This window comes from Eschrichtius robustus, chromosome 8 (assembly GCF_028021215.1).
Source record: "Eschrichtius robustus isolate mEscRob2 chromosome 8, mEscRob2.pri, whole genome shotgun sequence".
NCBI classification, from domain to species: domain Eukaryota; kingdom Metazoa; phylum Chordata; class Mammalia; order Artiodactyla; family Eschrichtiidae; genus Eschrichtius; species Eschrichtius robustus.
The window spans coordinates 123,475,877-123,529,939 of record NC_090831.1 but is presented as its reverse complement, the minus strand read 5'-3'; the positions used below and the strand labels follow the sequence as shown (position 1 = coordinate 123,529,939).

At 46.9% G+C, this 54,063-nt stretch overlaps 1 protein-coding gene across 2 annotated transcripts; it reads left to right on the top strand.

Moving 5' to 3' along the window:
- Positions 1 to 13,817: 13,817 nt before the first annotated feature.
- On the top strand, positions 13,818 to 41,164 carry ZNF777 (zinc finger protein 777). 2 transcript variants are annotated; one of them, XM_068549633.1, is made up of 6 exons: positions 13,818 to 13,913; positions 18,666 to 19,526; positions 20,545 to 20,671; positions 22,780 to 22,893; positions 36,277 to 36,528; positions 39,780 to 41,164. In XM_068549633.1, the coding sequence occupies exons 2-6, from the start codon at positions 18,681 to 18,683 to the stop codon at positions 40,934 to 40,936; spliced, it is 2,496 nt and encodes an 831-aa protein (XP_068405734.1). In that variant the 5' UTR covers positions 13,818 to 13,913; positions 18,666 to 18,680; the 3' UTR covers positions 40,937 to 41,164. The 2 variants fall into 2 exon arrangements, with proteins under 2 accessions (XP_068405734.1, XP_068405733.1); XM_068549632.1 differs by lacking the exon at positions 13,818 to 13,913 and adding an exon at positions 14,568 to 14,684.
- The last annotated feature ends 12,899 nt before the right edge of the window (positions 41,165 to 54,063 follow it).

Sequence of the window (54,063 nt, the reverse complement as noted above, 5' to 3'; positions counted from 1 at the left end):
CTTTACAAGCAAGCAAGGAAGCTGCTTGGGTCGTATACTGCACCATCAGAGGTTGAGGGGAACTGGAATGGGGTGGGAGTAGCCTAGTGTCTTCCTGGTGATGCTTTTAAGCCTTCAGAAATCTCTATGTTAAAAACGGTCTGTTTCCACGTTCCAGGGTGCCCACACCTACAGGGGACATGGATCAAGCACCCTCCTCTTCTTCCCTGTAATGGAAAAGGGAGACTGCAAAGGGCACTGAGCCATACTTCTGGGCTCCACAAAAGGGGACCAAGAACTCTCTCGCATTGTGGAAGGGGAGGGACGGCCCAGAAACCTATTCTCTCTAGTCCGTTTATGCAGGGGTCGGGGGGCGGGCATGGGGATAGTGTCAGCTCTAAAGTGGTGCCTCCTAGTAAGCTCTGTAGGTAAGTGACAGTTCCCACGCCTTCTGGCCACATAAAATCAAAACATGGGGTAGTTTATGCCTTTTGTCCTCAGCTCTGGGCCTTAGCCTCAATTCCCAGACAAGGGCAAAAAGACACTTGACATTCTGTCACATGCTGTTTACAAGAGATATCTAAAACTTAAGGACACAGTATAGAGTAAAGTAAAGAATTGGGAGGGAAAAAAAGACACAACAGCAAACACTAACGAAAAGAAAGCTGGCGTAGTAACACCATTGGACAAAACAGGCTTTAAAGCAAAAACTATTACTAGGATAAAAAGGTCACTATAGGGACTTCCCTGGTGGCGCAGTGGTTAAGAATCCACCTGCCAGTGCAGGGGACATGGGTTTGAGCCCTGGTCCGGGAAGATCCCACATGCCGTGGAGCAACTAAGCCCGTGCACCACAACTACTAAGCCTGTTCTCTAAAGCCCACGAGCCACAACTACTGAGCCCACATGCCACAACTACTGAAGCCCGCGCGCCTAGAGCCCTTGCTCCACAACAAGAGAAGCCCCCGCAATGAGAAGCCTGCGCACTGCAACGAAGAGCCCGCTTGCTGCAACTAGAGAAAAGCCTGCCTGCAACAATGAAGACCCAATGCAGCCAATAAATAAAATAAATAAAATAAATAATAAAAAAGTCACTATACTGTGAAAAAAGTATGATATAATGCAGCTAACAGCATGATCTCAAAGTATATAAAGCAAAAAATGACAGAATTCTGAGGAAAAAATTGAGAAAAACCACAATGGAATGCTTCTATATACCTCTTTCTCTGTAATTGATAAAAGAGACAAAAATTAGGGCTTCCCTCGTGGCGCAGTGGTTGAGACTCTGCCTGCTAATGCAGGGGACACGGGTTTGAACCCTGGTCTGGGAGGATCCCACATGCCGCAGAACAACTAGGCCCGTGAGCCACAAATACTGAGCCTGCACATCTGGAGCCTGTGCTCCGCAACAAGAGAGGCCGCGACAGTGAGAGGCCCGCGCACCGCGATGAAGAGTGGCCCCCGCTTGCCTCAACTAGAGGAAGCCCTCGCACAGAAATGAAGACCCAACACAGCCAAAAAAATAAATAAATAAATAAATAATAATTAAACGTGCTAATAATTTTTAAAAAAAGAGAGACAAAAATTAGTAAGAATATAGAAATTTTGAAAAGCATATTTAATGTTATCCAAACAATTAGAGATTTGTATGTTCTTTTCAAATATACACGGAATATTTACAAAAACTGGCTGTAGGGCTTCCCTGGTGGCGCAGTGGTTGAGAATCTGCCTGCCAATGCAGGGGACACGGGTTCGAGCCCTGGTCTGGGAAGATCCCACATGCCGCGGAGCAGCTAGGCCCGTGAGCCACAACTACTGAGCCTGCGCGTCTGGAGCCTGTGCTCCGCAGAAAGAGAGGCCGCGAGAGTGAGAGGCCCGCGCACCGCGATGAAGAGTGGCCCCCGCTCGCCGCAACTAGAGAAAGCCCTCGCACAGAAACGAAGACCCAACACAGCCAAAAATAAATAAATTAATTAATTTAAAAAAAATTGGCTGTAAAGCAAATTACAACAAATTCTAAATAACCAATTTTATTCAGATCACTTTTTATACTCACAATGCAATAAAATTAGAAATAAAGAATTAAATGATATATAAAATGTTTTTTAAAGACAATAACCATTTATTTAAGAAAAAACAAAACACATTCTGTTCACTTTTTTTTTTTTTATAAATTCTTCAAATTAATTTCACCCCTTTTGGGTTTTTTTTGTTTTGTTTTTTAAACTTTTGGGGTTTATTTATTTATTTATTTATTTATTTATTTATTTATGCCTGTGTTGGGTCTTCGTTTCTGTGCGAGGGCTTTCCCTAGTTGTGGCAAGCGGGGGCCACTCTTCATCGCGGTGCGCGGGCCTCTCACCATCGCGGCCTCTCTTGTTGCGGAGCACAGGCTCCAGACGCGCAGGCTCAATAATTGTGGCTCACGGGCCCAGCTGCTCCGCGACACGTGGGATCTTCCCAGACCAGGGCTCGAACCCGTGTCCCCTGCATTGGCAGGCAGATTCTCAACCACTGCGCCACCAGGGAAGCCCCTGCTCACATTTTAATACTGCCTTACATGTTTGTTTCTTGGAACAATTCCTATTGTAATAAGTTCATAACAAAAAACTTCAACTGATTACACAATATTTAATATTAATGTGTCAAATATACAGCTGGTAATATTGAGGGAGAAAATATAGCAAAAGTACATACAATTATAGAACTAAATTCACATTAAATATGTCAAATGGAAGATACATTTAATTTTCCACTTTTTACATAGTCTACAAGACGAAGATAAATAGACTCCAATCAATTAATTATCCTGGTGAGTGAAGTCTTTCATTTTATTTTGGTAACAAGAAAATCCAGTGAGATTGGTTCAAGATGGCGGAGTAGAAGGATGTGCTCTCACTCCCTCTTGCGAGAACACCGGAATCACAACTAACTGCTGAACAATCATCGACAGGAAGACACTGGAACTCACCAAAAAAGATACCCCACATCCAAAGACAAAGGGGAAGCCACAATGAGATGGTAGGAGGGGCGCAATCACAGCAAAATCAAATCCCATAACCGCTGGGTGGGTGACTCACAAACGGGAGAACACTTATACCACGGAAGTCCACCCACTGGAGTGAAGATTCTGAGCCCCGCGTCAGGCTTCTGAACCTGGGGGTCTGGCAACAGGAGGAGGAATTCCTAGAGAATCAGACTTTGAAAGCTAGTGGGATTTGATTGCAGGACTTCAACAGGACTGGGGGAAACAGAGACTCCACTCTTGGAGGGCACACACAAAGTAGTGTGTGCGTCGGGACCCAGGGGAAGGAGCAGTGACCGCATAGAGACTGAACCTGACCTACCTGCTAGTGTTGGAGGGTCTCCTGCAGAGTTGGGGGGTGGCTCTGTCTCACCGTGAGGACAAGGACACTGGCAGCAGAAGTTCTGGGAAGTACTCCTTGGTGTGAGCCTCCCAGAGTCTGCCATTAGCCCCACCAAAGAGCCCGGGTAGGCTCCAAGGGTTGGGTCGCCTCAGGCCAAACAACCAACAGGGAGGGGACCCAGCCCCACCCATCAGCAGACAAGCGGATTAAAGTTCTACTGAGCTCTGTCCACCAGAGCAACAGCCAGCTCTACCCACCACCAGTCCCTCCCATCAGGAAACTTGCACAAGCCTCTTAGATAGCCTCATCCACTAGAGGGCAGACAGAAGAAGCAAGAAGAACTACAATCCTGCAGCCTGTGGAACAAAAACCACATTCACAGAAAGACAGACAAGATGAAAAGGCTGAGGGCTATGTACCAGATGAAGGAACAAGATAAAACCCCAGAAAAACAACTAAATGAAGTGGAGATAGGCAACCTTCCAGAAAAAGAATTCAGAATAATGATAGTGAAGATGATCCAGGACCTCGGAAAAAGAATGGAGGCAGATCGAGAAGATGCAAGAAATGTTTAACAAAGATCTAGAAGAACTAAAGAACAAACAAACAGAGATGAACAATACAATAACTGAAATGAAAAATACACTAGAAGGAATCAATAGCAGAATAACTGAGGCAGAAGAATGGATAAGTGACCTGGAAGACAGAATGGTGGAATTCACTGCTGCAGAACAGAATAAAGAAAAAAGAATGAAAAGAAATGAAGACAGCCTACAAGACCTCTGGGACAACATTAAATGCAACAACATTTGCATTATAGGGGTCCCGAAGGAGAAGAGAGAGAGAAAGGACCAGAGAAAATATTTGAAGAGATTATAGTCGAAAACTTCCCTAACATGGGAAAGGAAATAGCCACCCAAGTCCAGGAAGCACAGAGAGTCCCATACAGGATAAACCCAAGGAGAAACATGCCGACACACATAGTAATCAAATTGGCAAAACTTAAAGACAAAGAAAAACTATTGAAAGCAGCAAGGGAAAAATGACAAATAACATACAAGGGAACTCCCATAAGGTTAACAGCTGATTTCTCAGCAGAAACTCTACAAGCCAGAAGGGAGTGTCATGATATACTTAAAGTGATAAAAGGGAAGAACCTACAACCAAGATTAATCTACCCAGCAAGGATCTCATGCAGATTCAATGGAGAAATCAAAAGTTTTACAGACAAGCAAAAGCTAAGAGAATTCAGCACCACCAAACCAGCTCTACAACAAATGCTAAAGGAACTTCTCTAAGTGGGAAACACAAGAGAAGAAAAGGACCTACAAAAACAAACCCAAAACAATTAAGAAAATGGTCATAGGAACATACATATCGATAATTACCTCAAACGTGAATGGACTAAATGCTCCAACCAAAAGACACAGGCTTGCTGAATGGATACAAAAACAAGACTCATATAGACTGCTGTCTACAAGAGACCCACTAGGGACACATACAGACTGAACGTGAGGGGATGGAAAAAGATATTCCACACAAATGGAAATCAAAAGAAAGCTGGAGTAGCAATACTCATATCAGATAAAATAGACTTTAAAATAAAGAATGTTACAGGAGACAAAGAAGGACACTACATAATGATCAAGGGATCAATCCAAGAAGAAGACACAACAATTATAAATACATATGCACCCAACATAGGAGCACCTCAATACATAAGGCAACTGCGAACGGCTATAAAAGAGGAAATCGACAGTAAAACAACAATAGTGGGGGAATTTAACACCTCACTTACACCAATGGACAAATCATCCAAACAGAAAATTAATAAGGAAACACAAGCTTTAAATGACACAATAGGCCAGATAGATTTAATTGATATTTATAGGACATTCCATCCAAAAACAGCAGATTACACTTTCTTCTCAAGTGCGCACGGAACATTCTCCAGGATAGATCACATCTTGGGTCATAAATCAAGCCTCAGTAAATTGAAGAAAACTGAAATCATATCAAGCACCTTTCCTGACCACAACACTATGAGATTAGAAATCAATTACAGGGGAAAAAACGTAAAAAACACAAACACGTGGAGGCTAAACAATACGTTACTAAATAACCAAGAGATCACTGAAGAAATCAAAGAGGAAATCAAAAAATACCTAGAGACAAATGACAATGAAAACACAACGATCCAAAACCTATGGGATGCGGCAAGAACAGTTCTAAGAGGGAAGTTTATAGCTATACAAGCCTACCTCAAGACACAAGAAAAATCTCAAATAAACAATCTAACCTTACACCTAAAGGAACTAGAGAAAGAAGAACAAACAAAACCCAAAGTTAGCAGAAGGAAAGAAATCATAAAGATCAGAGCAGAAATAAATGAAATAGAAACAAAGAAAACAATAGCAAGGATCAGTAAAACTAAAAGCTGGTTCTTTGAGAAGATAAATTGATAAACCACTAGACAGACTCATCATGAAAAAGAGGGAGAGGACTCAAATCAATAAAATTAGAAATGAAAAAGGAGAAGTTACAACAGACACTGCAGAAATACAAAGCATCCTAAGAGACTACTACAAGCAACTCTATGCCAATAAAATGGACAACCTGGAAGAAATGGACAAACTCTTAGAAAGCTATAACCTTCCAAGACTGAACCACGAAGAAATAGAAAATATGAACAGACCAATCACAAGTAATGAAATTGAAACTGTGATTAAAAATCTTCCAACAAACAAAAGTCCAGGACAAGATGGCTTCACAGGTGAATTCTATCAAACATTTAGAGAAGAACTAACATCCATCCTTCTCAAACTCTTCCAAAAAACTGCAGAGGAAGGAACACTCCCAAACTCATTCTATGAGGCCACCATCACCCTGATACCAACACCAGACAAAGATACTACAAAAAAAGAAAATTACAGACCAATATCACTGATGAATACAGATGCAAAAATCCTCAACGAAATACTAGCAAACAGAATCTAACAACACATTAAAAGGATCATACACCATGATCAAGTGGGATTTATCCCAGGGATGCAAGGATTCTTCAATATAGGCAAATCAATCAATGTGATACACCATATTAACAAATTGAAGAATAAAAACCATATGATCATCTCAATAGATGCAGAAAAAGCTTTTGGCAAAATTCAACACCGATTTATGATAAAAACTCTTCAGAAAGTGGGCATAGAGGGAACCTACCTCAACATAATAAAGGCCATATACGACAAACCCACAGCAAACATCATTCTCAATGGTGAAAAACTGAAAGCATTTCCTCTAAGATCAGGAACAAGACAAGGATGTCCACTCTCACCACTATTATTCAACATAGTTTTGGAAGTCCTAGCCACGGCAATCAGAGAAGAAAAAGAAATAAAAGGAATACAAATTGGAAAAGAAGAAGTAAAACTGTCACTGTTTGCAGATGACATGATACTGTACATAGAGGATCCTAAAGATGCCACCAGGAAACTACTAGAGCTAATCAATGAATTTGGTGAAGTTGCAGGATACAAAATTAATGCACAGAAATCTCTTGCATTCCTATACACTAATGATGAAAAATCTGAAAGAGAAATTAGGGAAACACTCCCATTTACCACTGCAACAAAAAGAATAAAATACCTAGGAATAAACCTACCAAGGGAGACAAAAGACCTGTATGCAGAAAACTATAAGACACTGATGAAAGAAATTAAAGATGATACCAACAGATGGAGAGATATACCGTGTTCTTGGACTGGAAGAATCAATACTGTGAAAATGACTATACTACCGAAAGCAATCTACAGATTCAATGCAATCCCTATCAAATTACTAATGGCATTTTTTACGGAACTAGAACAAAAAATCTTAAAATTTGTTTGGAGACACAAAAGACCCCAAATAGACCAAGTAGTCTTGAGGGAAAAAAACAGAGCTGGAGGAATCAGACTCCCTGACTTCAGACTATACTACAAAGCTACAGTAATCAAGACAATATGGTACTGGCACAAAAACAGAAATATAGATCAATGGAACAAGATAGAAAGCCCAGAGATAAACCCACGCACCTATGGTCAACTAATCTATGACAAAGGAGGCAAGGATATACAATGGAGAAGAGACACTCTTTTCAATAAGTGGTGCTGGGAAAACTGGACAGCTACATGTAAAAGAATGAAATTAGAACACTCCCTAACACCATACACAAAAATAAACTCGAAATGGATTAGAGACCTAAATGTAAGACCGGACACTATAAAACTCTTAGAGGAAAACATAGGCAGAACACTCTTTGACATAAATCACAGCAAGATCTTTTTTGATCCACCTCCTAGAGTAATGGAAATAAAAACAAAAATAAATAAATGGGACCTAATGAAACTTAAAAGTTTTTGCACAGCAAAGGAAACCATAAACAAGACGAAAAGACAACCCTCAAAATGGGAGAAAATATTTGCAAATGAATCAACGGACAAAGGATTAATCTCCAAAATATATAAACAGCTCATGCAGCTCAATATTAAAAAAACAAACAATCCAATCCAAAAATGGGCAGAAGACCGAAACAGACATTTCTCCAAAGAAGATATACAGATGGCCGAGAAGCACATGAAAAGCTGCTCAGCATCACTAATTATTAGAGAAATGCAAATCAAAACTACAATGAGGTATCACCTCACACCAGTTAGAACGGGCATCATCAGAAAATCTACAAACAACAAATGCTGGAGAGGGTGTGGAGAAAAGGGAACCCTCTTGCACTGTTGGTGGGAATGTAAATTGATAGAGCCACTATGGAGAACAGTATGGAGGTCCCTTTAAAAACTAAAAATAGAATTACCATATGATCCAGCAATCCCACTCCTGGGCATATACCCAGAGAAAACCATAATTCAAAAAGACACATGCACCCCAATGTTCATTGCAGCACTATTTACAAGAGCCAGGTCATGGAAGCAACCTAAATGCCCATCGACAGACGAATGGATAAAGAAGTTGTGGTACATATATAAAATGGAATATTACTCAGTCATAAAAAGGAACGAAATTGGGTCATTTGTAGAGACGTGGGTGGATCTAGAGACTGTCATACAGAGTGAAGTAAGTCAGAAAGAGAAGAACAAATATTGTATATTAACGCATCTATGTGGAACCTAGAAAAGTGGTACAGATGAACCGGTTTGCAGGGCAGAAATTGAGACACAGATGTAGAGAACAAACGTATGGACACCAAGGGGGGAAAACCGCGGTGGGGGGGCGGTGGTGTGATGAATTGGGCGATTGGGATTGACATGTATACACTGATGTGTATGAAGTGGATGACTAATAGGAACCTGCTGTATAAAAAAATTAATTAAATTAAATTAAAAGAAAAAGAAAACCCAAAATTATTAATACTGGATTTCTCATCTTACATTCACCTGAAAAGAATCATCATAGATTAGTTAACCTAGGAGCTTCTTACTGGGATATTAGCTGATGAGTTGACTTCTGGGTCCCATCAAAATTCCAGATGGCTTATTTGCAGAAATTGATAAGCTCATTCTAAAATTCACATAGAAGTTCAAGGGATCCTGAGTAGCCCAAAACAATCTTGAAAAAAAAGAACAAAGCTGAAGGACTCACACTTTCTGATTTTGAAACTTACTACAAAGTGACAGTAATCAAAACAGTGTGTACTGGTATAAAGATAAGATATAGATCAATGGAATAGAATTAAAATAAAATTCTCACATTTATGGTCGATTGATTTTTTTTGACAAAAGTACCAAGACAATTCAATGGGGGTAAAAAAAATGGTCTTTTTAACAAATGGTGCTGGGACAACTGGACTTCCACATGCAAAGGTATGATGTTGGACCCCTGCCTCAAAATTTATACAAAAATTAACTGAAAATGAGTCACAGACCTGAATGTAAGAGTCAAAACTATAAAACTCTTAGAAGAAAAATGGGCATAAGCCTCCATGTCCTTGGATTAGGCAATGGTTGTTTAGATATGACACCAGAATAACAAACAACAAAAGAAAAAATAGGTAAATTGAATTTCCTCAAAATTAAAATTTTTTGAGCTTCAAAAGAACCTTTCAATAAAGTGAACATACAACCTACAGAATGGGAGAAAATATCTGTGAATATAATAATTGATGAGGGATCTATATCTAGAATATATATAGTACTTTTACAACCCAATTTTAAAATGGGCAATTTTTTTAAACTGATTTAAAAATGAGCAAAGGATTAGGGCTTCCCTGGTGGCCCAGTGGTTGAGAATCTGCCTGCCAATGCAGGGGACACGGGTTCAAGCCCTGGTCTGGGAAGATCCCACATGCCCTGGAGCAACTGGGCCCGTGAGCCACAACTACTGAGCCTGCGTGTCTGGAGCCTGTGCTCTGCAACAAGAGAGGCCGTGATAGTGAGAGGCCCGCGCACTGCGATGAAGAGTGGCCCCCGCTCGACGCAACTAGAGAAAGCCCTCGCACAGAAACGAAGACCCAACACAGCCAAAAATAAAATAAATAAATAAATAAATTTATTTAAAAAAAAAAGAAGTAAACAGGAGATTAAAAAAAAAAAAATGAGCAAAGGATTTGAATACACATTTCTCCAAAGCAGATATACAAATGGCCAATAGCACAAGAAGAAATGCTCAGCATCACTGATTATTAGGGAAATGCACATCAAAAGCACCATCAGATACCACCTCACACCTGTTAGAATGGCTACTATCGAAACAAAACAAAACAAACAGAAAATGGTAAGTGTTGGTGAAGTTGTGGAGAAATTGGACCCGTTGTGCACTGTTGGTAGGAAAGTATAATGGTGCAGCTGCTGTGGAAAACATTATGATGGTTCCTCAAAACATTAAAAATAGAACCCATATGATCCAGCAATTCAGCTTCTGAGTATATACCCCTAAAGAATTGAAAGCAGGGTCTCAAAGAGATATTTGTGCAGCCATGGTCGTAGCAGCATGACTCACAATAGCCATAAGGTGGCAGCAACCCAAGTGTCCCTCCACGGAGGAATGGATCAGCAAAATACCATCTATACATACAATGGAATATTACTCACCTCTAAAATGGAAGAAAATTGTGACACATGCTACAACACGGATGAATCTTGATGACTGACATTATGCTAAGTAAAATAAGCCAGTCACATAAAGACAAATAGTGTATGATTCTACTTATATAAGGTACCTAGAATAGTCAGATTCATAGAGACAGAAAGAAGAATGGTAGTTGCCCAGAGCTGGAGCTGGGGGAAATGGGGAGTAATTGTTTGATGGGTATGGAGTTTTAGTTCTGCAAGATCAAAAGAGTTCTGGAGATTGGCTATACAACAATGTGAATGTACATACTGACTCTGAAATGTACACTTAAAAATGGTTAAAATGGTAAATTTTATGTTATGTGTATTTTACCACAATGTAAAAAAATTGTAATGGGCAAAGTTCTGAATAGACATGGCTCCAAAGAAGACATACAAATGACCAATATGCACATGAAAAGATGCTCAACATCATTAGCCATTAAGGAAATGTAAATCAAAACCACGGTGAGACACCACTCCACACCCATAGATAGCTATAATAAGAAAGAGAATCAGTGTTGGTGAGGACGTGGAGAAATCGGAACCCTCTGACACTGCGGGTGGGAATGAAAAGTGGTGCAGCTTCTTTGGAAAAACAATTTAGCAGTTCCTTAGATATACATATAGCTGATTCACTTCATTGTACAGCAGAAACTAACACAACATTGTAAAGCAATTATCCTCCAATAAAAATATATATTAAATAGTTGGCCCAGCAATTCTACTCTTAGAATTCCACTCAAGAGAAATGAAAACATCCATCCACACAAAAATCTGTACACAAATGTTCACAGCAGCATTTTTGATAATCGTCAAAGAGTGGAAAAAATCTAAATGTCTATCAAGTGATGAACTGATAAATAAAATTGGGTCTATCCATACAATGCAGTAACATGGAATGATATACTATTCATGCTACAACATGGATGAACCTTAAAAAACATTATGTGAGTAAAAGAAGCCAGTAACAACTGACCACATATTATATGATTGTTTATTTGAAATGCCCAACATAGGCAAATCTGTAGAGGCGGAAAGTGGATTAGTGGTTACCTAGGGCTGAGTGGGAGTGTCTGGGGCAAATGGGGAATGACTGCTATTAGGTACAGGGTTTCTTTTTGGAGTGATGAAAATATCCTAAACTTAGGTCATAGTGATGGTTGCATAACTCTGTGAACATAATAAACCACTGAATTGTACACTTTAAATGGATGGATTTAATGCTATGTGAATTATATCTCAGTAAAGATGCAACTTGTAATAAAAGCTAAAAGAATCAATTCTAGATTAAAGATCTAACTGTGTAAAAGCTAAACTGTAAACACCTTAGAATAAAAAATTGAGGCATATCCTTAAGGCATTGGGTAGGGAAGAAAACAAACAAAAAAAGTGCAAACCCTAAAAATAAAAGTACTAAATTTGATTATATTTAAAAATAAACGTTTGTGCAAGATATATTACCATGAAAAATGTTAAGACAAGAGACAGACTGGGAGAAGATATTTGCCATGTGCACAACCAACAATGTATTATGTGGATGGTAACTCAAGAAACATAAAATGTATGCTTACAACAGCACAAAGGATGGTGGATAAATTCCTGTGAGATTAAAGCGCCACAGGTGGAGTAGTATAATTTACGTGAAGCAGGATGTTGAAAATTAAAGATGTATATTGTAAAATGTAGAGCAACCATTAAAAATGATGTATAACTAATAAGTGAGTGATGAAAATAGAATTACTTAAAAAAAATAATAAATAAATACTCAATCCAAAAGCAGGCAAAAGAAAAGAAAAGAAAAAAGTATCACTGAATGCCTGGAACACAGAAAACAACTATGGTAAGTAAGATGGGAGACTTAAATGCAATCCTATCAGCAATCACCTTAAGTGTCTGGTGATAGGATTAATGTCCGGAATATGATTTTAAACACCTATAAACCAATAAGAAAAAGGCTTCACAACAGAAATACTGGCAACGGATATGAAGAGAAAATTCACAGAGGAAGAAACCAAATCTCTCGTAAATATGAAAAGATGTTCAACTTCCTTAATAATCAGGGAAATACAAATATAAATAAAAAGTAAAATAATGAACTGCCATTTCACACTCATCCTGCTGGCAAAGGTTTTAAGTCCATTATCAGTAAGTGTTGGCAAGGATGTGAAAACAGGACCTAGGCACTGCTGGTGGGAGTGCCACTGGGCCCCCTCTCTTTGGTGAGCACTATGGCGAGCCCAGGGAAGATGAAAGCACTCCTGTCCCCAGTACTGAGTGTCTCTGTGTCTCGGTGTCCCCCTGAGAGCAGCTCTGCACGGTGGGCAAAGAGACATTTATGCAGATTCCCCTCTGGGGAATGGAAAGTAAACAGGACTTTATTTATTCAATGAAATACTATACAGTGGTTAAAACGAATGAGCCAGATATGCTTGTTTAAACATGACTCTATCTCAAAAACATAATGATGTACGAAAAAAAGCAAGTTCCAACAGGATATGGACTGAAGTACATCATTCACATAAAAATTTAAAATACCAAAACCAGTGGTATACACTGTTTACTGACACGTGGTAGGAGAAGCACCGGGAAGGGAAGGGAAAGGATTGGGTGGCCCCGGCCTTCTCTCTACCCGTTACTTTCCATTTTTAAAGAGAGATCTGAGCCGACAGCAGACTAAGTCTTGCTCCTGTTGCCTCCCAGGGCAAGTGCCCTGGCCGGGACCACCGCCCCCCCCCCCAACCCCGGGTGCCTTTAGGTGAACAAATATAGTCTACTTTTGTCTTTCCTTAAGTTAGTTCCAGTTGGGTTTTCATCACTTGTAACCAGGAGGCCTGCTTATACATTCTTTTTCGGGTCATTACCCGTTCATGCCACCTTGTACGTACTCCCTAAAAATGTGTATAACTGAACCTGTCCAGGAAAGGGAGTCGCCAGCTCCAGGCTCTCCCATTCCTTTTGGGATCGCTCTGCTGGTTAGAAAGAGCATTCCTACAAGGGACCGAAAGAGCAACTTGGGGTAAACAAGTCACTTCCCCACCCCACCCCCGCCGCCCCTGGCCTCAGTTTCCTTCCAGACGCCGGGTCTGCCCCCTCCAGCCCCAGCTCTCTCTCTGATTCTCGGCATTCTGTCCTTTCAGGTCGAAAACAACACTCGGGCGTTTCACAAAAGCACCCAACCCCCTTGCTCCCCTGGAACCCGGGCTGCACGGAGCCGGTCACATGAACTCCGGGCTTTCTTTAGTGTGACGGGTTTTTTAGATCCCTTTGTGAGCGCAGGTTTTGAAAGGGAACGACCCGGGTTCTGGGTTTGAGAGGAGCGGGGGGATCCGGCGGTAGGAAGGCTGTCGGAGCCAATCAAGCCGCCTCCAGACCCCAGCACGTCGCCTCGGCCGCGCGCTGATATTTCTCCTCCGCTCTCCCGCCTCCGGGTCTCGCCCTAGGGTGCCCGGGGAGGCGAGGACCCCAGGTGAGAGGCCGGGGGCCCCGGGGGGGTGGGAGGCCCGAGCGGTTCGGCCCGGGCGGCACGACGGGCTGGCCCGGGGCTCAGGGCGTGTCCGTCGCCGCCTGGCTGCTCGCTCGACACTGTTCGCTCCTACCGGCTGTAGATGGAGCTGTCTGGGTTCCTGCAGCCTCCGACGAGCCTCGGAGTGTTTCTCTTTAAACGGCCTGAGAGGGACATGCCTCCCAGGATGCAGTTTGTATCAACATGGCAGCTGCTGTGCAGCTCCCCTGCTGAAGAGGCGCCGGGACGGCAGCGCAGCTCGCAGCCGGGGCCGGGGCCGGAGCCGGGGTCGCAGGCGCGGCCGCAGAGGGGCCGCGCGCGGGCCGGGGGCCGGTGCTGAGGGCCGGGGCCCAGCTCGCGGCCGGGGCGCAGCCCGCCGGGCCGCCCGCACCGCCGCGCGACCCGCTCCGACGCCGCCGCCGGGCTCGGGCGCTCCGTCCCCGCCCGCCCCGCGCGCCCCGAGCAGGCCGGGCCCGACGGCCGCGAGAGCCCGGGCGGGGAAGGCCGGGCCGGGCCGGCGCCGCCTGCGGAGAGCCCAGGGGCCGGCCTGCGTGGGGCCGCGCGGCGGCGGCGGCGGCGGCGGCGGCGACTCCGGCCCGGGCCGGACAGCACAGGGCCATGGCCGAGGCGGCCCCGGCTCCGGTGAGGGCGGCCCGCGCGCGCACGGACGCGCGGACTCGGGGCCCTGGGGACGGCCTGCGCGTCCCGGGCTCGGCGGCCCGGCCTGGGGTCTCGGTAAGGGACGGAAACGCCGCGACGTGGGGGCGGGGGACCCGGAGGGCTCGCGCGCCCCTGCTCGGGAGGGGGGCGCTACGCGAGGGGAGCCGGCCGCCGTCCGGGCGCGGCTGCGGGGACGCCAGGGGCCTGGCACGCACGCGGGCCCGGAGGCGGGCGCCCGGGCGGCGCGCCTCGTTCCCTGCGGAGACGGCGCCGCGTCCGTCGGGGTTGCCGCCGCACGTTTTCCGCAGAGCTCGGCCCCGCCGAGCCTCCCGCGGCCGGAGCGCGGCGCTGACGCGGCTCTCCCCATTTCGCAGAGCGGAGACACTGAGGCACGGACACCTGGCGGCGACCGGCCCTGCCTGCCCCAAGGTCACGTAGCGAGTCATCCGTGGCTCGGCGCCCGCGTCCGCAGAAATGCCTGCCTCCGGGCCGCGGGCCTGGACGGGGAGGGGGCGGCCCTGGCGGCGGCGGCCTCCCCTGGGGTGGGGGCCGGGGCCGGCGCTCGGGCGACGCGGCCCGTCGGGGGGGGAGGTGACGGCCGTGTGGGAGGCCGGGCAGCGCCCAGCCGAGCGTCCCCGGCGTGAGGAGCAGGTGACCCTCGGGCTCGGGCGCCTCGGCCTCCAGTCTCTGCGTCCGGGGGACCCGGTCGAATTCTGGGTGTTCGGACGGATGGGGTCTGGGCAGCAAGCTACTAAGGGTTTGGGGGCTGGTTTGCCTCTTCAGTGGACCATTTTTAAAAATCAGTCTCAAAGTCTCCCCGCAGACCTGCTCTTTGAGATGCAGTAGCCGTGTTGTGAGGAGGATTGCTGCATGGGGGTCAGTGCCCTGAGCCTCAGTTTCCTGTTGTGTGCAGGAAGGGGTCGGGATATAGAGCTTTCTGAAGAGCCTCTCAGGTCTTACAAAAAAATGATCATAATAATAAGAATGATAATGATAATATTAATAATAAAACTCTTGGGAAAATAAAATAAAATGATTTTTAAATGCTTAGATTTCCAGGACCCTTGAATGGTATATAATTCTGGGTGAACCACACTGGGTCATACAAGACAATGGCATGGCTTTCTTTATAAGTCAGGTATAATTATGTATTTTTCTGCAAATGAATGAATCCTGGAAACCCCATCCTCTTAGGATACATGGGGTAGGGAAGGTGGGTTAAATCCTGTGAAATGGAATTCTCCCCCTGCCCCCAAGAGTTTGCGAATGCAAGCTTATTAATCTCACATTTTATATTTACAGCTCCATTCCTCTCTTTGGCCATTTCTTTCTGCTCAGGGTAGTATCAAGCCACAGGTTTACTGGGACTGGTGAAATTACAGCAAGGGGCTTTTATTTGGGGGTGGTGGAAGGATGTGCTCCTGTGGGCCCCCCATTGCTCTACAGTCCTCCAAATCCGGAAATGGACAGAGACAGTCTAATAATAGAGAGCAAAGAACTGGTATTTTCCTTTGCGCTCTGAGTAGACTAGTTAGTAAAGATGTCTTGCGCTAATGGCTTAATTTACTGTCCTGAAGCTTCTCTACATTGTTTCAGTTAAGCCCCTGTATTACTCAGGGGGACTAGCGTGGCCCCTGGGGATTTCCCCTTCCTCCTACTAGTTGTAGGCAGATACCCTAATCCCCCTGTGAGGACAGGGCCATACATGTGCCTGTTGTGTTGCATTATGTTCGTCACTTTCCCTGTGTCTGAGGCTCCTATCCCAGAGGGTCGTCCAGCCTTGCCCTCGCCTGTGCAGAGTTGAGAGGTGGCTTAGTTGTTGACGAGCCTTCAGTTTCAGGGCTCTGTGATTCCCTTGAGAGTGCTCGTGGGATTTTGTGTATGTGCCCATGTGTGTTTTTTGAGGGGGAGAATCCATAGTTTTCATTAGCTTTTCAAAGGGGTCCCTGACCCCAGCATTAGATGGAAATGTCTACGGGCAGGGCCTTCCCACAGGTCTTTGTTTAATCTCCAAGCCTCCGAATCTTAGAGGTAAAGAGGATTCAGAACACATACTGACCAGCTGTCTCATCTGACAGATGAGGCCTAGAGGCGACCTACAGTGTAGGCGGAAGCCCAGGCTCTGGAGCCAGACTGCTGTGTGACCTTGGGCCAGTTACTTGGCCTCTCCAAGCCTCCACAACTTCCTGTGCTAAGTGTGGATAAGAATTCTAGTGGTCCCTGTTTATAGGGTTTTGTGAAGAGTAAATTAGATAACCCTTTAAAACACAGTTCATGGCACATAACAAATGCCAGATAATTGTCAGGGCTGACTAATCAGCCCTCACATCTGGTTCCCTGCAAAGCTATTGGATCATACTACCTCAAAAACCTTTTGCTTGAACAAGGTCTTAAATCTTCAATCCTTGTCTTAAAAGCGTGATGCTGTCTCAGATAAGCTACACATAAGTGAATGAATGAACAAATGAAAGAAAGAAAGCAACAGAAGGTATAAATAGGTTTAGATGAGTCTTTGATAGATGACTCAAGGAACTTCATTATTAACTCTAATAATTTCTTTGTAACCCAGTCATTTATACTATTCATCCAGCAGACATCTGTTGGGCACATACTGTATTTCAGAGTGGACACCAGGAATATGCTAATTTTCAAATGAAGAAAAGGGAAATTTCAGTTACTTTAAAGCTCACTTCTATATGGCACACAATAATCGGCCATTCAGCAGATTCATTGAAGGAGGAGTATGAGGGAATGGACAAACATTGATATAGAAGAAATTCTATTCAGTTCCAATAAACATACTGACATTCTGGATAGATAGATACAGAGCTGGTCACTCAGAAGACCTTGGCTTCACCTCTGTGATGACACAAGCATTCCCTGAACATGGACATGGCGAGGTGGGGAATGGGGAGAGTGTGAATGACTGAAACCCCCTTCAAGTAATTGAAGGAATCGGTCTTTATCTTGGTTCTAGTCTCCACCAACCTTGACACAGCCCAGAGAACTGGTTGACTTCAGCCTTGCCTCTGGTTCTTCCAGGCCTCCTTTCCTCCTCATTCCCCACCTCACGAACCATGGGGAGGACTCCGGATGGCCAGGGTCCACCTACCCGCCGGGGACCATCAGCTCCGGGAACCTTGGCTCCCTCAGGAGAGTCTGAATGGCCACGCCCACACCTGTCTCAGTGTCTGTCTTCTTCTCTGTGTGTAGCAGGAGCCAGCCTGAATGCACGGTAGCCCGTTCAGCCTCTCCAGCAGGGGCTGGGTCCATTGAGCGTGCCTCAAAGGCAAACCTCTACCATATCAACCCTTTGAGAAATGTTATTAAGTCAACAAGGCAGCTTTTATCAAGGAGTCTGGGAAGCTTAAGGTACTTGTGTGTCATCGCTGTTGGACAAAATGAGGGAAAGAATATGGGCACCACGACTGCCTGATAATACAAGTAGAAGCGGTGGGGCTGGATGTCAAGTTCACCTTCGGGGTAAGTGCCTTGACAGAACCGGCCCCAGCTTGCTGGCAGTCTTAGGCTAGCCTGGCATTGACAAAATTCTGCTCTATTGGTTTTCAAAGTTTTATTCTATTTAACCCTCAGTGCTCGAAGAACTCAGTGAGGCAGCAGGTGTGTCAGGTATTATGACCCTTATTTGATGGATGAGGACCCTGAGAACAGAGAAGTTGAATAAGTGGGCCAGGGCAACCCGGGCAGCATTGGTGTAGACAGGACTGAAAGCCAAGTGTTCTGATTCAAGGCCAGTATCCTTTCTCCTCTCCCACACCACTACTCATGAGAGGACACCTGTGCGGTGTATGTTGTGAAAAAGGAGATGGCTCTATAGAAGCAGAAGGTGGCATAACCATCTTTTATTTGTTGTTAATAGCAGTTGTCATTGATGTGTAGATCAACGCTAGGGTCTCAAGAAGAGATTCATGTCCATGGAACATATCTTATTGCTACGAAGCCTGAAGCCCTTTTAATGTAGGTGCTTATTTTGGGGATTTATTTGCCAGCTGGACACTCTGGCCTTCAATCCTGTCCTTTCTTTTTGGAACACAGGTCCAGCAGCTGGACATGGAGACCCAACGCTCCTCACCTCTGTCATTCCCCAACGTTGTGCAAGAGGAAACCCCGCGTCAGACCCCTGCCGGACTCCCTCGAGGAACTCTGTTCCAATCCCACGTTCTTCCCCCCAAAGAAATTCCTTCTTTGTCTCCCGCCATTCCCCGGCAAGGCTCCCTACCCCAGACTCCCAGCGCTCCCAAGCACGAGACTTCTGGCCGAATGCCGCATGTGCTCCAGAAGGGACCCTCACTCCTGTATCATGCCGCTTCCGAGCAAGAGACTCAGATCCAGGGCCCCCTGACTTCCCAAGAAGAGGCCCCGTATCCACCCCCAGCTGCTGCTGAACCAGAGATCTCACTTCTCTCCCACTCCACCCATCATCAAGAAGCCCCACTCCACTCCCCCGAAGTTCCTGAGAGAGACCCCTTGACCCTTTCCCCCACAGTTCCCGAGACTGACATGGACCCCCTGCTCCAGAGCCCGGTTTCCCAAAAGGACACCCCCTTCCAGATCTCTTCTGCGGCCCAGAAGGACACACCACTCCCAACGGCGGAGATCACCCGCTTGGCCGTGTGGGCTGCCGTCCAAGCGGTGGAGAGGAAACTGGAGGCCCAAGCCATGCGGCTCCTGACCCTGGAGGGCAGGACCGGGACAAATGAGAAAAAGATAGCCGACTGCGAGAAGACGGCCGTGGAGTTTGCAAACCACCTGGAGAGCAAATGGGTTGTGCTGGGGACCCTGCTGCAGGAGTACGGGCTGCTGCAGAGGCGGCTGGAGAACATGGAGAACCTGCTGAAGAACAGAAACTTCTGGATCCTGCGGCTGCCCCCGGGCAGCAATGGAGAAGTTCCCAAGGTAACTTTATCCCAACCGGGGCTTCCCAAGGGTGACCAGGACTGGAGTGTGTTTTAGGAATTTAATATCAAAGAAAGGGAAAGCCACGGTTAAGAAGGAAAACAGTATGACGATACCTAGTCACCAACTTCACATCGCTGAGAACAGGACACAGCAAAACCCAATGATTTCTCCTGTTGATAAAAGCATAGGCTATAGACCAGAGAGATGACCTAGTGATGGGGGCTGTCAGTGTAGAAGGCGTTCAGTCTGTGATGTCTGAGGATAAAAGGCAAATTGAAGGCCAAGTGGTCGAGCTGTGGACAAGTGTGAACCTGTGTGGTTCCCCTGGAGGTGGAGGGAGGACTTGGTGAGATATTACAGGGCGGTGTCCTGCTCAACATTTTTATCAGTAAACTCATAAATCACGTTAATGCCAGTAAAAATATGATTTCCAGAGGTATCCTAAAAAGCCAGAGGATGGTTAGATTTTAATATTATTTCCCAGGGGAAAGCACTTTAATGTGAACTGGTTTTCTTTCTGTTCTTTTATGCTACTGCCCCTTTTCACAGCCTCATGGAGGGAAAACGCGTGGACCGTGTTGCCTAGGCCAGCACTTTGCAGATCGTATTGTGTACACGAATCACCTGGGGATCTTACTAAATGCTGAATCTGAATTAGTGGGTCTCGAGTGGGGCCTGAGAGTCTGCATTTCTAGCAAGTTCCCCAGTGGTGCCATTGCTGCTGGTCTGCAGACCACACTTTACAGCAGCAAGGACTGTCCTGTTAGAGAGGAAGAGGACCAGACATCACGGGGCCCTGACTCTCTCGGGCCAGGACAGTGGCTGAAGCCTCCTGATTTCTAGAGAGGTCCTTGGTGAAAACCCACAGCTGGGCCTCTGGGCCTTTCCCACTCCAGTCCTGAGCGTTTTGAGCCAGGCCCAGGGGGCCAGAGCCGTTGGCAGCCTTGGGATCTGGCAGCTGAGGGCCCGTGATGCCTTCCAGTTGGTCTGAGCTGAGCTTGTTGTGTGGTTTCAGGTCCCTGTGACGTTTGACGACGTGGCCGTCCATTTCTCGGAGCAGGAGTGGGGGAACCTGTCCGAGTGGCAAAAGGAGCTGTACAAGAACGTGATGCGGGGCAACTACGAGTCTCTGGTTTCCATGGGTAAGGAGACGGCTTCGCTGCCCGCGGCTTCCCACCTGCTGGCTGGGGGTTCGTTAGGAGCCCCGGGAGCTCTGAACTCCCAGAAACAATTTTTTTTCGAGAGCACAGCAAATGAGAGCAGACACCCGTATACCCACATACCTCAGCGCAGCACAGATCAGCACAGCTCGTAAGCAGAGACTCCGCTCTACCCGTGGGGGCCGGGGACAGACTCAGACGTCAGCAGTCTCTCACCTTTGTATTATTTTCCCCGTGGCCCCTCTATACGTATATATACATACATACATATATATATCTCTTGAAATTAGTTTGTCCAGCCAACTATTATTAAGCAGAGTGTGAGGTGCTTTATGAGAATGACATTTAATCCTCACACCTTGCCCGTGTGGGAGCTAGGACAGGTGTCAGCCCTCCTGATAGACCGCCCAGGTGGCTGAACGCTGTCGTCGATTGAGAGCTTACGTCCCCCAGGTTCTCGTCCCGCTCGCGCAGAGACGAGGTATGACCCGGGGAGTAAACGGTCGTCCTAGGTCCCTACCAGGAAGTTGCGACTTCACTGGGATCTCTCATACCCCACAGTTGGTGGATTCTTGTTGTTTTCGTTAATGAGCGTATTTGAGGATGAAGACCTGGGAAAATAGGCTTTAGTTGTATATGTTTCCTTTTCTCTGATATGGGGAACTCTTTGGGCACACAAAAAATTAGGAAAACATTAAATATGCTGTCGTATAGAAAATCCGATTCTTGCTGGAATTGTTAATTTTATACATCTGTACCTCTCTATGGGGTAACTTTTTTTTTTCTGTTCTTTTTAAAGTATATACATAATTGTGAAAATGCGACAATTTAGATTTGTATAATAAAGAGCAGTCCCCACCCCCAGCCAGCACTGCTCCCCAGAGGTAACGCTCCCCGGAGGTAACCACCACGAACCCTTGGGCCGATATTGTTTCTCATCATTTTGCTGCACTCGTGCACATGCGCTTTGTGGTTTGCACAAATGGGATCCTTCACTTATTTTACCTAACAGTAGTCAGAGACAGCTTTCCGTGTCAGCGCAGAGGCCTGCTCGAAAGACAGTGCGGTGTTCCCGATGAACCGTCGGGCTGTTGGTATAGAACTATTGTTGAGCAGCAGCCTGAGTCCCTCTTCCCACTGCCACAGAGGGTTGCAATCAGCATCTCTGCATTTGCGCTCTTCCGCGAGGATTTCAGTGGGATGGATTCCAGGAGGTGGGTTTGCCGAGGAAAGAGGGTGCTCATTTACAATGTCACGGGCGCTTCCACGGGCCCTACCCAGGGCTGTGTATGTTCACGTAACAGAGTGTGACAACGCCACCTCCACACCCTGGCCGGAACTGGGGTTCTCCTATTGTAAAGATTAGTCTTTTCTGATGGGTGAAAAATGACGCTGCATTATCGTAACATGTATCTCTTTGATGATTAGGGAGCTTGTGCGTCTTTTAATATGTTTATTGGCCATTTGCATATTTTCTATGAATTACCCATTCATATTTTGGTTTTTTATTTTACTAACTGTAGAGGCTCTATATATAGTTACAGACATTAATCCTTTGTGTTATGTTTTACACGTGTGTGTGTGATACTATTTCCTCCAAGTTTCTTTATCTTTTAAATTTATTTCCAAAGAACTTTAAACTTTTTGTAATGTAAGAAAAAACCTATCAGTGTTTTGTTTCATGGCTTCTATATTTTATCAAGATCAGTTTTTTAATTTATAAAATTTCAAATATCTTCTGCCTTTGTCATGAAAACCTGAGCTGGCATTGGCCACCTGTGAGCCACAGATGACCAGTTTCCATCAGTGGGCAAGTGGTGCCCCACTGCTGGTGCCGCTGGGAGGACCCGGGATGCGGTTAACACACACACACACACACACACGCACGCAGTTAACACACACATGCGCACGCGTGTGCACACACTGTGTGCCCTGAGGAGAAGGGCTGGAAACTTGGCCCTTCCTTTTGCAGCATTGCCGGCCTTGGGTAGGGCAGCTGCTCCCGATGTCACACTCACACAGGTGACACCTTTGTAGCATCCAGTGCAAACTCACCCCATAGGATATCTTCTTTTCTTCCTCCTGCGCAGACTATGCAATTTCCAAACCAGACCTCATGTCACAGATGGAACGCGGGGAGAGGCCGGTCATGCAGGAGCCAGAGGACTCTGAGGAGGGCGAGGCGCCTGCAGACCCCAGTGCTGGTGAGTGGCTGCCGGTGACCGAGGCCTTCCAGCGCTCAGGGGGCCCGGCGTGGGGTCTTACAACCCACACTAGACCCTGGCGGGCTGTGTTAGCAGGCTGAGTGCCTCAGGGAAGCCTGCAGGTGCTGGGACCTGCCTGGGGCCTCCTTGATCGCCAGTGGCCCTAGTGGCTGAGCTGGGAATGCCGTTGCGTTCATTGTCTCGGGGAGCTTTTGACATGACCGAGCGTCACCTCTCTCTTTGCGGGAAACAGAACCGAAACTGACAGAAAGGCGTTCCCTTGTCAGGATGCTGGTGCTGGTAAGCCTCGAGCTCCCAGAGGAGGGCCACGTCCCTGGTCCTGTGGCCGGTGAGTGAAAGGACAGGGACAGACACGGACTTCACCTGAAGCATCCTCCAGTGTGTGGGGCGGGGTCCAGGCGAGGCGGCGAGGCGGCAGAGAAGCGCAGGCAGGCCTGGCCGTGGGCTCAGGTGCAGACGCCGGCGTCGGGCTGCCTGCACTTGAACCCCGGCTTCTCTGCGTCCTCGCCCTGTGGTTTTTGTGACTCGGCCTTTTGGAGGCCCGCTTTCTCATCCGTGAAACAGGACTGGTACTGATAGCCAGGGCCTGGCGTGCTGACCGGCAGGTTCTAGTGGCCCAGGACACGCCAGCTGCTGCGTCCGTCCACGTGGGGAGCCGTCCCTTCCACAGCAGCCGCTCAGCAGCCCTCACACTTGCACGGCAGTGCTTTCGGGGTGTGGCTCGTTCCGAAGCCCCTGCTTTGGAACTGCCCTTGGACTTGCATCACTTCCCTTGAAGGTCTTCCGTGGGAGCAGATCCTTGTCCTTTGTAGCCAGATGTCATGGGTGATCCTGTCTTTTGAAAAAGGAGGATAATCTAGCAGGAGAACTCACTGGGGCCAACAGCCAGGTCTTGTATGAAGTAATGTCATCGACTCTGGCACCAGGAGGAGGTCCAGAATCACGTGCAGTCATGGCCCCAGGGAGTAGGAGCAGAGGTAACTTCCAGAAGAGGCAGGACCCTGAGGAAACATAAGTGCTGGCGTGTTTCAGAGAAACCCTAAACCAGCATTACTTTCTAGAGATTTGTCTGGAGATTTAAATGGAGGGAAGAGGCAGATCCTGAATTCATTCTGGCAGACAGAATAGATGGATTTAAAAGTAGATGAGGTGAGAGTGGGTGTCAGAGACAGGGTGTGGCACGGGGCAGAGTGATCTTTTGTTTGGAGGAAAACAGATCTGTATGTGAAAGGTTTGAGTGGCCACATCCAAAAACAGGTGTCAGTGGGAACGGAGAGATTCAAAGGAGAAGAAATCAGAAAGAGGGCTTGGGAGGCAAAGAATGAGAAAGGGGAGAGGTGGTTTGTGGTAAAAATCCTAGAACCCATCCGCTGTCCCCGTGGGGTTTTGTGGTCCGGGTACTGCTTTTGTAGCATCCTCTTAGAAGGGCTGGGATGGGAACATGGGCCCCTTCCTCTGTCTGCTGTTCACACCCTCATCACAGGTGGGCCTCCCACAAAGTGGGGCCAGAATTGAGAGCAAATAACTCCAGCCCCCTCGGCCCCAGGCGGGGTTGACTCTGGCACAAGCGTGTCTAAGGCTGGAGCTTCTGTGGGCAGCGGCGGCCTCACAGAGGCTGCCTTGTGTGGCTGGAATGTGCCATTTGTTCCACTAACCGTCTCAGCCACTAGGAGCCTGACCGGAGGGAGGGCAGGCGAGGAATGGGAACCACTGCCCCGTGGGCCAGCTGTAAACTCGCACTTCTGTGTGCCTGCAAGGCCCTGGCCTCGGGGTAGCAGGCTTGTCCTGTGAGTCTGCAGTTATCAGAGCCAGTGGTCACCTGTCATTCGTGTGTCCTCCCCCCTAGGAGAGTGGCCACAAGGCCAGCCCTGGGCCAGACCCAAAGGGTGATACCAACTGAGAATTTTCCTGGTTCCAAGTACACCAAACATGGCAATTTTGTGAACTGGCTGAGTAAATGCATTCAATAAACTAGTATTTATGGTTGGGATCCCTAAGGGCAAGGAGACCTGAAGGTGACTCAGATAGCGACCCTGCTCTCAAAATCCTCCAAGCCGGGGCTCCCATTCATGGCTCTTTAAGGGCGAATAGGAGGCCTGGGGAAGCCAGGGACCATTGTCACCTAACAAATTAGCAGAATAAAACAAACAAGCCAGAAGCCATGGCTGAAATCCAAGTTCTCATACACTGTACATAGTTTCAGGCTTTTTAAAAAGCAATTTGATATTTTCTAGTCTTCAAATATGTTTTAAATATTTAAAATGTTCATTTACTTAACCTAATAATTTCCTTTCTGAGAGTCTATAGCCTAAAAAAGAATCCAAAAATATGGATTAAGATGTACAAATATTATATTACATTATGATAGATGGTTATACAGCCACTAAAATCACACGTGAAGAGTTTTTACACCATATTTTCCCTTGTATGTTTATTATTAAGTTCATCTAATATTTTTTGTACCAGGTACTATGTCAAGAGACTGATGTTAACAAACTAAACACCCCATATACGTAAAAATACAGCCAGCCCCTGTGACAGTGCTGTGGAGACAGGCCTCCAGGGCTCTGGGACACACAGCAGCAAAGGCCTTACTGAGACCAGGTGCCCAGCAAAGGCCTCGGAGGAGGTGGGACTTTTAGTGGAGGCACAAGGGGGCGTTCCCGTTACTCGGGGGAGAACTCCTCAGAGGGAGGGAGGACTGGAAGCGAGGAAGCTCTCTTTGTAGCCCAGGTGGGAGGCCTGGCATAGCCCAGGGAGCACAGTGGGTATTTGCGAGGTGTATTTTGGCGTCGGTGGCTGGCGGATGTCGAATATGAGGAGAGGGGGTCCCGAGGATGAGTCCAGGTTGTGACACGAGTGAGAGGGTAGGTGGGGGACAAGAGGTTCCAACCCAGAGAAACGACAGGAACGCATTAGGTGTGAGGTCCCAGGACACGTCAAGGAGGTGGTATTGAGAAAGCAGCTGAGTAAAGGAGCCTGCAGCTCACAGAAGAGCCCTGAGCTAGAGACAGACGTGTGGGCCTCGGTAGCGTGGACGGGATCAGCTTTCCCAGCCTGGACGGGAGAAGAGAAAGAGCACAGCCTGTGCCCTTGGCCTGGGGCCCTGACTGTTAGGGTAGACTTGGAGAGTTGGAATATATGGGTCTGGGTGGAGCCCAGGTGTTAGTTTTGTTTGTTTGTTTTTAAGCTTCCAAGATGATTCTCATGTGCAGCCAGGGTTGAAAGCCACTGCTGTAGGATTTGGAAAAAGGAGGAGGAACCAGAAGAATCAAAGGGAACAGGAGTGGCCAGAAAGGTAGCAAGAAATTAGGGTAGTGCATTGTCGGGTATTTCAAGAGAAGAGTGTCTCCGGAAGGAGGGAGCGTGGTTAACAGCGTTGAACTCTGCAGCGTGGTTTAGTTAGGCAGAGACTGCGTGGTGTCCATTGGATTTGCAGATTGGCAGCATCAGAGTGACCTTAGCAAGAAAGAGAAACGTTGGTGGCATGGTTGAGGTGGAAGCCTGTGAGTGGGCTGAGGAGTGGACGGGAGGTGAGGAAGTGGAGGTTGTTCCAGTGTAGCTGTGGGTGGGGAAGAGAAACGCTGGCGGGCCGGGCAGCATGGGGACTCTTGTTTGCTTAAGATGGGGATTGCCAAAGCCTGTTTGACATGTTGACAGGAATGAGCCAGTCGATACGGGAGGTTAATGGTATAGAGGTGGATAACGTAGGGACTTCCCTGGCGGTCCAGCAGTTAGGACTCTGTGCTCTCACTGCCGAGGGCCCAGGTTCGATCCCTGGTCGGGGAACTAAGATCCCTCAAGCCACACGACATAGCCAAAAAAAAAAAAAAAAAAAAGAAGTGGATAATGTAAATGCAATAGGAAGTCAACGATGTTAACAAAACTAGGGAAAAAATGGGATGGAAACATACCCAAGTCATATTTCTCTATGTTTTTTTAGAATTTTCTGAAGTGAGTGTATATTACTTCTTATTCAGCAAAAATAAGTTTTTTTAAAAACAACGCATGAAGAAAGACTCCAAGTTAAAGGTGGCAGATTGACCATGTGTTTACTCCCACCTCCCCAAGACCTTCTAAAACGAGAGCGAAGGGACTTTTTTTAAAGGGAACGGACAAGGAGACAACGGCAGCTAAATTTTGGAAGGCTGAGAACAGATGGCTGGGTGATCACTGATTGAGAAAGCAGAATCCAAAATTGGTATTGGGGAAGAAACCCAGTTTGCACTCCACCCCCAGCCCTGCTCAAGACTCGGGAACTAGCAGTACCAGAGATTCCAGGTGTCTTTGGAAATTGGGGTAAAGGTGAGGCTAAAAACAGAGCATTGGTCAAACATCTTAAGAGGCCTTTAAACACTGCCATTTCCCTCCATTGCCTCACCCGACCCTGGTAGGTGACCAAGGCTTATTCTCTGGAGATGGTGAACAACAGGGTTTCTGGATGTGGACACCAGGCACGATTGGGGTGGGTGCCATGTTGAAAACAAGGGAATGAGTGAAGCTTGACAGAGATGTTGAGATCTCTAGCCTTCTTCCCTAACCTGAATCCCAAAATGATGCTTACATCCAAGATTAAACCCTCAGGGCAGGATATTGGAAGAGTCTTATCTAGAGATGCTTGGGGCCAGCCCAAGAGATTTCCCAGGGAAATGATCTAGCTAAACAATCCTGCTGGGAAACCAAGCCCTACCTGAATGCACCAAACTTTCAATTCTCTTTTGAATATTCAACTTTTAATATAAATGGACAACCAAGAACCACAAGACATTTGGGAAGAGCCTCTAATATACAGAGACAAAGGGGAAAAAAAGAAAAAATAAATTTCAAGGAAACAGAGACCATACGGGGGGGGGGGGGGAAGGGGGGAAGTATGTTTAAATACTTATATATAGTTATACATTTAAAATATGCATTTTTTCATATTCCTTAGATAAAAGAAGTGAATGTATCCATGACAAAAGTATAATGCTTATCTAAAAAAAAAATAGAAAGGAACTCTTAGAAATTAAAAATATAATAATGCAAATTAAAAACTCAGTAGCAGTGTTAGAAAATAAAGTTGAATACACAGCCCAGAAAATAGAGCAAAAAGACAAAAAAGAAAATAGGGAGAGAATAAGAAAAGTAAAGGATGGAAGTCTAATGTCCAGATAATAGAAATATCAGGGTAAAAAATAGCAAAAACAGGGAGAAGGGAATTAGAGATGAAAGACTTCAGGAAAAATTCCCAGCGCTTAAAGACAGCTTTCCAGATTGAAGAGCCCACCAACTGTCCAGAAGAGAGGATGAAAACTGACCCAGCCTTAAATACTTCAGCAAGAAATTTCAGAGCAACTGAGGACCCAGGAGATCTGACAGACTTCTGGGAGAAAGACCAGGTTCATACAAAGGAACAAGAATTAGAATGGCATTGGACTTTTCAACAGTATTGGAAGCTACAAGACAGTAGAACAATTCCTTTAAAATTCTTTAAATTTTAAAATTGGAAGATATTTTCCAACATTCTAGAATTTGATATCTAGCCAGACTAATCTAATTAAATATGAGAGTGAAATCGAGACACTGAGATGTTCAAGGTCTGCCATGCGTGCTTTCTCAAGCTGGGGCAGGTACTTTGCCAAATGAGGAAGTAAACCAAGAGGTGTAAGGAGCTCCAGCACAAGAGAGGGGAAGGAATCCCTGGGGTGCTGCCGAAGGGGATCCCCAAAAGACAGCAGTGGATCTGGAGGTACCAGTCCACACTGGAGCATACCATAGGTTCCAGAAAGTTTTTCTTCAAGTAGGTAAAACTGAGGAATCCCCATTATGTTTGGATGTTCTGAGAGGAGGATTATAGAGCAGGATGGGGGGAGACATTGGAGCTGACTTAGTGGTAATTAATAGTAAGCTAAGCAAAAGAAAAGAAAACTAGCTCCAGGGGAAGCAAAAAGGTTTACAGGCATAGAAGAGTACTTATAGTATGCTACATGGTTCAATTTTAAATAGCATTTACATAATCCAGTAATGTAAACACCCAACATTAATTCAAGCAGAATTACAGGCTGGGAAAAATCAGGGATTTGGAAGAGATGTGGATGGTTGGGGAAGAGATGGTCCTCACCTCCAGCTCTTGGAAGTCAGTAGACGATGCTTAAAATTGAAAACTCAAGGAGTAGCAATGCCATTATGTTACGTAGAGTTATGAACATAAGTGACAAAAGAATCAGCTAGAAGAATTGAAAGTGATTGCCTCTGGGGAGCAGGTTGGGGGGTGGAGGGGAGCTTCTTAAAAATGAGGTTTGAAGAACCCTTCATCCCTCTGGCCTATGTGTACGTATAACGTTTTTTTTTTAATTTTTAAAATTAATTAATTAATTTATTTATTTTTGGCTGTGTTGGGTCTTCGTTTCTGTGCAAGTGCTTTCTCTAGTTGCGGCAAGCAGGGGCCACTCTTCATCGCGGTGCGCGGGCCTCTCACTATCGCGGCCTCTCTTGTTGCGGAGCACAGGCTCCAGATGTGCAGGCTCAGTAATTGTGGCTCGCGGGCCTAGTTGCTCCGCGGCATGTGGGGTCTTCCCAGACCAGGGCTCGAACCCGTGTCCCCTGCATTGGCAGGCAGATTCTCAACCACTAAAGAAGATTTTAAAATTAATATACCAAGGTTTAAAAAATCTAACAGAAAGTGTAGCCATGAAAAGATTGGAAAGCCCGTGGCAGCCATCATTTCTTTGCTTTGAGCTGGTGGAGAAAGTTAATGTGGCCACGCTGGTTTTCACTTTCCAATGAAACACTGAAGTTGCATCAGTGTAATTCAAAAAGAAAAAATGCAGAGAAAGAAAAGTCCCATATAATTCTCTCTCAAGAATCAACAGCTCGGGGCTTCCCTGGCGGTCCAGTAGTTAGGACTCCACGGTTTCACTGTCCAGGGCCTGGTTCAATCCCTGGTCGGGGAACTAAGATCCCACAGGCTGCACGGTGCAGCCAAAAAAAAAAAAAAGAGAGAAGAGTCAACAGCTTATTCCTTCCAATTTATGTGCATATAGTCACACACACACACACACACACACACACACACACACACACACGGCCTTAATTATATAATACTTTCTCATTGTTAAAAAAATTTCTTCAAACAATATAGAAGTACATTGTTTAGCAACTTGCTTTTTCCAAAAATATATCTTTGACATCTTTACATGTCAAAACATGTAAGTCTCTGTTTTTTAAATAGCAGACGTAGTATTCTGTGTATTGATTTCATACTTTAAATAAACTCTCATTGATATACATTTAGAGTCTTTACAAGTTTCAGTGCTTCATTAAAGATCCTTTATAAGTAAATCTTCATGCACTCGTCTGAAACTTATTTAGAAGTAGACTTTCTGGGTCAAAGGATATACCCATTTAAAAATTTAATAGATATTAGCAAATGCCGTTCAAAACAATTGTGCCACTTTACACACCCTCATCTATGCATGAGAAAACCTGTTTCCCCACACCCATGCCAATAGGTGGTATTATCTTTTTATTATTTGCCGGAGTGATGGGTAGAAAAGACAATATTTTGATGTTTTCATGCAACCTCTGTAAGAGTGATGTTGAGCATATTTTCACGTATTTATTGGTCTCCAGTATGTCTTATTTATGAATTATCCTTTGCCCATTGTTCTTTTGGATCATTCATCTTTTTATTATTGATTTATAAAAGCTTTTTAAGTATTAAGGATATTAGCTGTAGTCTGTCTTACGTATGCAAATATGTTTCCAAATTTATGGTTTACCTTTGTGTGTATCTGTGATATAGCTGTTTAAAATTCTTGTGTCCAAATTTATTAAGTTTAAGTTTCTATGTATTCAGATTTACCAGAAATTTTCTTTATGGTGGGTGGGCTTCATACCAAGTGTAGAAATACTTACTCAGCCTGTTTTATTCAGTAAACATTATGATCACAGGCCTTGGACCTACGAGCTTTCCAAAAATCTATAAAAATATTTGAAAGCTGAAATAAGATATTTTTTGCTCCAGAAAACAAAAAGAAAATTACAAAATGTAGATAATTAAATGTTTAACTGTGTCTCCCAATATAACATTTTACCAGCTTCATTAATTATTAAATTTAGTGTCCACAAACATTTAATACGTTTGAAAACAATTTGTAGCAGAGATTTTTCCCATCTCAGAAGAGTTCTTATGAAGAAATGTGATTACAGAGACTAACAACCAATCACAAATTAAATGTTTATCACCAAACAGTGTCAAGGCAAAGCTACAAAAATTTTTTTCCAAAAAATTTACACCAAAAGATTATAGTTGGTATGTGTTGTGCACATTTAATATGTTTGGTGTGACTGACCAGCATCCAGAAACTAAAGGAAGGAAGGAAGGAGGGAGGGGGAAAAAGCTGTGTTTTTTTCTAATACTAGTATGATTTCATTATTTATGTCTAAAGTGTTGATTCATCCATAATTTATTTTGAGGTGAGATATGTGAAGATGGTTTTTTTGTTTTTTTCCTTGTAGTCAGGAAGCCAGTTGTCTCCACTTCATTTACCTAAACCTTTTCCCACTGGTTTGAAATGCTATCTTTTGTCATAAACTATATTCCCACAATGTATGTGTCTTTGATTAATTTTTTTTAAAGGAATTCCTTTTATTTTTATTTATTTTTATTTATTTATTTATTTATTTTTGGCTGTGTTGGGTCTTCGTTTCTGTGCGAGGGTTTTCTCTAGTTACGGCAAGCGGGGGCCACTCTTCATCGCGGTGCGCGGGTCTCTCACTATCGCGGCCTCTCTTATTGGGGAGCGCAGGCTCCAGACGCGCAGGCTCAGTAGTTGTGGCTCAGGGGCCTAGTTGCTCTGCGGCATGTAGGATCTTCCCAGACCAGGGCTCGAACCCGTGTCCCCTGCATCGGCAGGCAGATTCTCAACCACTGCGCCACCAGGGAAGCCCCCTGATTAATTTTTTTTTTTAATTAATTTTGTAAGTGAAATAGGGAGCATTTTCTTTTTTCTTTCTTTAAATTTTATTTATTTATTTTATTTATGGCTTTGTTGGGTCTTCGTTTCTGTGCGAGGGCTCTCTCCAGTTGCGGCAAGCGGGGGCCACTCTTCATCGCGGTGCGCGGGCCTCTCACCATCGCGGCCTCTCTTGTTGCGGAACACAGGCTCCAGACGCGCAGGCTCAGTAATTGTGGCTCACGGGCCCAGCCGCTCCGCGGCATGTGGGATCTTCCCAGACCAGGGCTCGAACCCGCATCCCCTGCACTGGCAGGCAGATTCTCAACCACTGCGCCACCAGGGAAGCCCCCTGATTAATTTTTTTAATGGGAGAACAGATTACTGCTTATGAATGCAGTCTGGTTGTCAGAACTCTTTCAGAAGTTGTTTGGGGCAGAGAGACCTTTTTCGTGGGAAACACTGGTTTCCCTGCTGTCTGACAATTGGGGGAGGGGCACGAAAATGTGTAACTGATGCACATTTCAAGGGAAAAAGAATTAGATGCCATAGAGAGGGGCAGACGAGTGCTTGGGGGTCAGAGGAGAGCACACTCAGGATGGGCTAAGAGCGGCCTGGGACGTCTGGTGGAGTGGGGGTCTTGAAGGAGAGGTAAGGATGGGAAGGCAGTGGTCTTCGGGCTGCAGTACCCATGCCCCGGGGTACAAGAGTCTTTCCAAGAAGGCACAACACAGAGGGCTTTGCGGGTTCAGCTTCCAAGTCTTTGTCCATCTGTTCTCCTTCATAAACGCATCAGTGAGGGCACTCGACACCTGCGGCCCCTGTAGCACTGGTCCTCATCTCCCATGTCTCCTACCAGTGAAAGAGAAAGAGGAGGCGCCTCCTGCCGATGCTGCCTTATTATGGAGTGTTTCCCTGATATATAAAAAGCCCTCTGGCTCACGAAACAAAGAGACAAGCCAGAATGTTGGGGGACAGAACCAGAAGTACATCGGTGGCTCTGGGGCCTGGATGGCGAATTCTTTTGGAAGTTAGATCATTTGGAATATTTAGCTTTTGACAAAATTGAAAGAGAACCTAATTAAGTTGTCAGCTAATAGGTCATTAAAAACAATTTTTGATGATATGTTAACCATGTGCTTTTGCAGTATTTATAATTTAGAAGTTCAAAGAACGGAGTGATGATTCCATAACAAAGCTCCCGCCAGCCCAGCTACAGATCTATGTAAATGAGCTCTCCCAATGGTTATATTTATAAAAATGAAAAATAGGAGCAGATTTTATTCTGAACGCTGTCTCATTCAAGCAATAAGAATATTCATTCTCAGATAAATGAACTAATTGGGGAAAAAGTCCCCATCCATCCTCGTAAGAGATACATTTCCTACACGTTTCCTATCTTGAATAATTATTTTTCATTCCACAATAATAATAACTAAGGATGACTTAAGCCAGGCAGACAAGTAACACTTAGAACCCCGTGGTTATTAGAAATGAAAGCAAAATTAATCTTTCCATTTACATAACACATTTCTGTGCAGTAAATGAGGTGATCAGGAAGGCACCTAAGCATAAAAATATGTTCTATTAGGCTACAATTCTGTGGGTAAAGTGGGAATGGAAATAGAAGTCCGTGGTGAAAAGGGATGATATTAAAATTTCAAGTATCAAAGAAGAACTTGTTTGTGTATTTTTTAAGTGAATAATGGTGGGTTTTAAATTGCTAGAGTTCTTAGATTCCATTGGCAACATTAAATGGCAATGGAAGAGTTTATTTTAAAATATCAATATTTACAATACTCCAGAAATTACATCTTTAGCAGTGATTGAAGCATTTTGTATATTTATTCAAAAAGGTGCAAACGGGTACATGGTTTTAAAAAATTATCTTAGGGAGGAGGCAAGCAAAATATCTTCAGGAGTTTTGAAGTCAGGGAAGGTATCTTTCCGATGCTGGAGTCATAGTTGCGGATGTAGTGCAGAGCCCAGAAGAGAGGAGGCCAGAGGAGGGGCACGGGAGGAAGGGGATGCAGGGGGATGACGTCGAGCTGGAGCAGGAGGAAGCCCAGGATGTGAGTGTGGATGACTTTATCTTTTTTGTAAGACAGAGAATAGGATGAAGAGGTCTTCGGAGAGTCAAGTTGGAGGGAAGGTAGGCACGGTCTGCGTGGAAGGCTGTGGGGAGTGCAACCTGGGACATTAGGGCTGCTTTCTATGTGGTCCACTCCCCAGCTGTTGGGAATCGTTTACTTGGCTGATCAGAGAGGAATTAAAGGATTGCCAAGCATCCGAAAGAACCCAGCTTTAGGTCACGTGGCATCAGTTGCTAGCATGAGTGGGCGGTCTGCTTTCTGGGCGCTGTGGTTCACTTTAGTATGGGCGGGACGAGTGGATACGGCGAAGGACAGTGAGAAGCTTCGTTCACTGGGTTCCTGGTGCCTTTTCTTTTTTCCACAGCACGTAATCACCTTCTAACATACCATATAATTTATTAATTATGTTTATTGCCTTATGTGAGATGTAGGAGAGCGGGGAGCTATGTTTTGTTCACTGATGTGTCCCACCATTAGAACATGCGTGGCACATAGGTGGTGCTCAATAAATAGCTATTGAATAAACATTCAAAGGATGAATGAATATGTTCGTGCATTATATGTTTATAATTTCCTTAATTAACAAAGTGATTTTCAACCTTTAAGGGGCTTCATGCTAGCACAGCTCTGCCCATATGCAAGAAAATAAAGTTGAACCCCTACCTCACACTATACACAAGATAAAAAGAAATTTCAGATGGAATAAAGAGCTAAATGTAAAAAATAAAACTATAAAAACCTGGGAATAAAATCTAGGAGATCAGATGAACCATCTAGGACCAGAGGAGACCCTCTTAACTAAGACAGAAAATCCAGGAGCCGTAAGAAAGAGGGACATATTTGACAAGATGAAAACTTTAGGAAAGTTATATGATAAAAGTCAAAGACAAATGATAGATTTAGGGGAAATATTTGAAATGCCAGTAAGAGAAAATGGGTTATCTTTAATACAGGGATCAGAGGACTCTGACCAATTGACAGAACACGGTTCACATAGAATCAACTCTAAAAGGCCAATAAATAAAAGAAATGATATTCAGATTACCCTCGTCAGGGAAGTAGAATTAAAGTATCAGTAAGTTGTCACTTTATACCCATCAGACTGAGGAAGATTAAAAAGAGCAGTGGTGTCTGTTGCTGGCAGGCACGTGGGGAAAAGGGCTGGTAGAAATGTGAATAGTCACAGCCTGTGGAAAAAGCAGTCTGATGACATCTATCAGACTCTAAAATATTTTTAATTTTTGGCCCTGCAGTCCCACTCCTGGGACTCTCATAAAAATAAAAGCACTATTTTATGGTTAGAGATATAAACACATGTTTATGGCAGTGTTGTTCACCATGGCAAAAGCCTGGCAGCAGAAAGTGAATGTTGTCAATAAGGAAATGGTGGAACACGTTGCTGTATTATCCTCACCGTGGAATATACGCAGCTTTGAAAAGGAACGCGTTAGCCTACAGAAATTGGTGTGAAGGGATTTCTACAAGATATTTGGGTGAGAAAAGGAACATAGAGGATTATGTATAAGGCAATTTTATTTTTTTTTAAACCAGTAATGGCCAGAAAAGAAGAACATAAATGTAAACGTGCTGTGATAAGTCACTACATAAGCATAGAGAAAAGTGTGAGGGCAGTTATGGGAATTACCTGGGAAGGTCGTACCTGTCGAGTGGGGAGTGAGGAGAAGGGGAGGCAAATTAAAAGGGGAAAAGATACTGCACTAAAGAACAAAAATGTGCACTAGAATCCTGTTTATTGAAAGTGATGCCTATGTGTGTAACGACATTTGAAATTAACCTACAGATGTACAGGCAGATTAAAAAAAAAATGTCAGGGCCATGTGTGTAATCAGATGCTGTTTAACGAAAAACTAACCCCGCAGCCCCTCTTGTGCCTGTGAACGGGGGCCAGGAAGGGGCTGGGGGCCTCTGGTCTGTAGGACACCTGGTGGGGAAGTGTTGAAAAGGTGTGTGGGGAGACCAGACGATTAGCCTTTTTTTTATTCAGCTTGGTTGAGGGGGAGAGACAGAAACTGTTGCCTTTGGCTGACCTAACCTGGGAAAGGGAATTAGGATCTCTTTCTAAAAGAAACCCTTATTTTAAAATTATAGGGGATCATGGAGACAAACTTGCGTCTATTTTAACTTGACTCCAGTTCATATTCAAGGCTACACAGTGTCCATGCCTACTTACTGCCAACTCAGGATATTTCTTCAGGGTCTCTAAAGTAAGAATTTTGGAAATATAAATTCTAGGGCCACAAAACCCTGGGCAGGTGGAATGAACATGTTCTGGATTCTTTTGTCCTCCCCCCACCCCACCCCCTCCCTCTCAGCTCACGACGGGATCGTGATTAAGATCGAGGTGCAGACCAACGACGAGGGCTCCGAGAGTCTGGAGACGCCGGAGCCCCTGATGGGCCAGGTGGAGGAGCATGGCTTCCAGGACTCGGAGCTGGGGGACCCGTGCGGCGAGCAGCCGGACCTGGACATGCAGGAGCCGGAAAACCCGCTGGAGGCGTCCACGGAGAGCTCAGGCGAGTTCAGTGAGCTCAAGCAGATGCTGGCGCAGCAGAGAAACTGCGCGGGTGAGTGGGGGGCTGGGGCCTGTGGGGAAGCTGCGGTCTCCTTTAGAGGGGTGCTGTGCCACTGAAGGCTCAACAGGTGTGACGGAACCAAGCACGGCCTTAGCTACAGCTTCCCTGCCTCGGGATTTAAAAGCATCCGTCTCCCGGCAAGGAAGGAGGGTGTTCACAGCCAAAGGCCGGGTCAGGTGAGGACATCAGGGGCTGGCGGAGATCATCTCTCCGGCCCCCTCCCTCTACAGGCAGAGAAGGTCCCACACTAGTGGCAATGCTAGAACTTCCATCTCCCGACGCGTCCTTGGTCATTCCCTTGTCACACTGGAAGCCTCAACTGGCTTGAAGATTTCCACCCTTGAAGAGCACATCTTTGTAAATGGCCGAGGCTGCTTTTTCAGGTAGAATCTAGGCATCATTTTTGTTTAATCACAAAACCTCAGGGTCACCATTCTGCACATTCTCGCTCCCTGTGAGGACAAGGAAACAGTGAGGAAGTGGGCTTGCAGCAGCACAGCCAGGACATCTTTTGTGGTCAATTTTGTGATGCTAAGCCGTCCTTGCAGGCCTGAGAAAAGCCCTGTCTGATCATCGTGGTGTATTTTTTTAAATACACTACTAGACTTAGCCGCTATTTTATTCAGGAATTTTACAACTATATTCATAAATGAAGTGAACCTGAACTTTTCTGGAATCATCATTAAGATTATACTAGACTTATCAAAGGAACTGGGAAGCTTTTGCTCTTTTTTCTGTATCCTAAAAATAATGTGTAAGATAGGAATTCTGTGTGCTCCTTGAAAATTTGGTAGAACCCACTTGGGTTTTGGTTTTTGTCTGTATGTTTTGTTTATGTGCAAAAGAGTCAATTGACAAGATGAAAACTTTAGGAAAGTTATATCAGTTATCATATTTTGATATCATATGATCATATGATATCAAAGTTATATCAATAATCATATCAATATATTATTTATACTTAGAAATGTATCCACATCCATTTTATTTAGGTTTTTTAAAGTATTATTTTGATGATTTAAAAAATTTTTTTTCATTTTATTTTATTCCCTTGCAGTTTGCCTTTTTGCACATAAAATATGGACATTCTTCTTGGTCAAAAGATGAGTATCTAACTCCTTATATTTAAATAATTGCATGATACTCGAGAAATCTTCTTAATATACCATGTTGTCTTTCATTAGAGAATAGTGAAAGACACAAGGCAAATTGTGAGAATTCGTTGAATGGGAGCTTCATAAGAGCAATTCCAGATTGCCCTTTGAACACTCCCATTAATTCTGTTAGTACCATTTAGTAATATTGTAAGCTTTTTGTGGGATTTCGAGACCTGAATTTTAGGGCCAACTGTTTCATTCTTATTTCATTAAGAAAAAACAACTTGGAAACTCAAGGAGAGTTTAAATCTTCCAAGGCCCATATTTCCCCCTCTGCCTTTCATAAACAACCCTATTTTCAGGATAAACACCAGGGCAATGAGTTACCAACCTCTGAAGCTGCTTCCTCCTTCCTGATCTTTTAAGCATCGTGTTCCAGGGATGTTCTGGGTCACTTCCTGCTGAGAGTCCTGACAGGACCGAGGCAGCATTGTCTTACGACGGGAGGCCTGAGCCGGGACTTGGCACACCTGTGTTCTCATTTTAACACTGCCACTTACTGGGTGCAGAGGAGTAGCTGGAAGTGCCGTGGCCTAGTGGTCACTGACAAACTTGAAGACCTTGGCCAGGTCACGAACACTGCCAGCTTCAGTTTCCTTATCAGTTGAGGGGACAGACTAGCTGGTCCTTAAATTGCAAGCTCTGAAAAGGTCTGACTTTATTTATTTGAAGACATTACTTGATAGTGCCAAGCTCGGATGCCCCAAGTCTGTGAAATGGGGATAATTCTTGCTTGACGTCTCCCATAAGATATTGTGAACATGAGAGAGCATAGGTGTGAGGTGCTTTGAAAAAGTTCTCATTTGTTTGCTTTTGAGAATTCTGCAAATGCAGACTATTACAGTATTGCATCTTCCATCTCACAGGTGGACTCAAAAGTGAATGACTTTCTCATGTCACACAAAGTCAGCAACTAAAAATAGAGCTCCCCAATTAAGCGTTTAGGGAGGGCCAGGTAAGTTCAAGGCACCTGAGAAAATTCAAATAGGTGCTGGAGGCCTCTCCTTTTCTCTCGGACTTACATTCTCCAGGGACCCCGTAGAACAGCCAACATCTTAGGTCCTAAAGGGCCAGGCTAGAGGGCGGAGGGCCGGCGGCGGAGGAGGACATCCACCATTTGGGGTGTTCGTGGAACACTCACCGCGTGTGGGGCATTGCACACCCGAGCTTGTGGCAAAGGCAGAGGAAACCCCCCACCCCAGCTTCAGGGTCAGGGCTGGTAGAGTCTGTGCAGGTGAGTCATGCACCTGTGCAGGTGAGGTGCCCCGTCAGGAGGCGGGGTTCTTAAGTCTCGGGGAGGCGCCCCAGCACGTGCTAGCGGCTCGGGGGGCTTGAAGGATGCAGGTCGGGATGGTCAAGCAAGGTTGTCAGGAGGAGACAGGATTGGAGTGGGGTGTTAAGTAATAGGCACGATTTGGAGACACGGAGGAGGGTCAGTAAAGGCACCTGAGGAGAACTCTCCAGGTGAGTCCAGGAAAGGAGACCAGCGAGGCTGAGCAGAGTTCGGGGAGACGAGACCGCAGAGGGGGGACGAGGCTGGGAACTTGATGAGTCAAGACCCTTTAGACTCTGGCGGTAGAAACCCAATCCTCAAGTGGCTTAAGTAAGAAAGGGGTGTTTATCGGCTTGGAGAGTTGGTAGGTCCTCGAGCATGCCAACCTCAGGCGCCCTGGACCCGCTGCCTCTCCGGAGGGTTCTGCGTCTAGGTTCCTTCTTTCCTGCGGGTCCCTGCCCGCCAGCGGCGTCGGGCGATGGGCACACGCAGCGCCCGCGTCCCACCACGAGGATGCCGTCGTCCCTGCTTCCTCCGCATAAAATTCCAAGGCAGGTCTCCGACTGGCCCATTTTAGGCCTGGGCTCCTTCCTGAGCCAAGCTCCGCGGCCGGCCTGGCTTCCCTGGGCCGCGGGAGCGGGAAGCTGCATTTTCCCGAAGGAAGGCCTTGGGGTGGACGATGCCCACGCAGTGCCGTGGGCGAGGGCGAAGCGGGGCTTGCCTCCTCCGGGGTAGGGGCGTCAGGCAACACCTAACGGCGTCTTGTCTCTCTCTCTCTCTCCCCTGTCCCGCGTCCCGCGTCCCCGGAGCAGAGGGGATCGTGATCAAGACGGAGGAGCAGGAGGAGGAGGAGGAAGAGGAGGAGGAGGACGAGCTGCCGCAGCACTTGCAGTCCCTCGGGCAGCTGTCCGGGAGGTACGAGGCCGCCATGTACCCGACCCCCCTGCCCGGGGAGCTGTCGCCCGAGGGCGAGGAGAGCCCCCCGCCGCTGCAGCTGGGGAACCCGGCGGTGAAGAGGCTGGCGCCCCCGTCGCACGGCGAGCGGCACCCGGGCGAGAACCGGGGCGCGGCCAGCCAGCAGCAGCGGAACCGACGCGGCGAGCGGCCCTTCACGTGCATGGAGTGCGGCAAGAGCTTCCGGCTGAAGATCAACCTCATCATCCACCAGCGCAACCACATCAAGGAGGGGCCGTACGAGTGCGCCGAGTGCGAGGTCAGCTTCCGGCACAAGCAGCAGCTCACGCTGCACCAGCGCATCCACCGCGTCCGCGGCGGCTACGCCTCGCCCGAGCGCGGGCCCGGCTTCGCCCCCAAGCACGCGCTCAAGCCGCGCCCCAAGTCGCCCAGCTCGGGCAGCGGCGGCGGCGGCCCCAAGCCCTACAAGTGTCCCGAGTGCGACAGCAGCTTCAGCCACAAGTCCAGCCTCACCAAGCACCAGATCACGCACACGGGCGAGCGGCCCTACACGTGCCCCGAGTGCAAGAAGAGCTTCCGCCTGCACATCAGCCTGGTCATCCACCAGCGCGTGCATGCGGGCAAGCACGAGGTCTCCTTCATCTGCAGCCTGTGCGGCAAGAGCTTCAGCCGCCCGTCGCACCTGCTGCGCCACCAGCGGACTCACACGGGCGAGCGGCCCTTCAAGTGCCCCGAGTGCGAGAAGAGCTTCAGCGAGAAGTCCAAGCTCACCAACCACTGCCGCGTGCACTCGCGCGAGCGGCCGCACGCCTGCCCCGAGTGCGGCAAGAGCTTCATCCGCAAGCACCACCTGCTGGAGCACCGGCGCATCCACACGGGCGAGCGGCCCTACCACTGCGCCGAGTGCGGCAAGCGCTTCACGCAGAAGCACCACCTGCTGGAGCACCAGCGCGCGCACACCGGCGAGCGGCCCTACCCCTGCACGCACTGCGCCAAGTGCTTCCGCTACAAGCAGTCGCTCAAGTACCACCTGCGGACCCACACGGGCGAGTGAGCGCGGGCCGCCCCGTCGCCCGGCCCGAGCCCGGCGGGCGGGGACGGGGCGCCTCCGAGCCCCTTTGCTGTGAGCCCCCCTCTCCCTTCGCCCCTCCTCCCAAGGACGCGGGGTAGTGAGACCAGGTCGCTGGCTGCCGCGTTTCCCCGGGGCCCCAGGGGGGGAGCGCGGACCTGGGGAACCCCTTCGGGCTGTTAATTTCCTTGACAATAAAATGGATGAAACCAATCAGCACGGGGGGCGTGATTTGGCCGCCGGCCACTCGGAGGGGCGGGGCGGGGCCACTTAGTAGGGGATAGAACTTTATAATTACGTTTTGGATACTGTGGTTCTATTTGATAATAATAGAGTAATTTTTAAAAGACGAGCGTTTCCTGTTTGCCGTTTTTGTTTGGTTTTGAAGGGGGGGGTTTGAGAAGGTGGCCGAGGGGCGTGTGCCTAGTGTCAGTGGACAGGTTCTGTTCAGTCTTTTTCTGTGCTCATCCCCCGGCTTGGGTGGTGAAGGGGGCGCAGATCCCGCCGTTATAAAGCCGGAAAGGAGAGGCAGGCCTGAGCAGCCTGACATGTGAATGAGCCTGCGGGAGGGTGGAGCTCCCGGCGCAGACCGTCCCTGCGCCCGGGTGTCGGGAGGACAGCGGGGTTCAGGAGGGAGGAGGGAGAGTGACAGGTTTGGAAGGTGCTGGAAAGACCGGCAGCAGAAGCTGGGCGCCTCCCGCAGGCCCAGGAAGCCCTCCCGCCTGGCTTGAAAAGCAGCTGGTGATGGGGTGGCATGCCCGCGGTGCAGGGAGACGTAGGGAAGGGGTGCAGAGGCACCTGGTGCCAATCTTTGGGAAAGCCACAAAAGGCACCAGTCAGAACACTTTTTATTTGCATGTTGCACCCAAATTACTCTCCTTCGACTTGTTAAATGCATCAGTGCACCCTCATTTTGCTAGGTATTCATTCATTTCCAATCACCCTCCAGTGGCGCACCGAAAAAGAAGCTGTGGGCAAATTATGTTGCCCACAGAGCGATCTGCTCTTGTTCTGCTCCTGGGCTTGACAGTGACCCAGAGAGATTCAGGCAGTTTGAAGGGACGGTTCATGGAGGCTAGCGGAGTGCCCGGCTCAGCCATGTGAACTGGGGAGGCCAGACTTCTAACTGAAGGCAGAGCACCTGAGAGCCAAGAGCTGCTGAAGGTAGTGAGTCTGGGGGCGGAGAGGGGAGGACAGATATTTAAAGGGGGTTAGGAATTCAGAGGGCAGAGTTGCTACATTATTGACTTTGAAGGGGCCGTAGAGGTAGGTCATCAACGGCCTCCTTTATAAAGATGCATAAAGTCAGGCACAGAGAGGGGAAGCGATGGCCCAAGATCTCCTATTGGAAAGGATATGATTTGTTGGTTTACACTGACATTTTCTAAAAGGATGGTAGGACACCAGGGCCGGCAGCCAGAGGGAGGGTTAGAGGGCCGGGCTGACGTGAAGGGCTGGAGAGGGGGCCATTCTGGGTCCTGACCTGCAGAACTGGCTGGAGAGTAGATTCAGATCTAGGAGCAAGTCGGTAGGTTTGCGTATGGGAAACACCTAAGTGCCAAGCGCGTGATAAATGCACTGCCGACCGCGGGGGGACGCAGCATAGAGACAGCGTAGCTTCTGTGCAGAGGTAGGATCCGAGCTGGAGAATTTCACAGATGAGAGGAATGAGGAAGGCCTTCCAGCTGTGGGTATTCTCGAAGGCGGAAGTGTGGAAAGTGGGCCCAACTGAATCAGGGATCAGTGACTGATTAAACCCACTGAGCTGGAGAAAGGGCTTGTGGAGAGAAAACAGGGCCAGACAAGCTGGCTGGGAGTAGACGTGGGTGCAGGGGAGTCTCGGATCTGAGACCGGAGAGTGTGGAGTTTGAATTTGATCATGTAGGAGATGCCATTGCCGATCGCTGAGCAGGAGAGAGACGGGTGCAAGTGGGTATCGGGAGGCTGCAGCCAATGGGGATGGGGACAGTCTGTAGCCAGATGTATGGGGGGCACTAGCCATGGTCAGTGGACGGGTCCGAGGACGATGCATCTGGTGCTGGAGGTTGGAGGCGTGACAGAGGAAATGGCTGTTTTGAACACCAGGATGTGTGAAGCCGCGAAGAGATGTGAGCAGAGGTATTCTGGAGATACTTGGTGGAAGGCCACTGCTGCTCAAAATCTTTACTAGTCCTGGAATTTGAGAACCGGAGAGTGCTGGGGGCGATCAGACCTGAGTGGGAGACCGTGGTCGTTTCCGGTGAAGTACAAGGTGGAAACTCAGAGAGTAACTTCTTTTGGTACCAGGGCATCCTCAGAGCACTGTGGGGTCTGTGAGAACCGTGCCCGTGAGCCTTTCTTTTCCTAGGAAATCTGGCTTATAAAGGCTTCAATATAGTCAAAGACTGGTACGTCTTATGGGCTGTCAGGGGTCCTCTGTGCCCCGACCTCCCTTGGCTTGAACCCCCTCTTCAGGCCCTTTCCTCCTCGCGGCCCAGCTCGCTGGGCTCCAAGTCATCTCTCCCTTGTCCTGACTCCCGAACACCATCGTGACTCTCGCTCTCCATCTGCCGTAACCTCTGACAGTGGTCACGGACCAACGTCAAACGGGGGCTCACTACAGTGTAGACGGACCCTGGAGTCGAACAGATGTGGATTTAAACATGATGGTCGTGTGGCCTTGAACAAGCTAATTAACAGACCGTGTCCTCATCTGTTAACTGGGGACAATGAGCCATTGTTCTGAGGCTTAATAACAACGCAGTAAATATGCAGCAAAGACGTGGGCACATCCTAAGGTCTGAAAAAAAACTTGCTAGTTTCAGATTAGCTTATGGCTAATGACAGCTTAACTTGGTAAAAGCAGAAGTTCGGGCAGGTAGTGGGATAGTGTTGTGTCCCAAAAGAATGAAGCTCTGAGAAGGCAATTTCCCCACCAGCCAGAAGCAGAAAATGACTTTGGTGTGACGACGTGCAAGTCAAATCACGCAGACAACTACCCCTTGGTCTTGAAGTCAGAGCAGACGGGTTAAAACTCACGTCTCAGCCACATGCCAGCATCTGCAGTGGGTAGTACCCGCCTTCCTGGTTATCCCGTACCCTCACGGCGCTTTCCCCGGGGGTCCTTAATTAGAAAGCCAGACTTTCAAACTCCTGAACTGTCAGTTGCCATTGGCCCCATGGAGTTGTGTGCCTAAGAGAATAATTGCCATTTATTGAAGGCTTCTTACTTTTGAAGCCTTGACGTACCTTCGCAGGCTTCATAGCTCGGATGTGTGCACCGCACGCTCATTTTATAGGTGAAGAGCTTGAGGCCCAGAGAGGGTAAGTTGGCCCAGAGTCACACAGCAACCACACTGCAGAGCCAAGATCTGAAGTCGTCTTGACTCCAAAGCCCATGTGTTTGGCCACATAACCAAATAACCCAAATGGTTACTGACAAAAGAGAAGTCAGAGCCTCTTTCAAATTATTCCATTTTACCCTCAGATTTTAAAAATTAAGACAATTAGGGGAACCAATATACCGAGCAGAACATGCTCTGTGCCATACATTTGCCAAAATCATGAACATAGTAAGAGTAAAAAAGAATTTTAGAGGCTTTGGCCTTAGTGTCGTGGAGCCCGTGTTTGCAGCTGGAGAAAAGAAGACGGGGAGGAGCGGGTGGTCGGTGCCGGGCTCGCTCACCCGGGGAGGGGCAGCGAAGGGAGCGGGCCGTGGGGCGGGCACCTTAGAGGATGCTCGTTGCCACACAGACGCCCGTATTTATTAGGCACCCCTCGTGTGCAAAGCGTTGTACTGGGCTCCATGGAGAAACACAAAAGGATTAGGAAACCCTCCGCTGCCTTGACAGCACTTCAAATCCGGTGGAGACTGCAGCCTAATTCTCCAGACTGAACCTTTGGGGTCTGGAAAGCTGACGGAGACCTTCAGGCCACTGTCTGGGCAGGAAGAGCCACATCGCCGTCTCTTCTCTGACCCTCCTTTCAGACAGGGTAGCTTTAGCCAGGTGTCTGTGGGGACCTTTCCTGAGGCCATGTTGTGGCAGCTCCTCAGATTAAGGGATCAGGGACGGAGGCCTCCAGGCCCTACTGTTGCCAGGGCAACAGTGAGTCAGGCCAAGGCCTCTCCTTCAGCTTTCTGGAAAGCATTGCGGCTGCTGAAGCCTCTTACTGCTTCCCAGGCATAGTGGGGACGTCTAGATTTAAATTTTTGATAAATCAGTTCTGCACTGACCACTTCTAGTTGGGTTCTTTGAAACGGGTATTTTTAGTTAAAGCATAATAGAATCTAACCCTTCTATTTCTATTTTCTACCAAAGGTAACTCCAGGCTAAAATAATTTTTCTAAGCAAGAAAAGAAAGGAAGGGAGAGAGGGAGGGAAGAAGGAAAGAAGGAAGGAAGGGAGGAAGGAAGGAAGGAAGGAAGGAAGGGAGGAAGGAAGGAAGGGAGGGAGGAAGGAAGGAAGGGAGGGAGGAAGGAAGGAAGGGAGGAAGGAAGGGAGGAAGGAAGGGAAAAAGAAAAAAAAAAAGTTAAACCGAGTACTACTGATAGTGAGTGGCTTTACGTGAAAACTTCCCATCAGAAATCAGACCTAGCGCTGAGTTTATTAGGGATGATAATAATTACCGCTATGATTCATTGGGTCTTACCATGTTCCAGGCACTGCGCTAACTAAACGCTTTCATTTCATTTTCTCTTTTGACAACCTGTGAAATCGGTATTATACCCTTTGAAGTATACAATGAAGTTTGGAGAGGTTAAGCGATTAGCCCAAGGTCACACGGCCAGAATTTAAACGTCAAGTGTGTGCTGTTAACTGCTGTTGGAGACTGCCTCCCAATTTCTTCTACGTGGATCCTTAATAAACAAGGCAAAACAGTACTTTTTCTCGAATTGCAGCTCTGACTCTCCCGTGGACACTGCGTGTAAGTTCTGGACCTGGCAGACAGGCCAGCCCAGCCCGGCAACCCTGGGACAGCCCCCGGCTCTCCTAACCGGGGAGAATAGCTGCTGCGCACCCTGGTGGCTGGGCATCAAGCCAGCCCCCGTTTTAGACCGAGCCCCTCTCTTCTGTGGGGACTTTGGGAAGAGGCTTATGTGTTAAGGCGAGGGGCTCCCTTTCTGTGTTTGTTTCTATGTTGGGACCAAAGAAGCCATTTGTTTAACAGTCAGAGAAGGAATTGGGTGAAGATTTTCATCAGGACGAAGCACCTGCTCCCCAATAAAAGAGTGCTTACACCCCTGACTCAAATCTTTTAGGCTTGTGCTACCTCTTGGGTTCTCACCATGCCTTCCACCACAACCAATGAATGAAACTCACTGCTTCTCTTTATGAAATAACAAACAAGTTCTCAGAATAACTCGAGGATGTTAAGATAGGGGCATCACTACTGACCATTAACTAGGGTAATGAAAAGTTGAATTTTAATGACAAAATGTACCAATGAACATTTCTATCCTCACTAGCAATTGCATTTACATCATGACTATCGGGACAACAAATTGTTTCCTTTTAGAATCAGTATAGTCTAATAAGCATAAAAGCTTTTTAAGAACTACATTCAATCAGTTCTTTGTTTACAGATACACAAATACTAAAGATACGCCCTCAAAGGATTGAAATTGATTGGATTTAAGCTCAGTTCAATTAAGAAAATTAAACAGGTTATGAAGCGTGACATTTGCCATTCTTCCACTGAAGGTATGATCCAAGAACCATGCAGTTCCATGACCACATTTTCTGCAGGTCAATTATACAAATTCTAAAATCTAAGATAAAAATTTTAGGTGTGTATTATCTTACGTGGGTTGATCGTCATCACTGAAAATGGCCACATTAATTTTGTCCAAAAGTAAAGGCAGTAAGTTGGCTTGCAAAGCTACCCCCTAAACAATTTAATAATAACAAATGTCCAACTAAAATTATTATTCATTTCCCACTTAAGCTTATCCTGCATTAATCAATGCCTTACCAAGCCAAAGGTTTGTGATACATCTTGAAATAAGTTTGGAAAAAAAACCCTCAAATGTTTCAGAGTACTACTAAAAAAGCAAGTCAACATCCAAATAACGCCAGCCCCTAGTATATTTAATTCAAATGGTAGACATACTGAGAAGAAATAGACACATTTTTCTTGCCCAAATCTGTGCCAGCTCTTCAGAGTCTTGGAACAAGCATAAACTAAACTGCATACAAACATGCTTGGGTGTTCATTTTACCAGAAGGATTAACTCGCATTAGTATGTTATTGTCATATAACTGAATTTCAGAATTTAATTTAAAACCCTTTTCCCCAAAATGAAAATAGCACTGTTGTTTTTTCTTACTGTAAAGGGAACTTCTGAGTTCCAAAGAATAAGAACTTACCTCAGAATTGAATGAGTACGTTATTTCTCCAAGAGAAAGTATTAAGTCTCGTCTCTAAATGTACCAGAAGAAATTCATTTACCACTCAGTATGAGGACTTTTAACCATCTCCATACCTATGAAATTAAGTGGGTTGTTTGGAAGAGTTCATCACCTCTCTGTAGAAACTAAATCTATAGTATTACATTTTAGAATCTCTTTCAGAGTCAGGACACAAAATCTTCATCAAATTTATAATGATCAGCCAAATTTTCTGCACTTCATTTGTCAGTGTTTTCAAGGTTTTGTTTGTAGCCCCAGAATCCCTTGTTTAAATAAAACCATTTTCAGAAGTTAAATATGTAAAATAATCGGAGGCAGAGGGGCTGGGGTTGGAGTGGGAGGGGTAGTTGCTAAACCCACTCCCGGGCCCTGGGGGCGGCCCTGAGGGGTTTCTGAAGAGGAAGCTGCTTCAAACCCCACCCCCTGCCCTGGGCAAGTCCTGCCCACCCTTCTCCCTTGCTTCAGTGTTCCCCAGTCTCAATCCAAACTCTGTGGGTTTAATTTATCCAGTGACACATTCCATGCTTACACCTTTGATAGGGCACCGGGTTTAAGTTTATTTCTTCCTTTTAGGGTGTACATGCATCTCTATTCTCTATAACCTCTACATTACCAGGCAGATGTTCATATCAGGTTATATGGCAAGTCCCTGTGACTTCACCAGTGAAGTCTAGAGAGCTGACACCCACCAAGAATCCCTGGAAGGCAGAAGGAAATAGCAGCACAGATGTCCAGAAAGGCCCTGTCAGAAGCTGCCAGGATTACAGAAGTTATTTTTACAGCAAACACTTACACTGTGGAGACAAGGGATCATCAGGCCAAGTTACAGCCCCCAGGACCCTTGGCCACACAACGCGGCTGCGAGATGCTTTGAGGGTCTCCCTCCTCCAGGCTGTCCTGGGCTCCGTGCGTCCCTGGGCGTGTGTGCTTGACATTCTCAAGGGCGTGGGCCCTTGATGGCATGTGTGCTTGACATTCTCAAGGGCAGGCTTCAGGTCATCTCTGTGCTTGCTCCAGCATCTGGTACCCGGGTCTGGCCCAGGTGAGGCACTCACCTTAAATGAACAGGGGAATCAGACACAGATGAAAATGTGCAGGAAAGAGAAACAAGTAAAACCCCAAATCTCTGTCCATTTGGGTTGCAGATGATTTTCCTCATTAAAGCTAATCCAAACTTTTAAAAGATAGCATAGAAAACGTATTTTATCATTCCCTCCAATATCTCAGCCCAAATAATAGGTAGAGTCCCCAGGTCACTGCCAGATCCTCTTAACCACATTTGCTGGGTGGCTGGGGTGATGACAGAAATCCTTCTGGGCTGCCCTGCCCTTTGAAGGACGGTCACCCAGCTCCCAGATATGGAGTCCAAGGGTAGGCAGGCAGCAGAGCTAGATTGCAGGGGAATAGAGCAGTTGGCATCTCCCCTGCATCCAGCGAGCCCTCCCACCCTTCCCTGGCTGGCGGAGCTGTCAGATTGGTCACTCCTCTGTTTGCACAGGACAGCAGCGACTCTCGGCTTCCTCTCATTTTAGATGGCCTTGCTCCGCTGTGCCCTCCTGCCCTCTACAGCGGCGGCGGCACATGGACGCCCTGGGTAGAGTCCTCTCCCAACCCCAGGCCCTCAACCCCTTGAAGACTTCCTTGGGGATCCTCAGAGCCCTTCTCGGCTCCCAGGGAACTGCCGTGCCCGTCCTCAGCCTCCCTCGCCGAACCCCAGCTCCATCTCTTCTTGAGACTTCATCGACTCCGTCAAAGATCGGGGCCCCAAGTCAGCACCTGTGAAACGCGGACAGACAGCGTCTCCCAGGCGCTCTGTAAGCGGTGCTGCAGGATGATGGAGCTAGGCCTTAAAAAAAAAACCTCTCTTTTTTTAAATTAAAAATTGGATTTCTATAGATTTATATATTTACGTTTTAAATAAATGTATGTCATTTTGTAAATTTAATTTATAGCCAGCTGAATTTTTTCAAATTCCTCAGCCGAGCCTCCGCTTACCAACCGGCCGAACCAGCTGAGCGTGCGCTGGCCGGACGCCGGGTCCTGGGCCTCGCTCGAGCGCCCGCGCCACGTGGGGCCGCGGCCGGGCCGTGCTGCCCCCTGGCGGCCGGAGCCAGGAGGCCCGGAGGCCGCCGCGCCGCACCTGGCCGCCCGCGGCCGCTCTAGGAACGCGGGGCCTCTCGGTGGTGGTGGGGGCCCGTCGTCGCGCGCCCAGGAAGGGGCTGTGCCCGAAGCTGGGGTTCTGCGGCGCGGGCGCCTCTGCAAGGCGCGCGAGGCCTCTCTGCCGAGCGGGCCGCCCGGCGCCGTCCTTGCACGCCTCGAGACCATCCCTCTGGGGCCGAAGCCGCTCTGGTTTTCTTGTTTTCTCGCACGCCTGGCCGGCCGCGTCCCCCGACCCGTCGCGGGCGCGTTCTTTGTGCAGATCCTGGTGCCGGGAACCCGTGGGTGCAGAGGGGACCTCGGGGCTCTGCGGAGAGCGGGAGCGCCGAGACGGGCCCCACCCCTAAGGCCCAAAGCCGCTCCGAGGAGAAGAGTAAAAGGGAAATCCCAGCGAGCCGCGGGGACCGAGAAGGAAGGGGTGGCCCCTGGAATTGACCCGAGCTTTAGGGGTGCAAACGCTTTCCCGCGTGGCACTTCATTTCACCCACCTTTCTCCTGCTCGAGTCGGTTAAGCTAGTGGCAGATGTACTTAACACCACGCGGAGGCGGACCTTGAGAAGCGCCCTGACGATGGGCTCGACCTGTTGTTTGTTTCTTGATACATTTTCAGATATGTCTAGTTATTTCCAAGAGTTGGAATTGCCCTGTCAAAGGGTATGGGCCTTTTTTTTTTTTTTAAGGCTGTTTGATGCCTGTTGCCAAACCATTTTCCAGAAGGGCCACCAGCTTACCTTGTTCTCTGTGGGACGTAGGTAGGGTACCAGCAGGCAGAGCTGCCAACTGGGAAGGTGGTCTCTTGTGGGGAGGGGGAGGGGTTGAGAATCACCTGGCATTTAAGGGGCAACATGTGGTTCCGTGTGAGTGATGACCAGGCAGGCAGTAGCTTTGCGACAGTGCCCTGGGTCATACTGTGGGACTGACTCTCAGTGGATGTCAACGCTTCCGGAACATTGGGCAGCCAGAGGGATCCTTTGAAAATGCGGGTCCTCTTTTGCTCTTTGGGTAAAATCCAAAATCCCATCAGGGCCCACTGGGCCCTGCCTGCCTCTCCAGCCCTATCTTGGGCAGTGTATTAGTTTCCTAGGGCTGCGTAACGAAGTACCACAAACTGGGTGGCTTCACATAGCAGAAGTTTATTGGCTAAAAAAGTCCACAATCAAGGTGGCGTTAGGGTTGGCTCTTACTGGAGACCCTGTTGCACGCCTCGCTCTGTTGCCGGCAATCCTCTGTGTCCCTTCGCTTGTGGACGCATCACTCCAGTGTCTGCCTCCATCCTCACGTGGTGTTTTCCTTGTGTTTCTATCTCTATGTCTCTTCTCTTCCTCTAAGGACAATAGTCATATTAGATGAAGGACGCACCCTAATTCTGAATCACCTCATCCTAATTTAACTATCTGCAATGACCCTACTTCCAGATAATGCCACATCTGAGATTCCTGAAAGGACATGGATTTGAGCGGACGCTGTCCAACCCACAAGAGGCTGTCTCCCCTGACTCGGGGGCCCTGGCCTTCTCTCCACTCTCCTGGCTCAGCCTCCACCCCCTGCCGTGTCCTCCCGGGCCACCCATCTCCACCTCACGTCCCCTCCTCCTGCAAGGTGTTGTGGAAATGTCACTGCCTCCAAGAAGCTCTCCCGAACCCCGCAGATGAGGGTCACCCTGCCTTGTTTAACAGGCTCACGACACCCATCCCAATGGTATCTGAGGAAGTGCCTGAGTCACAGTGTGTCAGTCTCACGTGTGCCTCCTCTGGAAGGTCACCCCCGTGAGGGCAGGAACCAGGCCGCCTGGGTGAGCAATAACAAACCTAAACGCGTGGCCACAGAGGCTTATAGACTGACTGCGGAAGCCTGTCTCAGTAGGACAGGCCAGTGGGGACAGGCCCTGTACCAAGCCCACCGCAGGGCCCACCAGGAAGGCCTCCGAGGCGGTGGCCCCGGGACACGGGGGAGACAGACCTGCGGTCGGTGCAGGCTCCACCCCTCCCCTGACCATGACTTTCAAGGCCCTCTATAAGCTGCCCCTGCCCCACCTCTGACCTCTGCTCACAACTCTGTCCTGTGCTGTCCCTTTGCACTGTTCACGCTCCTGCATCCATCCTGCCGAGCCAGCTCCCTCCTTAAGGCCTTGGCGGTCTCTACCCACAGCCCGGAATGCTCTGCATCCAAATTTTTACACACTGGCTTCTTACCATTCAGACTTCAGCTCCGATTGTCACTTCCCTGACGACCCCATCTCACCCCCGTCGTCTTCCATCACATCTACCTGCTTTATTTTCCTACAGTATTTTCAGTATCTGTGATGATCTTGTTCATTTGTTTGTTTTCCTGTCTGTCCCCCTAACCTCTCAGAATATAAGCTCCGTGAAGGCAAGGACCTCGTTTGCCTGGTCACTGCTGAGCCCTCAGTGCCAGGCTAGAACCTGGAACACAGTGGGTGCTTCCTAAGTGTTTGTAGAATGACTGAATGAAAGTTAACCCTTCCAAGCTCCATTTCTTCATCTACAAAATGGGGATAATCGGAGCTACTTCATAGGAGATAATAATTGTACCTACCTCAAAGGGAAGATTAAATGAGAGGAGGTACATGAAATGCCTCCAAAGTAGTAAACACTCAACATATTGGAGCCATTATCAGTATCTTAGATTGACACCCAGCCTAACATGGAGGGGATGTGGCAGATGTGGTGGTAACTCTTACAGATCCCCAGAGGGGATTACAGAGGGTGATTAACCCTCACGTTCTTTCAGTTACCCAACCTTTACCACAAAAGGATGGAAGAAGTGTGGTATTGTAACAGCCCTGAACTTGGACCAAGTGGTCTTGAAACTGAGTGTCTTAGAAACTTTCTGAAGCTGCGTCCTCACCTGAAAAATGGAAATAATTATTCCTTATAAAAGCTTAAGTGGGTTATATGTAAATTATAATGCGTATTTCCCAAATGACTATTCCACTGGTTCTTTTTGTCTTAAAGCAATTATTTATTAATTATATCATAGTAAATGGTATTGCTTGCAATTACTAGAAGGGAATATGCTTAAATTTGTAATATTTATTGTTTTTTCTGATTTTGAAAGTAATACATTATATTACAGAAAATTTGGAAGATATAGAAAGTTTGAAGAAGAAAGTTTTAAAATCACCCCTAATCCCCCCGTTTTTAGTCCTCCTCTTTATGCCATGGAGCAGACAATACAAATGTAAATGCATTGGCAAGAGGAACAGTGATGTCAGCAGGTCCAGCGACCTGGGCATCCCAGCAGGTAGGTCTGCTTCCTGAAAGGCCAGGGAAACTCCCATGGAGTCTTGGGAGTGGCTCGGAGGGGAAGGAGGCCCACGAGAAGGGACTGGTCTTTTGAGGGTGTGGCCCGAGGAGGGCATTTGACTATAAATTAAGAGGTCCCGATTTGGATTCAGAGGTGCTTTTTCCAGGTCCTTAAAAAAATTTTTTTTTTACATTTCTAAGTAGTTTATGAAAATAATACATTACTGGAAATTTTTATTTTTACATTTGAAATAATGCTCTCTGTCATTTAACACAGATTCACCTGGTTTTAAAAGACACGTGTCCTTGTCACTCAACTGAGCTGCCCCCCTCCTCCCTGCATTAGGGTTTTTTAAACCTTTTTAAACCTCCCTAGGAGGTTCTAATAAGATCAGGATTGAGAACCATGACTTACCATGTAACTCACATTTTCTTGTGAATTATACGAAACATTTAAATAGCTTGCAGGATCTTATTTCCCCCACCAGGGATCGAACCCACACCCCCTGCAATGGAAGCCAAGGAGTCCTAATCACTGGACCGAAGTCCTAATCACTGGACCGCCAGGGAAGTCCCAGCAGTTTTTGATCACTGGAGATCTAGCATACTTCCCTTAACTACCTCTCTAGTATTAGGCATGTTTAAATATTTTAAATAACACTTGAGAGGACTTACATGTAAGTAAGTAAGAGGACTTACATATCTTTGAGCCAACATTTGTTCATATTTCAGACATTTTCTAAGGATGGATTCCAAGAAATGGAATTACTACCAAGTCAAAGGGAATTAATTATTTAAAATAATCTCTGGTTTTACACTGCCCTTCCTCTCAAGAAAGCTTGTACCAATTTACAGTCCCAATTTACAGTACTAATATGATAATTACTGTTTTAATTTTTTTCCTAGTTTGATAGGTGAAAAATGTTATGTTTTAATTTGCATTTCTTTGGTCTTCCTAAAATTTACCCTGATTTACTGAGATTGAGCACATCCTTGATGGCCTAAGTGGACCCTTTACATATTAAGGATATTTATTTGTAGCATTTTGTCTGTCGTAAATGATGGAAATTTGCTATAATCCCAACTTGCTATTAACCTTTCAATTTTGTTCATATTCCTAAACTCTTAATGTTTAAATAACTACTGATATTTTCTGTTCGGATTTCTTCCATGCCTTCCCTGCTGTTCAGAAATTAGTTAGATATTCATTTATGTTCTCTTATACTTTATGTTCGGTTTTGTTATACACAGTGCTTTAATCCACTTGGACTGTATTTTGATATACAAAAAGAAGTTTAGT

Excerpts from the sequence above, each read along its gene's own strand:
- ZNF777 (XM_068549632.1), top strand. The coding sequence starts at position 14,568 with ATGGCCGAGGCGGCCCCGGCTCCGGTGAGGGCGGCCCGCGCGCGCACG. Across the intron at positions 14,685-18,665 it reads CGGCCCGGCCTGGGGTCTCG|GTCCAGCAGCTGGACATGGA; the intron begins GTAAGGGACGGA and ends TTTGGAACACAG. Across the intron at positions 36,529-39,779 it reads GCAGCAGAGAAACTGCGCGG|AGGGGATCGTGATCAAGACG; the intron begins GTGAGTGGGGGG and ends TCCCCGGAGCAG.